The 72,089-nt window shown below is 31.5% G+C and overlaps 2 protein-coding genes across 4 annotated transcripts; one reads left to right on the top strand and one right to left on the bottom strand.

Moving 5' to 3' along the window:
* Positions 1 to 30,970: 30,970 nt before the first annotated feature.
* On the top strand, positions 30,971 to 34,335 carry LOC148191344 (1-aminocyclopropane-1-carboxylate synthase-like). The gene is made up of 4 exons (XM_088101827.1): positions 30,971 to 31,138; positions 31,248 to 31,379; positions 31,524 to 31,684; positions 33,121 to 34,335. The coding sequence occupies exons 1-4, from the start codon at positions 30,971 to 30,973 to the stop codon at positions 34,094 to 34,096; spliced, it is 1,437 nt and encodes a 478-aa protein (XP_087957953.1). The 3' UTR covers positions 34,097 to 34,335.
* Positions 34,336 to 56,583: 22,248 nt separating this feature from the next.
* Positions 56,584 to 59,052, bottom strand: LOC148191343 (heavy metal-associated isoprenylated plant protein 39-like). Of its 3 annotated transcripts, none has more exons than XM_088102481.1 (3): positions 58,863 to 59,052; positions 58,334 to 58,409; positions 56,584 to 57,387 (listed from the first exon to the last, which is right to left on the bottom strand). In XM_088102481.1, the coding sequence occupies exons 1-3, from the start codon at positions 58,866 to 58,868 to the stop codon at positions 56,996 to 56,998; spliced, it is 474 nt and encodes a 157-aa protein (XP_087958607.1). In that variant the 5' UTR covers positions 58,869 to 59,052; the 3' UTR covers positions 56,584 to 56,995. The 3 variants fall into 3 exon arrangements, with proteins under 3 accessions (XP_087958607.1, XP_087958608.1, XP_087958606.1); XM_088102482.1 differs by having other exon boundaries at positions 58,334 to 58,406; XM_088102480.1 differs by lacking the exon at positions 58,863 to 59,052 and adding an exon at positions 58,535 to 58,705.
* Positions 59,053 to 72,089: the final 13,037 nt, after the last annotated feature.

Genomic DNA, 72,089 nt, shown 5'->3' with positions numbered 1-72,089 from the left:
AAAAGTTTTTTTTATCAGCAATAACTAATATATAAATAAAAGAATGAAACATTGTACAATGTCATTAAAAACATAAGAGATGAGAAATTGAAACCTATAAAATACTGGATCTTTTCAACATCAAAACCCACAAACAACAGTCAAACCTTTCACATGACAAATCATAAATGAGATACATCTTATGATCTCTGCATATCCAAAATATCACAAAAAGTTTATTTTTACAATTATATCCTCGGTCATTTCCCACCAAGATAGATCTAATATTCTATATTTAATGTAAAAAATTAAAATACAACAAACTTCTGTAAACAATCTGCTTCACTAGAGTTAACATGAGGTAGTTCTCTTTTTAAATATCTTGTTTATGATAATTCTAAAATATAATTATCTCTTTTGCAATAAATTTATCTATAAACCTGAAGAACAAAACAATAGGTAAGGTGATTGACAATGAAGTGTTAGAATAAAAGATAATAACATCATTCAATTCGTGACCTTTGTTTTTATTTCAATTCTAAATATAAATTAAGATATTTTATCTTATCTTATATTATCTCTATATATAAAAAACTAAAAATTATTTTCTCCTATCTTCTTTATTTTCTAACATATATAATATTAAATTAAGATATTTTATCTTATCTTATAATATCTTCTTTATTAACAGTTTTATATATAGAAGATGACCATATTGTTTCTCACTTACACGTGTATTAAGTAATTTTACATTTTGATTAAGACAATTAACACGCACCTGCACTATTTTTATTGTGGCTGAACAAACTTTCTATTACATATGTTATTGAGGTATGAAAATTGTCATTTCAAATATTGGATTTTGCCTTATATAAATTGAAAAGGTCTATAAATTTTGTGGATGTTAAAAAAATACTCACCCATAATTATCCTTCTTTGAGATAAATAGAAGGTAAAAAGATGGAGAAAAAAACAATATTATATATTTGATGTGAAGAGAAAATGAAATTTAAAAAAATAATGAAATTAACTATAGTGTTTCTGATATATTTTATTTAATTTTAATATTTTTTCTTTTCATTTCGTTCCTATCTCTATTTCACCAAAGAAACAAGTAATTACATGTACATTGCATGATATAACCTCAAATCTGGGCAGTGAACACCTTAAAATATTAAAATAAGGGACAATTTTCCTATCCCTCAGTACGAGACTTTTTTTATTATAGTTCCAAACTTATATTTTAAGTTCAAATTTATTATCATCGAAGTTCAAAACAACGTGTACAAGGTTAAGAAGGATATTTATTTTTTAACTCATATTTTATAAATAAGTGCAAAGGGATTTAACAGAAATTATGAAAAAGTCAAATCCACCTACAAAGTGTTTAAGAAGTGGCCTACACTATGTTTTATTAAATTGTTTAATCAATTGCTTTTGGAATTTCATTAGATGAGAGTTTATTTTAACAATTTTTGTATTAAAGTTGTTGACTTGTGTTAGCTACTTTATAGAAATCCATATAATAAAATCTATTTGATTACAAATCTACGCACACACTGATGTCAACGTTTTCATCATTCTCTTACAATTTTAAATTCAAAATTTCAACCTAGTCCAAAGTCAACCTCATTGATCACACACAAGTACATATATGTTTTAATTTCTCGTGCGAGAGCTAACTTTAAGGTAGCATCTTCAATGGTTTTATTGTCTCAAAAATTGAGTGTGATATTTAAATGATTGTTGAATTTTGTGATTAACTAATTACAAAATATTATGGAATTTTTGGTTTTTTTTATCAGAGTATGAAATATTTTCTATATTTTGTGTGCTAACTTAATCAAAGGAGTTAGTACAAAAAGTGTTAATTATATATCAAATATTTAAAGAAAAAGAAAAACAAAACACACAGCGTGAGAGTTATATGGAATATGAGGGTTTTTCTCACTAAGGGTCAAAGTTTCTTGTCCAGTACATAAAGTTATATTGAAAAGTATATTTTCTATTATAATACATTATAATCCTAGATATATTAAAATATTTATTTCACATACTGTTTATACACTTTATAGAAATTTATATTTACTACTGATCAACAGAATTATACAGTTTATAGAAATTTATATTTACTAATTATCAACCAAAAAACGTATTAGCTTACGTCATGACTGACGCTACTTATAAGCCGATACATTAATATATCAATATATGTTAATTGTTTGTGTTAATTTTTTTATAATGAAATAATAACAATGATTATATATTCAAGTGATTCATTTTTATATACTATTAAAATGTACATCTCTTTAACTTTGATACACATAAATAAAATATCAATAATATTAAGAAATTTATAAATATCATTTATGTAAAAGAGAATTCAAATAAAACTATATATTCAGAGATAAAAAGTTAAATTCTGATTTTAATCCATATAAAAATTAAATTTTTTTTCTCTAAATTTACAATTTTGTTGTTGTTGATATTATGTAACAATTATTATTGAACAAAAAGTTAAATGGTAAAAAAGGTCACTAATATTTATTATATAATATCAATATAGGATACTTTTAAATAATTTCAAGATTTAAAAAATATATTTTATTTATTTACTTTATAATTAAAATTAAAAATAAAAATAATAGTTTACAAAATTGAAAATAATCAAATGATTTCAAGAATAACTATATAAAGTATATAGTCCCCCTGCTTATTATTCATTTTCTTCTAATTTATAAAGGCTGACACAAATAACTCATTTTTATTTGCTACATTTTATAACTAAAATAAAAAAAATCGTGAATAGTGTTTTAAAAATGATTCATAAGGTATTTTTTATACACGTGTCGGAATTGAACGGCTATATATCACATCACAAATTGATAATATACATTTATCCTCAACGTCAAAGGTTGTTTGGAGCAATTTGAGTTGTCAGACAGGAGTTAATATCTGAAGAGAGAATAATGTATTGAAATTATTAAGAAATATGATTTTCGAAGCATCTCACCTAAAAGTAGAAAGGTTTTCCATTGTTACATTTGAGAAAGCGTGGTTTGTGACACTTCTAATTTTTTTGAACAATTAATTCCTTACTCTTGTTAATTTTCCAGTTTGATGCTTTTCTAAATAAAGAAACATGCATTTACCACTAAAAATAGTAGAGCATATTTAAAACTTTATACTACCAAGTATGAACTGGGAAACTATAGTTTAGAAAGTATAGTAAATACGATGGTCGTTGACTTAATTAATGCATGCCTCATTTTGAATTTCAACGAGCATAAGAAACATGCTTAGTTGGTTTTCAATAAATATATTTTCGAAAAACTATTATTCAGGAGGTCGAATGTCAACTTCAAAGAAAAACTAATAAAGAAGAGCAAAGATATTTGTGAAATAAAATAAGGAATGCAATATGGACGAGACTTAAAACTGAAAAAAAAAAACTATAATACTATACATAAAGTATATTTTTCATACAAAAATTATTCCAATAAATGTTATATTAAATCTTATAAAATACATTACTCATGTAAGTTAGATTTTCTCACTTCTCTTGTTTTCTATTTAAAATGAAAAAAAAGTGTCTCTGCCCATTCTTCTGGATTTATATGAATAATGCGTAATAATACCATATTTAAGATTTTTTTTTATATTTTTATTAGTGTTTTGGATTTGAGAAATGTGAGGTCATATATATATATATATATATATATATATATATATATATATATATATGCATGTGTTATCTTTTTCATAATCAGGACATAAAACTGCCTGCGTACAAGCTGACGAATTAAACTTTCTTATAACGTAGAAACTTCGCTTATGCCGATGCTTTGTGTTTAAGATTTAATGTAAAAAAATATGAATATAATAATAATAATAATAATACGACACGAACAACAATTTTATATTGCACCACTAACAAGTGGAGCAAGTAAAACTTGTTTTCTGCATAAAAAAAACTTATATTCTCCTTTTCCATGTACTTGAACGTGACGTGATTGTGTATGTATGTAGTAATGATGCAAATAACAGATATTATTATTTTTTAGCATTTAATAACTAGTTAGCATGGCCATGTGGAAGATTTGGCACAAGATACATCGTTTACCCAAAAATATGCACAAGATAATAAATTTGCACTGCGAAATTAAAGATGAACACCAAACAGTGTCTTAACTAAAATGGTGATTGTGATCCTTCCCGATTGGTGCAAAACTCATGTATCTCATGGTTTGTATTTTCAAAAGAGAGATCATCAGAACGCGTAAGAAGCCGCAGCAACATTACTTGCGGTAAGATGAATGCCCTCAAAGTTTGATTGAAAAGGGTCTTCTTGGAAGCCAAATTCTATGGTACGAGTTACATGTGTATATTCCAATGTGTTCCACGACCACAAAATGTTCATACACTTTCCCAGGAAACTTGGAAGATGTTTCCTAGTCATTGTTTGCTATACGTGGCAAACTACCGGAAAGAGAAAAAGGAATGTGGGGCCCAAAACTTTACACGGTGTTGCCGCCCCATAAGCCCTAGGGTTCGACCTTTTCAAACTTTCTATTTCTTCTGTAACACTGGCTAACGTGCTTCTCTCTTTGCCATGACCATACTCCAACTTACTATTTTCACACTCCAGTGCCGGCCAAATAAATATTCCTTTTCCAAGTCTGTGTTTTTCTTTTCTCAGAAAAATTTCGAGTCAGTGTCTTCCTTTACTTGAAATTGTTCATAAAAGAAGAAAATTTTCTACGTAACTAAACACAATCCACTTATAGCAATTGTTGGTGTAACTGATATTAAACTTGATCTTAATATATGTATTGTATGATTGTTCTCTCAATTTATGATCAGATGGTCCCTTTAGTCAAGAATATCAAATAAATCAGTCCATCATCAAATATGAATTGAACGGTTAGTTTTTAACAATACTTATGATTAATGATGACTAACTTAAACAAAATGATAATTATTATTAATTGAACAGTAATTAAGTTGATATTAATCCAAAATTTATAAATACAAATTTAAAATATCGTAATTATATTTAATATACACCAATTACTGAACTTGTTAAATTTTTATCGATTTTAACATTAAAGTACCTTCTTGAGGTAACCTTCCAATACAATCGAATAAGTATAAGACAAACAGTGACTAGGACATAAGTTAAAAAAATGATATTCAAGAAATCAATAACCTCGATCCATTGAATTGAAATGTAGCTGATTCAACCCTAAAAATCTTTCTTCACACTAACATTATTAAATTTAGTGCATAATATCAACACATGATACACTCTAACGCTATTTTAATTTTGTTATGAATTTACCCACAAAATTAACGTGTGAGAAAGTCATATTATATATATATATATATATATATATATATATATATATATATATATATATATATATATATATATATATATATGTTTCGGTGTACATTTGTCCGGTGTGTCTTTACTGCTCCTGGCTGTCTGGGACGCTGTCTGGGACGCTGTCTGGGATGCCTGCTCTTCTCCAATTGTTGCTCTTCATACTCGCCAAAGGAGGGGGAGGTACTTGCAAAGATACTCCGACGCTCAAGTCAGATGTGAATTCTGGAACCTCAGCTCTCAAGAGAGTAATTACGATACTGCTCTGAAATATTATTCTAGGGTCTCTAGAGCATAAAGAGAACGTACCTGGACTCTGGTCCTATTGTATTTATAAGCAAAATAAAAATAACCACCTTACCTAAAAATGTGGTTAGTGGCTTGATAAATATCTTAACCGTTTAAGATATTTAAGATATTTTAATGAATACCTTACTACATAACATGCCCCCCAAGTCCGAGTTAACCGTTCCGTTTTATGGACGTGGTAACTATAGGACTTATGGGTTTGAGGGAGGCTGTGTTGGGGAGCGTGTTTCTGGTTGTCGCTCATGTGTGAATTGAACGTTTTAAATCAAGGATGACCGAGCAGTTGGGTTTGATGAGCCAAAAAGAGGTGAAGACGAACGGCAAAAAGCTGGAACAAGTGAGGCCGAACGTGAGGATATGTGTGACCGAGGTTGAAACCAAAGGGAAGTCGAACGCTCGTGCACCTGGGTTGTCGAGCGTGTAAAAAACAAAAGGTCGAACAAATTTGAGGCCGAACGGCCAACTTCATGAACGCTCGAAAACATGGATTGACGAGAGCTTGTTGATGTGGATTGACGAGTGGTTCTTGAACGCTCGTGGAAATGGATCGTCGAGCGGTGAGTGGACGCTCGTTGACATTTGATTGTCGAGCGTTGAGGCCGAACGACTGACTGAGTGGACGCTCATTGACATTTGATTGTCGAGCGTTAAGGCCGAACGACTGACTGGGTGGACGCTCGTTGACATTTGATTGTCGAGCGTTGAGGCCGAACGACTGACTGAGTGGACGCTCGTTGACATTTGATTGTCGAGCGTTAAGGCCGAACGACTGACTGAGTGGACGCTCGTTGACATTTGATTGTCGAGCGTTAAGGCCAAACGACTGACTGAGTGGACGCTCATTGACATTTGATTGTCGAGCGCTGAGGCCGAATGACGAAGGCTTTAGATGTCGAACGATAGAATCTTTAAAAATTTGATGTTCTTGGGCGAACATAAGCTAGGCTAGAGAATGGTCCCCTAGGTTTGATGGTCTGGGTGTTCTAGGGCGAACATCTACCAGTGGGAGTGTGTCCCTTTGTTCAATGCACCTGGGTGTTCTAGGGCGAACATCTACCAGCGGGAGTGTATCCCTTTATTCAATGCACTTGGGTGTTCTAGGGCGAACATCTACCGGCGGGAGTGTATCCCTTTATTCAATGCGCTTGGGTGTTCTAGGGCGAACATCTACCGGGTCTAGGAGTGCTTCAGGAAGAACGGCTCCCAGGTGTCCGCTTTACGTACAAGATATGCTTATCTGCACTGTAAGAAATAATATTAAGCATATAGGGGAGACCGTTTGGTCAAGTTGCAAACCTGGTGGCCGAACGTCCATTAGGCCGAATGCTGGACGCCAGTGAGTCTGAATGACCGAACGCTTCCTGAGGTAGAGACCGAACGTCAATGATGAGCGAAGTGACGAGCATCCGAGAGATTTAATGGCCGTACGTTGATGCCAAGAGAACGAACGTCATTGGCGTGTAGTAGCCGAATGTTGGAGCGTTCGTTGCCGTGGATTGTCGAGCGTCCTCGAAGACGATAGGAAGAACGTACGCGAGGCTGAATGCGGGACGTTTCAGGACGAACGTCATTGACATCGGTTGGGTCGAATGACCGTGGCGCTCGAATGATAGAGCGTTCGTTTGGAGGTATGTTCGAGTAGTAGAGGCCGAATGCGAGGCCGAGCGGTTGAAACCGAAGGGATGCCGAACGGCTGGCTGTTCGGACGCTCGTTCGCACTGACTGTCGAGCGTTCGGGTGGTAGAGGCCGAGTGACATGTGAGGCCGAACGCGAGGGCGAACGTCAGAACTTGTTGAACGCTCGACATATAAGTTGTCGCTTTGGCCAAGGGGCACGCGAGGCCGAGCGCTAGGAACTGAACGTCAATGATGAGCGAAATGCTGAACGTTCTAGGCTGAACGTCCACGAGAGAGAATTATTGGCGGAACGCTATTGAGACTGGTGGCCGAATTGTTGAGGTCACAGATGGTTGAACGTAGGGGACCGAATGGACGAACGGTTGAGGCCGAGTTGCCGAACGTCGATGCGACGGGTGGTCGAACAGTTGTCGATAAAGTGGACGATCGGTTTGATGATCGTAGGCCGTCTATCATTAGCGGTCGACAATATGGCGATCGGTCATGGACGACCGTATGCTGGAACGTTTGAGATCAAGGAGACTGAACGCTGGACGCTGCCGAACGCCACTGAGACCGAGGTGTCGAACGGTTAAGTGCCGAACGTCAAGAGGTCGATCACGAGTATAAGCGCGCGTGTGCGAGCATTAGGTTTAGTCGAATGGGCGAACGCTTGTGGATCCGAGTGGAAGAACGGTTCAGACCGAGTTGCCGAACGTAATGGAGACGGGTGGCCGAAAGGTCGAGGCCAAAGATGGCCTTGTTGAGACTGGTGGCCGAATGGTTGAGGCCATGGATTACCGAACGTTGAGGCCGACAGAACGAACGTCACTTGCGTCGCGGAGTGTTCGTAGCCGTGGACTGTTGAGCGTTTGAACAAAAGGTCGAACACCTTGGAGGCCGAATGTCCGACAGCAACGACGCTCGTACACAATGATTGTCGAGCGTTCGAATCCGAAGGCGAGGACGAACGATCTACCGTTTGAACGCTCATCCACATTGAGTGTCGAGCGTTCGAATCCAAAGGGCGAGGACGAACGGCTGATTACTTGAACGCTCGTCCACAGGGATTGTCGAGCGTTCGACTCCTTGAGCGTCGAGGCCGAACGTTGGCTGTTTGGACGCTCGTACACACTGATTGTCGAGCGTTCGATTCCGAACGTCGAGGCCGAACGTTCGCGAGGTTGTGTGCGGGACGTTTTAGGACGAACGTCGTTGACTCCGGATGGCTGATCATTGAGAGCGGAGTGGACGAACGTTGCTGAAACGAATGGTCGAATGGTTGAGGCCATGGATGGCCGAACGTTGGGGACGGTTTGAACGTTCGAAACCAAAGGGCGAACGTCTGGATCAATGGTCGAGCAAGTTAAGTGGAATGGCCGATCGTCACTAAGGTCAAACGTTAATTGCACCGAATGGCGGACCATCAATAGGATCGAATGTCCGTGAACCGAACGCTCTAGGCCGAACGGCCACCAGAGAGAATAGTGGCCGAACGTTATGGTGGTTCCGTAACTGAGCGTCAGTTTGGTCGGATAACCGAACGCTGTGGCGTCGAATTGCCGAACGGTTGAATTTTGGGGAATAGAATTCGGGTTGAATGATGTGGAGGCAGAACCGAATCACGCGTGGATGGCGCGAGTGTTGCGGAAGACGTGGAGAATGGTTCTGCGATCAGTTTGGCGATCTTTCGTGTGGGAATCTTCCGCGCAAACGGCGAGTCTGCTGATGTGGCTGGAACTGAGTTCAATTTGGGGATTTAGGGTTCCACTTTTCCCTGCGCCTGCTGAGAAACGATCCTCTGCAGCTAGGGATTTCACCAAACGGAAGAGAATATCATCTATCCGTTAATCATGCTCTGATCACAGAGTGTTTGTTCATCCACCAGATTTTGGTTCCTGTCTCCTTACGAATTAGGGTTGGTTTTTATTGCGCGTGTAGGAAAATTGACGATAGTGATGTGTTGCGCAGATGCGCGATGGAGAACTCGCGTCTGAGGGTTTCATGGCTGCACGATTTGGGGTTCTGTCGCATTGAGAAAATGGTTGTCCCTAATCACGATTTGGGTGCAGATTGCAATGAGGAAGGCACAATTTCACGACGGCGTTGTTCGAAGATTGAACTAGATTGTGCGAATCGAGTTTTCAGAGGTTGGGTTTGAGCTTTGTGTCTTGGATTATTGCGTTTCAGTGGCTAAGGTGGAGGTGGATGGTGGATTTAAGCATGTTTCTGCACTGGATCTGACCCACAAAGGGGTGTGATTTCGCTGATGTCTACTGGCATTAATGGCTCACGGGGGAAGAAGGAGAGAAACCCGCTGGAGGCGTCGCTCGATCTGGTAATGACAGTGGCGTCAACGGCTCGTGGAGGAGAATCTGGGTGGCGATGCAGCGATCGTCAACAGCTCGCGGAGGAGATTCTTGGTGGCGATGCAGCGATTTGATGGAGTAGCTCTATTTGATCTTCGTAGAGGTGTTCGCGGTAGCGTTAACGGCTCGCGGAGGAGATTCCTGGGGGTGATGCGGCAATAGCTTTATTTGAAGAAGGGTTTCGTCAAGGCCGAGGCTCCTCTTGTGGCTTCTTTGGGTTGGCACTCGGCCCCACGGTGGGCGCCAAAATGTTTCGGTGTACATTTGTCCGGTGTGTCTTTACTGCTCCTGGCTGTCTGGGACGCTGTCTGGGACGCTATCTGGGACGCCTGCTCTTCTCCAATTGTTGCTCTTCATACTCGCCAAAGGAGGGGGAGGTACCTGCAAAGATACTCCGACGCTCAAGTCAGATGTGAATTCTGGAACCTCAGCTCTCAAGAGAGTAATTACGATACTGCTCTGAAATATTATTCTAGGGTCTCTAGAGCATAAAGAGAACGTACCTGGACTCTGGTCCTATTGTATTTATAAGCAAAATAAAAATAACCACCTTACCTAAAAATGTGGTTAGTGGCTTGATAAATATCTTAACCGTTTAAGATATTTAAGATATTTTAATGAATACCTTACTACATAACAATATATATATATATATATATATATATATATATAATTTTTAATGGTATGATACATTATATTTTTGCATAAAATTCAAGTACCTTATCGTACTCTTATTCTAAACAAAAATGAAAACAATTATATTCCAGTTATGGTAACTGTACTTTGGAACATGTCTGCTTCCTAATGCAGAGGAAGAAAGAAAAACATATGAATTAATATATGTCTCAAATTATATTATATATTTATATTCAACCTTAGTACATATATTACTATTTAAATTGGAATATTGCATAGAGTAATTAATTCTATGCATGTGACCAGAAACGGAACACTGATAGTTCATGAAGTCAATAAATAACTGAACCGTCCAACCAAAAAGTAAGTCAGAAAGGAATAATTACCGTGTTAATTTATTGGGGTAAATTGTTTTTTTATTAAGGTTGACTAGTTGACCCAATTCTTCACCGACAATTGAGATATTATTTCAAAATAAAAAAATGTATGTATCTTTCAAAATAAAAACTGAAAACTTCTTACGTATAATTTTAATCTTCAAAATTGATAAAACTCTCCTACAATTAATTTGATAACTGATATTTTAAAATATTAGTTTGGATTCTAGAATTGACAGTTCAAGTCAACTTATTGTTTAATATATTGAACAAATAAATTTAATCCGTAGACTTGACAAATAGTTAAGACATGCATATTTAATTTGATCGTTGACCAAATTAACAACTATAAGCAAAAATAAAAAACTAACGGTCTTCCCTCTATAAATGAGATCAAATTATACAAATGTTGCTCATAGTTTGGTTTCCAGTCAGTGTTTTTTTTTTCTTTTTCTTTTTTGACAAGTACCTTTTACATGACAAAGTAAGGAACATTTATCAGAGCATATTACTAACACCTTCATGGAAGTGTACGTGGGTAGTAGTCATTTGAATTATTTGGAGTAATGAAAACAAATGTCATCATTAAGAATAGGAGAGTGGAGATAAAATAGATTTTCTACATGATACATTTAAAGTTATGGGAGTGAGTTGAAATATATAATCAAAATGTTTCGGTTGTGGGGTTAAGAATATCTGTTAAACACTTATTTTCATTTTTCTTTTTAATCTGTTTCTTATATCTCAAATATACTTAGTCAAATTTCTTTTTGTTTTTAATGTTCAAGCTCCAAATCATATGAGCACTAATTGTCAAAGTCAATCCGACACTCAAGTCAGTGGTTTAACCGAACGAGTATTATAGTAAAATCTTAAATTCATAATAAATATAATTATCTACCTCCTTACCTCATACCTCTATTTATAGGTTTCGAGATGAACATATGATCAGCGAAGTTGTAATCACAGTCCAATACCTATTAAGTAAGACTTACCAGTAAACTTGGGCTTTGTTACCAAAGTAGGCAAAAATGTGGTATTTATTACCAAAGTAGGCAAAAATTGACTAAAAGTGAAGTCGTGGGGGATCCAAACAACTTCAAATGAAGAAGTCGTGACCCCCCTGCACGACTTCACACTGTTCATAGCAACAGTGTTGAAGTCGTGCACCCCAAAAACGACTTCTGGGTCCTGTAATCGATTACCATTTTTTGGTAATCGATTACACAATGTTGAAATCCTGACCCATGCAAGACTGAAAATCGACGAGCGTCCACTTCTTCTGCCGAGCGTCCACTGAGCGCATCTCGACGACGCTCGTCCAGACAGGCAGAGAGAACGCTCGTCCAGAAAGCTAAGAGGACGTTCGTCCATCTAGCTAAGTGGACGCTCGGCAGGAGAAGTGGACGCTCGTCCATTTTCAGTGAACGCTCGTCCATTTTCAGTCTTGCAGGGGTCAGGATTTCAACATTGTGTAATCGATTACCAAAGAATGGTAATCGATTACAGGACCCAGAAGTCGTTTTTGGGGTGCACGACTTCAACACTGTTGCTATGAACAGTGTGAAGTCGTGCAGGAGGGGCACGACTTCTTCATTTGAAGTCGTTTGGGCCCCTCACGACTTTCCCATTTTCGTAAATTTGGTTGAATTTGCCCATTTTGGTAATATTATAGGCAAATATGCCTAGTTTGGTGCAAAAACTTGATTAGAAGTAATGCTTAATAGTATCTATGGTTCGAGATCGTCCGTCCTATTCTTGTCTGGCCGGCCTCTCTCTTGACTCGTACGGGCATACAATACAAAAGATAAATTTTATATACTCAACCTAATGCATAAACCCAACAACATGCATAAATTTTTAGCTTAATAATCAAGCGGAAGGTAACATCAACATATGAATATAACACTCCAGTTGTAAAGGCTATGGTTGCGAAACATTGAGGACAAAGTGTGTTGATTTAGTGGATTTGAAGCCGAATGATCACTAGAGGGATAATATGTAGTAGGATAACAGAGGGTAAAATCACAAGGTGTGATACTTAAGATTGGAAAATTTGGCAAATGAAATACAACACTAAAATCAGGCATATGAAATTCAGAACCTCAGTTATGTAGGTACATGCTCTTTGCTAGGGTGAGACTCTTGATGACTGCTTAGGCTACGTGTCTATGACGATGAGGTTGAACTTAATTTCACTTTGTTAGGATTCAATACAATTTCTTATCTAATGTATTATTTTGACATCCACAATTTCTTAGTCACACGACTTCAATTTATAAAAATAGCATACACTTATTATGACAAAAGAAGACATTTCATTCTAGCTAAATTTTTTCTTCTCCTCTATTGGCTTCTATAGCCAACTTATAAATCCAAATCATCCTTTGCAATTCATTATAAAGATTAAGTGAAAATCATGTTACAACTAAAAGAGCTTTCAAATTGATTTGGAAATAGTTAAAAATAGGTGTGGATGCTTTCAATTTTGATGTATATTGAGGTTTCTTGCACCATAAGAAAATTGAAAATTACTTAAAATTTTATTGAAAAATTTAAATTCGTTGAAAATTATAATTTATCAAAAATATTATTAACAAATTTTTTTAATTATCAACAAAATTACTCACCGGTATAATTATATGAGAAAATTTTTCGATGAAAATATCCATTAGTAATGTTTTGCGAATCGTTAGTAAATTCAGCAGAATATAGGATATCGAAATTTCAGATTCCCTCCCTCCTTTCTCCACCAAAACACAAAACATTTCCACCTGAAGTTTAGACCCACTTTCTCCCCTAGAACCAATGATTGAGACCTACTGTCGATTTGACACAACCCTTTGGTGATCCTGTCGCCGTTGCCTACCCTGTCCTGACATTGCCATCATTGAAGGGGGTTGCTACCTTGTTGGGTTGAAGGCGTCATTGCACCATAATCTCTTTCCCCAATTGTGTTTCCCTTAACCTAAACCTTAGTGAGGTGTTCGCGTTTTTCCCAATCCCTTTACCTATTCGCATTTTTGGCAATTCAATCAACTAATTCACTCTTTCATGCATCGATTCACACATTCGTCCATTGATTGTTGTTGGTAAGTTTAAGGTTTTGATCTTAACTTAATGCATTTCACAAATTCATTCACTTATTCGTCTATTTTGGCATTTTGCACAGACTTTTGATATTTTGAGTCGCAAGTTTGACACTTTGCAAAATTTGGTCATGAGATTCTTGCCTACGAAAGCACAAAGTTGTCTTCAACAACCTTAGTCTAACCCAACACCGTTCCAGCAATAACTCAGTCTAGTCCAACCTACCTCAGTCCAGTCCATCATAGTCCAACCGCAATCCCAACAATGACAACAAGACACTCAAGAAAAAGAAAATAATTATATGTAAATTATTAGGACTCTATTACTTATAGACACAGTTTTAAAAACTCTATGTTCCTCTAGATTACCTTATAAATATGTTTGTGATGCTTGTCTAGATTGCCTTATATACGTTTTTAATGGTTGTATGATATTGTATTAATGTTTGTTTGAATTTTATTGGCCGGTAGGCGTTATTAGTTTCATATTGTCTTACTGTTATGTCTAGCCATTATGTTTGTGTGGTAGGTAGAGAATAACGCCGAATGCATTGAAAATTATGATATTATTTACTAACGGATAAATCTTTCGGTAATGTTTCATACCTGAGTTATGTAACTATTGAAGGATACGGTTCCTCAATAATTATTGACAAATATATTTGTCAATAATTACCGAAAGACAATATCCATCAATAAATTTTACTGATAATACTTTTATTAATAGATTTAACTTGTCACTAATTCGTTAAAGAAATATATTATCAACGAATTTTTAGTGTTTCTGACTAACCATTGTTAAATTTAGTTTTTTTTTTTAGTTTTGAATTGATTGATATAACTTGAAAATATATTAAAGTAATTATGATAAAAAATATAAAATAAAATAAGCATAAAAGAAGTAAAAGGAAGATATAAGGTTGGGGCTCAATGGTAAACTTGGAAGGGAGGGCGGGAAAAGTTGGAAGTTCCACTTTCCACTAGTAATTAACATTTTCAATAATAATTAACATTTTCAATAAAAAAAATAGGAAGAATGAAATTTTTTGTTATTTTAATTCATTATCCATTGTTCTTATTTTCTCCATTGTTTTATCACTTAGAGTTTTTTATTTGCCTACCCAATTCTTGGTCTCATTATAAGCTAAATAAAATTTGTTTCACAGCTTTATGGTAATGCTTGGAGTGTAAACATAATCTTAAACACTTAAAGAAAACTTATGATTTCTATCATTGTGGAAATTTCACCTTTTTCTTGATTTAATTTGATTATGATTTTTTGTTTACTTTTGTATTTTGAATTATATTATTGATTGTTATGACTCTTTAATACTTCAAATGTTTGATTTGTTTTATCTTTTGCTTACAATATTCTTTTATGATTCATTATTGTTTTCATCTATATGTTAATTTGGTATTTTTTTCCTTTTCTTAATATTATTTTGTATGGAAGTACAAAAGTTTAACCATAGAAGAATTTTATATCATATATTTTGTATAACTTTATTCTATCTTTTAAGTGATTTTACAAGTTTTATTGTGTATTTTTTTTTGTCATTAGTGATAAATTGATTTTGTTTTATATGAATGCCTTAATTTTGTATTTAGTTAATGTGCCTATATTTATCAATACAACAAAAACTAAATTTATTAACAAACAAAATCTATCAGTAATCACTAAATTCGTCACTAAAGTAAAATTATTGGTAATTTACTTTATCTATAAATTTTACCGATGAAGAGGAAAATATGTTAGTTAATTTGTTGAAAATATTTATTGACAATTACCAATAAATTTTAGAGCAGTTCTCCCTACACCTTCACATTTTCCTCCAGCACCTCCAAAATTTTCATATTGTCTTTTTCATTAATAACCACCAATGATCACTGACATTCGAATGTCGGTTAATACTTCATCGGTGTTATCACCTGTGTTCAAATGTCGGTTAAGATGTTTTTTAATTTTTCTTATTTTTTATTTAATAATAATAAAAATAATAATAAAATATATTAAAAAATTAAAAGTTAGTATTTTAAAATTAAAAAACAAAATTAAAAGTTATTTTGTTTAAATTTAATAATCAAATTTGTTTAAATTAAAAAAATTGAATAATTTGTTGAAATTAAAATCAACAAAAAAATTAAAAAAATATATTAATCGTATTTATAAATATGGTTAACATATATTCAATTTGAATATTAATATATCAAATTGAATATGTAAATCGTATTTCCTATTGTTAACATATTTTTTAAAATTCTTTTTGCTTTTAATTTTTATAATATATTTTATTTATTTTTGTTTAATAAATAATATTTTATATATTAAAATATTAATATATATATATATATATATATATATATATAAATAATATAAAAAAGTTAAATTAAATAAGTATTTATTATATTTAAGAAAATAATTTTTGATTATTAAATTTAAACAAATTATTTTTTAATTTTTCTTTTTAATTTGAAATATTAATTTTTACTTTTTATTATATTTTATTATTATTATTAAATAAAAAAATTCTTAGTCGATGTTCGAACGCCGATGGTTATTGAAAGGGTAAAATTAAAATTTTGGAGGTGTAATTGGAAGGCTAGAATGAAAATTTTTGAGGTGTAGTGAGAATTGTTCTAAATTTTATGGAAGAAAAATTTTAGGGTAGAAAAATGTCTTCATCTTCTTTTTTTTCTCTTTCATATTCTTGTTGCTTCGCTTTCTCTTTTGTTGTCATTGTCATTGGTGTTATGTTCATTGTAATCGTTTCTATTGTCACTATGTCCACCACTTTTGATTTATCTTTCTTCTTTTTCTCCTTCATTGTTATCATCAATATAATGATCATTGTTATTTATCTTACTCTTGTTATGACCACCTCTTTCACCTCTTCATCCTTTTCCTCTTTCTTCTCTTTTTTTTTCTCTCTTACACGTCTTCATTTAATTTATAACAAATATTTCATTAAATTTCTATTTTTTTCACTATTTTTACCTATGTATTATTGATGAAATTATAGATGAATTTAAAAGAAATACACTTACCAAGGAATTTTCAAAATTTATTTATCATTAATTTTTTTTTAAAATTCTATTAGTAGCATATTTATCAACATATTTTATCTTGACATGATTAAATATAAAGTAAAAACTTTGATGTCTATTTTATCAATAAAATTTTAATTATAAAAATATTCATCAATAATTCAAATTTTAAATTATTGACAAGTTTTATTAATATCATTATTGACAAATATTTTTATCAATAATTAAATTTCCTAAAATTTGTAATGAAATATGTTAATAAATTATGTTTTACCGTGGAATTTTTTGTTTGTTAGTAAATACTATTGTTCCGACAAATTCTCTCTTGATAAAATTTCGTTTGCAATATAATATTTTCATTTAGAGTACTATTTTGATCATTATATTATATATATATATATATATATATATATATATATATTAATTTCAATTGTATTGTTTCCACATTTAGAAAGTTTCACCCTGCATATATGATTTGCTGGATTTAAAATTTTCTTCTATTTTAAATATTTTTTTTAAAATTGAGTGAAATATACTAAAGTTATATACAGAATGGGGTTGTAGTTAAGTTTGTAAATAAAATTAAAACCCATTTGTTTGTTTTAATAAGAGCTTATTAAGAAATTTGTAAATGAAAAATTAAGGAGGCACGTTTCTTTTTTCTAAAATTTCTAAATCAAAATTATCTTTTCACATTTTCTCTTTCTCTCTTTCACGTTCTTCTCTCATTTCCATTTTGAATAGTTATTCATCAATGGAAGCCTTGTTTCCTTAATCAATTCACATATTTAACATGACGTAAATCTAAAATTGAGTTTTGTTATTGATTATATCTCGCTTTATGTTTTTTCCATTTTTATTTTCTCTACTTTCATGAATGCATTTCATGATTATGAGATGCTTTTCCATGAAGTGTAAAACCAACTAGTTAATACCAGTCGTGGCCTTATTATTTGAAAGATGCTTAACTTCCTTCATCTTGCTTTATTCATCTTTGTCATATCATATCATTTCTTTTACGAAGAATGAATGTGAGAACCTGAAAAATAGAGTTAAAAGAGCAAAAAGATGCATTAAGTTAATGAAATCAGATTTTAAATAGATTTTTCAAACATCTTGGTCCATTAGCTTAAGCATTTTACCTCTCTCTAAAAACTCAGTTTTCAGAGTTTCTCTGCCTTCTCTCTACCACATCTCTGCTTTCTCTCTACAATTTCTCTTCACTGAGCCAGTGGATTTCCGATCAGGTGGCGCCCAAACGCCTGCAACGTAGAGGGCTTCACAATGGACCGATTCATTTCGGGTCCTAGGTTGGTAAGTCCTTACATGCAGTTTCTTCTCTGTTCTAAAACCTAGCACATGAAATCTTTGATGGTTGCATGTGTCTTGTGCTTTCCTCTTTTCCATTTTTCACTACATCCTAGCTCTAAGAGTTGTTCCTATCACCAATGTGGTGTTCTATAGTGTTTTGTCGAGTTCTCACAACTCAAGGTACTGCTGAGGCAAGTCTTTGAGCTGAGTTGTGAAATCTTGAGGTAAGGGGAGCTAGGATACTTCTTTAAATTGTTTGCATGTGGTGTATGTATACCGAGTTTTGTACTGCTATGTTGTTGTTGTTGTTGTGTTTTGGTTTTGCGGAAGATTAGGTTGCATGTGTTGGACTGTACGATTTGTGAAACTGGAATATGGTGATTGTAAACTGTTTTGGATTCTTTAATTTCGGTAATTAATCATGTTGGGAGTGTTGGGGTTATAATCTGTTGTAATACTGATAAAATAGAAAACTTAGTGTTCTAGTAGAGTTTTGGGTCACTTTGAGAGGAAGTGAGGTAGTGATTTTGAGCATTGGAGGTCTTGATAGGTCAATTTTGACTTGTTATGAGCATCAAACTGGTCTAAAACGAGTTACAAGTGGTAAAATTGAATTTGGGTCACTAAGTTGTTGATTTTGGTGTTCTAGAGTAGAAATATAGTCTAAATCACTTTAGAATTGTAGTAGGAACATTTATAATAATCTAGACAAGTTTAATTAGGTGTAAAACAAGAATTAGGGGTGGTAGAAATTGGAGAAAAGGCCTAGAAATGGTAAGGGTTGGTGTGAGTGCATGATTCTACAGAATTTGCGTTCTGCAGATGGTGCAGAGTCGCTATGCGAGTTGTCTCGCATAGCGAGTTCCTACAGAGGGTGCTCTCTATTTGAGTCATTCGTTGTGCGAGCTGGTGCGCTGTGCGAATGACTGGAGGGTATTGTTCTCTATCTAGTGATTCGCGTAGCGAATCTGGTCACTGTACGACTGGAGGTGGCCTGGAGTCACTGCCAGTTTAATTCGAATGGCGAATTGGGCGCATAGCGAGAGTTTTAAGGGGGTTGGTCTTTGTCTGAGGTCTCGCATAGCGACTAGGGTGCGTTATGCGAGAGACACGGGGTCTGGCACCTCAGCGAATTAATTCGCCTTGCGAGTGAGGGTGCGTTGTGCGAGGAGATCCTGTCTCGCCTTGCGAATGATGTGTTCTGAGCGAATCCTTTGAGTCCAGATTTCTCTTTTGCTCTTGTTTTGGTTGAATTTAGTGTGTGGAATGATTTGAATGCATAGTATGATGGTGGTAATGTGATTATATTGAAAGTATGTGAATGCATGAGACATGTTTGGTGGTTGAATGTAACAAGTGTGGTTATTGGACGTAATTCCATGATCTTCAAGGAGAGGATCCATGGTGGTGCCTTTGGTGTGTTTTAGAATTATTTGCATGGTAGCTCAGTCTTGGGGGTTATCCTGAAACTACAATGGTCAATCAGTCTCAAGTAGAGAGGATTGAACCATGTCGTGAGTAGTAGCAGGAGGTTCTAGTCTTGGGTGCTTCCAGTATGGCCCAAGGTGAGTGATAACGAACTAACCTCATGAGTGTGGTAGGGTGAAACCCATTGACAATGACTTTGCAAAGCAGTAGAAGCCACCACGAGTACATGACCTGCCATAGCTCGACAATCATTCTAAGTCCGGACAAGTCAAGTGTAAAGTGTAACAGGTTGTGTTGCGTGGTCCATTAACTTTGAATTAAACTTGCATGTTGTGTGTGATTGTTATAACATGATTTTTGTATACCTAGCTCACCCTTGTGCTTGTGTTTGTTTGTTGTTTGTGTTGTGTTTCTGTTGCAATGATCATCTACTTGGATGTGAGCAAAGGTGGATGAGGTACCTCTAGAGCAGGCCTTGGAGGGAGATGATGCTGCAGTTTAGTTTATTTAGGAATTTCTAAATTAAGTACTATCATTTTGAATTACTCTAATGTGTTTAAGTCTTAAATTATGACTTTTTTTGGGATGACTGTAACCTTAATACTTTATTTACAGTCTATTTGTAATTGTTCTATTATATTAGATTTGATGAGGTCAATATTATATATTTTCTATATAATTTGGGACGTTGGAGTGAATTTACTTAACAATCTCATTTAAGAGCACTCATTTAAATCCATTAATGATTTCCATTAATGATTTTCATATTCTAAAACAGGTTTAATCAACTTTCAAATTTTATTAAATATTTTCAATTGAGTATTTATATATTATCTATTAAATACTAACATTTTTTTTATATTTTTCAATTGAGTGTTATTTAACTTTTTAATGGGATAATTATTTTGACTCATAACTTTACTTACTTATTTTATATATTAAAAAATATAAAATCTAAAGTAATATTTGTGATAAATATAAAGTGATAAGTAACTTTTATTACTTTTATTAAAAATATTTTACATAGAGACTATCACTGTTATTGACATCAATAGTAGTAACGATGACTATTGCTTGACCATGTTAGTGATAAACGTGGAAGCTATAAGGAAACATAATGTCTTGATTATTCTAACATATTTTTAATAAAATAATAAAATTTACGTATCCGCTTACATTGACCATATCATTTTATATTAATCATAAAATCTCAGAGAACAAGTAAGAAAGATAATATAACAACATAACAACCACATAAAATAGTTAACGAAAAAAACTACATGACTTAGACTTAATTAAAAAATATTAAAATTTACAATACTCAATATAATAGAAAAGGATTATAAATATGTTTTACGTTTTAAAATTATTTTAAAAATTTATGTTTCATTCTTAAATTAAATCATATTTCTATTTTGTTTTTCACAGTCACGGAAAACATTCTTCAAAATAAATGACACATAAAAGTTATATTATAATATATTATTAAATTTAATTTATCACATAAAAAATACTTTAATAATAAATGACATATGTATTAAATTTCATTTATCACATGAAAACAAATGAAAACACTTTAAGTATTTTTTGCAGAAAAAAAAATTACGTGATTTTTATATAAAATATATGAACAAAGTGGGTATATATATAGTTTAGTCCAGAAACACGATATTTGAAAATAATTCAAAAATAAAAGACATATTTAACTAATCAATTTTTTAATAAGAGTTAAACTAAAATATTCGAATTTATAAAACACTAAAAATTTAATTAAGTCTTTAAAGTGTTTACGCATTTGCATACGTTCTCCTAAACCACCTAAAGGTAATAGACACCATCTTCTAATTAACTTTGATTATGTTAAAGGCAATATTAACTGTGGTGAACCATGGATGATGGGATTTTTCAGAATAGTAGTGGCAACTTTCTGGACAGCCTCTCAATTTTTGCCATTGAAACTTCTTTTCTTGCTTATGTAGTTACGATTGACATAGCCATCAAAGCTTTGAAAAAAAAAAAGGACAATGATAGGTCATAGATTTTTTAATAACATTTTAATACAATATATATGTCATTCTTTTTATTGGATTTAGAGTATGTTAACATACTAATAAATAATAATGAATTAATAAAAAATAACATATATTATATTAAAAATGTTGTTAAAAAAGATCTGTGCAAAAATATTTTATTTAAAAAAAAGAGAGGCTTAAGTGTGAATTTATTCCTGGAGTACAAGCTCTAGATATAGTCTTCTTACTTAAAATCTGCAGGCTAAATGGAGAAAATGCATGGAGATCACATGCTTTTTATTTTTTATTTTTCTGTTCTCATATTTTTCTTGAATGGAATATTTTTGTCAAATAAGTTAGCCAATTATAATTTAGTTAAAACTTCTTAATTGTTAGATTTCATTAGTTATGATTTCTTTTATAATAGAAGTGAACTAATGTAATATTTGTGCTAATTGTTATATTTTGCTTTAATTAATTTGTATCTCATTTACGGTGTATTTTATATGATTTTATCAAGTATTTGTCATTTAGGATGATACAAAGTCTGGATTTAAGACTTTATGCATACTATCTCCTGCACTAGATCAATATTAATTTATTCTTCTATTTGTAACAATTTTCTTTAGAACGACGTATTATTGGTGTCAAGTGGAGAGACATAATATACAAGAAAAAAATGAAGGGAGAAACTATCAAATATGCAATAATAAATAAACAGAAAAATAGGAAAACAAAAGCAAGAAAGATAAAGAGTGAGTTTGTTTGAGTACTTGATAACAGTTGAAAAACTGTTATTTTCATGCTTAAAAGTGATACTAAAAGCAACCTTTAGACTTAGAAACTAGCTTGAAATCATGCATTTTGTTTATATTTTCAGAAATAAGAGAGCTGGACAGGTTTATGCTTGATTTGAGTGTTTTTGTGCAGGTTTTGAGGTGAATTTGGTGAAAGAAGTGAAGAATGAGAGAGAGGACATTAGAAAAGACAAGAAAGAGTGCAAAAAGAGAAGTCGAAGGCACCGCTCAGCGGCAAACTACCGCTGAGCGGCACTCAAGAGGTGGCGTTGGAACCGCTGAGGGGCAAATGGCCGCTGAGGGGAAGAAAGAAGACGCGTAACCACCGCTGAGCGGTAAATGGCGCTGAGCGGCACTTTTTGGGCTTGGGCTTTTGTAATCTTTTGTAACTCTAGATTAGTATATAAGGGCTTGCACGTCCTTTAGTTAGGCATCTTTGGCAGAAACGAGGCAAACACTCTCTCTTTCACCCCTTTGAAGGAGGATCTTGGATGCTCAGGCTACCTCTTCACCTTTATTGGGTTTATTCTTTCATACTTTCATTGTTATTCATCTAGGTTCACCATGAATATGGTGAACTAAACCTTGTATGTTTGTTGGGGAATCAATGTAATCTCTTGAAGCTCTCATATATGGATTTGTTGAATACATCTTTGAATTAAGACATATGCTTTCTTTTCATCATTAGTTAGGGTTTTTCCTCTTTGCTCAATGCTTGCATTGTTTAACTCATTCTAATGCATGATTATTGGTTTTGTTGATACGGACACGTACGGGGAAATCTAGATCCGGGGAATTTCTCCCAATATTTTACTGACAACATTATATTGGTTGCCTTAAGCTCCTGCACTCATGAACTAATCATTAGGAATGCTAGGAATTGTATGAACTATTTGATTAGGGAGAAGCCATCTAGAATGGTACATTAGAGAGTGGCATTAACAATGATGATTTGAAAGAGGAATTCCTAAAATATATGAGAGTGGATGAGATGAAATTGACCCCCAACAACATATTCATTCATTTAATCCATTGAAAGTTTTTATCTTATGTCTTTGCCATTGATCAATTCATGCATACATGTTTATTTTCGTCTTGCATATTAAAATTTCAATCATTGTTTTCTTAAGTCTTAGCTAATCAAGAAATCACATAACTAAACTAGGCCGTGAGTCCTTTGGGAAGAACGATACTTGGTCTTACCAAGTTTTATTACTTGAACGATTCGGTCATACTTGCCGATTGTGAAACAAGTTTGTGACATCATATTTTGGTGCTTACAAATTTGTCCATCAAGTTTTTGGCGCCGTTGCCGGGGACTCGTGGTTTAACTGGTTAATTTGTGTGATTATTGATTATCTTTGACTTATTTTTTTATTTTTAATTTAAATTTCGAATTTTTTTAATTTTATTTTATTTTTCTGTTTATATTTTTCAGTTTGTATTTTATTTGATTTTATTTTATTTTTCTGTTTTCTGTTTTTCTGTTTTCTATTTTTATTTTCTGTTTTTTTATTTTTCGGTTTTTATTTGATTTGATTTTATTTTAGGTTAGATTAGATTAGATTTTTTTTTTAGGTTAGATTTTATTTTTATTTTTTTAGATTAGATTTTATTTTATTTTATTAGATTTTATCTTTTTATCTTTTTAGGTTAGATTTTATTTTATTCTTATTCTATCTTTTAGGTTAGGTTAGATTTTATTTTATTTTATCTTTTAGATTAGATTTTATTTTTTAGATTAGGTTTTATTTTATTTTATTTGATTCTATCTTCTAAATCTCTTATCTTCTTATATCTTTTCAATCTTTATTTTCTTTTCTCTATCTTTTTGTGCTAACAATTGTTTTTAGGGTTTTGTGCCTAATGTCTGCAGAATGCAATTTGGTCAAGAGTTTAATTATAGGGGCACTCAATTCTACCAAAGTAATCTCAACCAATGGTGGGAACCTCACTCAAGCATGGATCAAAGCCAATTTTGGCAAGCTGCTGGACAATTTGAGAACCAACCACAACAACAATGGCAGCAACAACCCTTTCTATCAGGAAGTTTGGATAGGTTGGAGGACACCCTTCAACGATTTTTGAAAAATTCCGACTCTACTCAGAAAAGCATTGAAGAATCATGTAAAAGAATGGAGATGCAACTTCGTCACATTAGTCAGATATTAAATGATGATGTTAATACTGATGTTAACCTTAAGGAGGAAGGGCAAGTCATTATCACTGAAAGTGACAAGATTCTTGATGAGGAAAAATTAGAGGGAGATGAGGAAAGGGTAGAGAGAAAAGAGAAAGAAGAGTTGAGTGAGAAAGATAAAGATGAAGAAAAAGAAAAAGAATTGGTTGAGAGAAAAGAGAGAAAGAAAATTTGTGTGAAGATAAAGAAGTTGAGGAGAAAAAGAGAAAGGAAGAAAAAAATAAAAGAAGAGAAAAAGAGAAAATTTAGGGAGAGAAAAAGGAAGAAAAAGAAGATGAGAGGAAAGAAGAAGAAATCACATGAAAAATCACATCCTCATCTAAAGAAGAATCATAGGAAGGAAAAGAAATTTAAGTGCTTCATGGAAATCTTCAAGAAATTGGAGATTAAAGTTCCTATGATTGAGACACTGCAACAGGTTCCTGGTTTGATCAAATTTCTGAAGAAGTTCAGTAGGAAGAAGAAGAAAAAGAAGAAGGAACTTGAGCTTTACTGGGTCAAGCTAATGACATTAAAAGAGCGCTTGCTGGGAGGCAACCCAGTGAATTTAAAAACTTTTGATTTGGTTTTGTAATTTATAATTTGTGAACATTATTCTGGACATTATTTTATTGGATCTAGCATCTACTGAAGGATGCTAGGTGATTAAGTATCTACTGAAGGATACTAAGTTTGTAACACCTACTGATGGGTGTTGGTGAGAAGATTTTGCACCTACTGATGGTGCTGGTAAGTTTGAAACACCTACTGATGGGTGTTGGTGGATTTTGGGTCAGGCTCGTGACGTTAAACAAGCGCTACCTGGGAGGCAACCCAGTTGATTGATTGTTTTCTGTTTGTCTATTTTAGTTAGGGTTTGCATAAGCATTTTTAACATTGAATTGCAGGGAACCTATGAGGGGTATGCTAGGAAGGCACGTAGGTCAAGAAAAGAAGGAGAAGGGCACATCACGAAAGTGCCGCTGAGCGGCATTTACCGCTGAGCGGTACTAACGCAGATGGGCTTAAGTTCCCCTTAGCGGAACCCGAGCCCATTGGGGTATTTTTAAACCCTAAGCTGCGCGTTTTTACACTCTTTCAAGTTCTTCTCTGCATAAACACTTCCACACCTCTTCTCCTAGGTTTTCCACATCTTTTTACTCTTCCCTCTTTAGAAAATTTCTCTTCCACTCACTTTTACACTAGTGTGCTATCAAAGTTTGGGGTTGGAAGAGAGCATTCTAGTTTAGAAGCATTCTCATATCATCTAGCATCTCCACCCAAGTAAGTAAAATGCATTTTGTTCATTCTAGGGTTCTTGAAATTGACTGTGATTGTCAAAGCATGAATATTTAGGGGTTTTGATTTCTATGCATGATTTGATGATATATTTGATGTTTGAACCGATTAAACTGCTTGATTATGAACTGGAAAACTGAAAATTGCATTTGGGTGGAGTTAGGACTGTTTTAAAAAGAGATTTGCAAAAATCTGCAGATCACCGCTGAGCGGCATTTACCGCTGAGCGGCACTCTGCCAGATTTGTTTTTTTTCTGGTTTATTGCATGTTTGAATGTGGCACTGGTGGCGCTGAGGGGAAATTCTGGCCCTTAGCGGTGGTTTAGCTTCGAAAGGAGTTGTGTTCTGAGTTTACTAATGATGAACATCATGTTCTGTGGTTTTGGATTTGTGTTTGAATGCAGGAATGACATCCTCTTCAGGAAAGAGATTGAAGACCATGGCAACCAAGAGGAAGGAAAAGGAACCAGAGCAGCCCCATAATGGCAGGTTCCTCTCTAGGAAACATGAGAAGCACTTTAGGGTGGTTCAGGACAGGAGACTTCTAATGGAGAGAAAGGTTGGAATGATACCTAACTTTGCTCCTCAATTTGGAGAGCAAGTGTTAGGGAATGATTGGGGAAAGCTAGCCACCTATCCAGCACCTGCCAACATAGCTGTGGTCAAGGAATTCTACACCAATGCAAAGAAGATTGGTGATCATCCAGCTGAGAATTATTTGGGCTATGTTAGAGGCCATGCTATCAGGTATGATCCTGACTCCATCAATAACTTCCTGGATACTGTGTGGGCTGGTGAGCAATGCCAGTTTGCTCTTAGCATGGAGGAAGGTGCTGACTTTGAGGATGTTGAGAGAGTATTGTGCATACCTGGAGGACACTTTCAAAGGAATAGATCTGGAGCAGTGGTTAACATTAGGAGGACAGACTTGACTCCTCTTGCAAAGTATTGGATGGCATTTTCTCATGCCAACATTCAGCCATGCTCACATGTGTCAGATATCACTCTCAGCAGGGCACTATTCATCTATTGTGCTATCAGAAACTTGAATGTTAATATTGGGCAGGTGATAGCTGATGAGATTAGTGTGTGTGCTAACACCTCAAACAACAAAGCACCACTGGGACATCCTTCTTTGATCACTCACCTTTGCAAGCTAGCTGGGGTGGATACTTCTGTTCCACCATTTGAGAGGCCAAGAAAAGCTATAGATGAGGCCTATTACAGACAGTACTATGGAGGTGAGGAGGCAGCCCAGCCAGTTCCACCACGCCAGGCTCGTAGAGAGAGAAGGCCAGCACAGGGCAGGACTTCTGCTGATACTCATGAGGCAGAACCATTCCAGATGAGGGACATGTATATGTCTCTTATAGGTGCTCAGTTGCAGTCCATCCACAGAGGGCAGGTGGCCACGGCTGAGATGATAGTGGGGATGTATGATACCCCTCCAGCACACAGGTGGACTATGGATGAATTCCATAATGTGGTAGCTTGGCCAGAAGAACCAGTATATGGAGGAGCTGGAGCAGCTGAAGCTTCAGCCAGAGATATGGAGGAAGATGAAGCAGAGGAGGAGGATGCATTTGATGAAGATGATGATGAAGAGGAAGAGGAAGATACAGAGAGCTCGGACTGATGAGGAGCTGAGATAGCATTTACTGATGAATGCTATCATATGATTATGCTTTTATGGTTTAAGTTTTCTGAACTTATTTGTTTTTGTTTTTAGATTAGGGTTTGATGTACTCTATTGAACACCTGGTTTGTTATGATGGTTTGCTATTAACTGTGATTGTGTGATAAGTAATGCTTGATGATGCTTATTGATTGATTGATGTTGAGATGATGTGCACATTAAAATGCTTATACAGGTGATTCACAAGCTTTGTGAACAAATGCATAATATCATGATTGTGATTGTGAAATTAAGCAGGATGTGCATGTCAAATGTGAATGAGCTTATATGTGAGGTTTTGAGCTCCAGAGTTATTATTGTTGAATGCTATTACTTTGAAAGCATGAATGATTTTGCCCAGGTTTTCTATGATTGAATCAATTGCTTGTTTTGCATCATATGATCAAGGCCTTGTTGTTGAAACCCATTTTATGGGCCAAATTCATAAAGTTAGCCTACTAAAAGAGAACACGTTGTGTTCTATCCTTTGAACCCTTAGCCTTAAACATACACTGAACACCCTTGATTGAAAATCTTTACCTTGAGTTAAGTAGAAGATCTTGTGTGGTATTGTTAAATGTTCAAGTTTGGGGTTATTGGGGAAACATGAAAAAGGAAAAGCATTGAGCTAAGAGCTAAAAGTAAAAATATGCAAAGAAAAAGCAAAGAAAAGAAAAAGAAGCAAAGCTCAATGCAAATGCAAAAAAAAAAAAAAAAAGAGGCAAAAGAAAGTTGGGAATGAATAAGAATAATTGTGTTGTTATGATTCTCTTAACTCAAGGATTTTGTGATCCAGAAAAACCAATTTTCTTGTTAGCCCAGCCACATTATAAGCCATTGAAAAGTCCTTGTGATGATGCATGCTTGTGAATGTTTTTGATTGTGGTAAAATGAAAGGCAAAGTTGATTCATGTGACATTGTGATAGTGGAGTGAATGAGTGAAACACTTTACCTCTTATACACTTGTGTGTTGAGTGAAACACTTTACCTAGTGAGGAAAGATTCCATAAGCACATGAACATCCATGCTTAATTGATTGATCATTCATGAAAAATAGCATTTGTTGGAACTTAAATGACTTTGTGAACACTAAAGCATGTGCACATCTTGAATTAACTCTCGGTCATAAGTTTGAGTGAAGTTTTTACTTATCTTGAAAATAGGATTTTGAATGAGTGAACCATCATATGAATTGGCTGGAGATGGAGTTACATTTTGTTTGCTTGAGGACAAGCAAAGTTCTAAGTTTGGGGTTGTGATAACAGTTGAAAAACTGTTATTTTCATGCTTAAAAGTGATACTAAAAGCAACCTTTAGACTTAGAAACTAGCTTGAAATCATGCATTTTGTTTATATTTTCAGAAATAAGAGAGCTGGACAGGTTTATGCTTGATTTGAGTGTTTTTGTGCAGGTTTTGAGGTGAATTTGGTGAAAGAAGTGAAGAATGAGAGAGAGGACATTAGAAAAGACAAGAAAGAGTGCAAAAAGGAGAAGTCGAAGGCACCGCTCAGCGGCAAACTACCGCTGAGCGGCACTCAAGAGGTGGCGTTGGAACCGCTGAGGGGCAAATGGCCGCTGAGGGGAAGAAAGAAGACGCGTAACCACCGCTGAGCGGTAAATGGCGCTGAGCGGCACTTTTTGGGCTTGGGCTTTTGTAATCTTTTGTAACTCTAGATTAGTATATAAGGGCTTGCACGTCCTTTAGTTAGGCATCTTTGGCAGAAACGAGGCAAACACTCTCTCTTTAACCCTTTGAAGGAGGATCTTGGATGCTCAGGCTACCTCTTCACCTTTATTGGGTTTATTCTTTCATACTTTCATTGTTATTCATCTAGGTTCACCATGAATATGGTGAACTAAACCTTGTATGTTTGTTGGGGAATCAATGTAATCTCTTGAAGCTCTCATATATGGATTTGTTGAATACATCTTTGAATTAAGACATATGCTTTCTTTTCATCATTAGTTAGGGTTTTTCCTCTTTGCTCAATGCTTGCATTGTTTAACTCATTCTAATGCATGATTATTGGTTTTGTTGATACGGACACGTACGGGGAAATCTAGATCCGGGGAATTTCTCCCAATATTTTACTGACAACATTATATTGGTTGCCTTAAGCTCCTGCACTCATGAACTAATCATTAGGAATGCTAGGAATTGTATGAACTATTTGATTAGGGAGAAGCCATCTAGAATGGTACATTAGAGAGTGACATTAACAATGATGATTTGAAAGAGGAATTCCTAAAATATATGAGAGTGGATGAGATGAAATTGACCCCCAACAACATATTCATTCATTTAATCCATTGAAAGTGTTTATCTTATGTCTTTGCCATTGATCAATTCATGCATACATGTTTATTTTCGTCTTGCATATTAAAATTTCAATCATTGTTTTCTTAAGTCTTAGCTAATCAAGAAATCACATAACTAAACTAGGCCGTGAGTCCTTTGGGAAGAACGATACTTGGTCTTACCAAGTTTTATTACTTGAACGATTCGGTCATACTTGCCGATTGTGAAACAAGTTTGTGACATCATATTTTGGTGCTTACAAATTTGTCCATCAGTACTTTTTATATTTCTAACATAGCAAAACACTAATTATTATAATTTTTTTAAAGTGTTTGCTGCTTTAAAAAGAAAGTAGAAGTAAAAAATAAGTTCGGTGGAAGTAACTTTAAAAAATAAAAGAGATACTTTTAATTAAAAAAAGTGTTTTTTAAACAAAACGTAAAATAATATATGTACTTTTATAAAAAATCACTTATTAATATTTATTGGAGAAGTGAAGTTTAATATTTTCATTTTAAGAGTATATTTTATGATATTAATAATTAAATATAAATTTATTTAGTAAGTTAGGGATGTAACTATTCAAAATCTATTTTAACAAAAAAATTTAACTATTATATCATCTTTATTATTTTCTTATTAGATCACTCCAAATATCTAATTTAATATTTGATCGTGGTCATAAATAGAAAACAATTTTCATTTTAAGAAGTTAGTTTTATTAAATTGAATTACACATAAACTTATTTAATAATTTTTTTTAAAAGTAATTTACATTTTAAGTTTACACAAACTCACTTAAAAATAAGATAAAAAAAAAAAGAGTACAGAGCACAATTATTCTATTTGGCACTGTGGTCGTTGGTCTTTCCACACGTGTTTATGAAAAATGAGAAGTGAAACAATCAATTAGACTTCGACCAACATAATCTTATTATCTTATTTTATTTTTTCAGCGTTCAATCATGAAGTTCTAAACAGAGTTTTCTTCCTCATCTACCACTGTTCCTACCCCACATGCACTATAAATACCCCAAACTAACACCATTTTTTCACCAGCACTTCTTTGCTAACCTAGCTATAGCACCATCCAAATTCCAAAGCCTTGCAGCTCAACCTAGATTCTTACCATACACCTTCTGCATAAATTATAACATTAACATGGACTCAGGGAGAATGAGCCAACACCTTCTATCCAAAATTGCCACCAATGACAAACATGGAGAGAATTCTCCATACTTTGATGGCTGGAAAGCATATGAGAGAAACCCTTTTCACCCTACAAAAAATCCTCAAGGTGTTATTCAGATGGGTCTTGCAGAAAATCAAGTATGTGTGATTCTCCCTAGACCCACCATAAAAAATGCAATTTTTTATTTTGATTACGATCAGTTTACTAAATGGGTGTTCGTTTTCTTGCTGGTTTTCTCTTTTCCAGCTGTGCTTTGATCTGATTGAAGACTGGATTCTGAATCATCCCGAAGCTTCCATTTGCACTCCTGAGGGAGTGCATCAGTTCAGAAACATTGCCAACTTTCAGGACTATCATGGACTGCAACAGTTCAGAAATGTAAGTCAAGGAAATTAATTATGAATTAATCTTTTCTCACGTAAAGTTTCTTTTCATTAGTTTCTATCACAGCCTACAAGTAGAAACAACTATTAATATGCTGAAAACTCAGAAGAAAATGCAATTTTTATTCTGATTTTGCAGGCTATTGCAAACTGGATGTCAAAAGTGAGAGGAGGTAGGGTCAGATTTGATCCAGACCGTATATTGATGAGTGGAGGAGCAACAGGGGCCAACGAGCAAATCATGTTCTGCTTGGCTGATCCTGGAGATGCCTTTATGATTCCTACCCCATTTTATCCAGGGTATGTACCTTCTCTTCCTTAAAATCTGTGTTCATTCAATGAATGTCTCTGTGCTATTCACTATCACCTTTTAAAGTGAAAAAGGAAAACCGAACATTCATAAAGCCTTATAATAATAATATAACACCTCTTCTTTTTTATTCAAGGCGAAATTCAATGTCTTAACATTCTACTTACTTTAGTTACAACAGCTTTTCTCAATATATAATATTCATCAGAGTTTTATTTTTGTTTCTGAGGTGACCCTTTTATGTATATCTGCTTACTTGTTTCAGTCTGGAATACTGTAGAATTAGCCTAATATTTTGACAGATTACGTTAAGTGTATATGAAAACGTGGTATTGAAGGGTTTTTGTTGCGGACACCAAATAAGGTGAAGCTTGGGTTGGATCAATCAAAGTAATGTATCACTAATGGATGAAATAATTGAGTCAGTTTTATTTTTATAAGCAAAATAAACTTTATAAAAGATGTGAAGAACAACACAAAGAAGGACATGATCTTAATTTTGTTATGATATTAATTAAGGTTTTTCTTTAAATGAGTTTAGTACAAGTAATTAAGGTTTTTATCTTTTCATTACGAAATATATATCCTCTTATAGTATGACTTTCTCTTCTGGTCTTTGTTGCATATTGTGATAATTTGGAAAAAGAAAATCAGAGAAATTATGTTCAAACTATTAAGCGTGCCATGGGGTGAGGTTAGTCAACACGCGTGTGGTTTTTCGTTCACATATATGTTAAGTCCAAATTAGACACTTCATGATGCAAGCTAAGTGGATTATAACTATACATTGACCTTTACAAGATGAAACATGGAAACTACTAACATCTGTGTACGGTGACCTCATATTCAAACAGAAACGTCAGCACATGCACAATACAATAATTTCACACACATGCAGCTCAATTAATTTTTCAGAAATTTAATTCGGTCGGTCAAATTTCTTCACAATATCAAATTTAGTCTAAAGAAAATCATGCCATGTCATTATTTGATTTTTTATTTTCATGGAATTTCTTTTGCACTAAATCCAACTCTTTTCTTTAACTGATTTCTGCATTGATATGTTTAACCTTTGCAATTAATTTGATTTAAAGATTGTGCTTTTTTTTATTGAAAGCAACTATTTGAAATTTTTTTCAAGACCCTTGTAACTCTTTCCAGCAACCCACTTAATGCGTGGACCACAATACATAAATATATTCACCATCGCTGAATTGGTCAAAAGAGAATTAAACCTGATAGGGTGATTAGACGCGTATTATTATATTAAGGTGATATGATTAAGAGGTGGAAAAGTTAATTAACAACGTCTTATCAATGGCAAAATATGATTACGTAAGTGTATACTTACACAACACAAAAATGAAATATATGGTTTTATTTAACAGAGTGATAAAGATTGATAGATTTTCATATTTTACTACAGATTCGTTCGTGACTTGTGTTGGAGAACCCAGGTGCAGTTGATTCCTGTCCACTGCCATAGCTCCAACGACTTCAAGATAACAAGAGAAGCTCTTGAAGAAGCTTACAAAAAAGCCAAAGAGGACAACATCAACGTTAAGGGGTTGATCATAACAAACCCCTCTAACCCATTGGGCACAACCTTGGACAGGGACACGTTGAAGAGCCTAGTGAGCTTCATCAACGAGAAAAACATTCACTTGGTCTGTGATGAAATCTACGCAGCAACTGTGTTCAGTAGTTCCCCCAGTTATGTAAGCGTGGCTGAAGTGATTCAAGAAATGGAACATTGCAAACGCGAACTGATTCATGTCATTTATAGTTTGTCCAAAGACATGGGGTTCCCTGGTTTCAGAGTTGGCATAGTTTATTCATTCAACGATGAAGTGGTGGCATGTGCTAGGAAAATGTCTAGCTTCGGCTTAGTCTCCTCGCAAACTCAACACATGCTGGCTTCCATGCTTTCCGATGAAAAGTTTGTGACGAAGTTTCTTTCGGAGAATTCAAGAAGGTTGGAGGAGAGGCACGAGAAGTTCATGAAGGGGCTTGAAGAGGTTAACATTGTTCGGTTTCCAAGCAGTGCAGGACTTTTCTTCTGGATGAACTTGAAGAGTTTATTGGAGGAAGCAACGTTTGAAGCTGAGCTGAAGCTATGGCGTGTGATCATTCACGAGGTGAAGCTGAATGTGTCACCAGGGTCTTCTTTCAACTGTTCTGAGCCTGGTTGGTTTAGGGTTTGCTTTGCCAACATGGATGATGAAACAGTGGAGATTGCACTGAACAGGATTCGTGAACTGGTGGGGAAAGAAACAAAGAAACCAGTGGGAATGAAACGTTGGCAACCGAATCTTAGACTCAGTTTTTCTTCGAGGCGGTTTGATGAGAGTGTTATGTCTCCTCATTCACCTATTACATCACCTCTTGTTCAAGCCACTTGAATATTCGACAAGGGTTCTGCATCAACATCTATCGTTTTCATGAACTATGATGATATGGTCTCAGTCTGAAAATATTTTAATAATTTTTTGTTTTTGTTTTGCTAATTAGGTTTGCTTTCCTAATGTTCTGGAGGGTGCTTAGGGTATTTTCACGTTAAGGTTGTCCTAAAGGGCTAACTGTGAGATAGCTAGGGTGACAGAAATTATTGGTGCAATTGCAGTTATATATATGAATGGAATAAATTTGCCCACCTTTATATTTGGAGAAAGTTTCATTTTTCGATATATGTAACATTCATGCATGAATCAAATAATGATGATATTGTTTTCTTGTTCGATTATTCGTTCTAATTGCATTAGATTATATATTTTTAATTAACTCTATGAATCTGCAACGCCAAGTTAAATTGTTTGAAATGCCGCAGTTTTTAAGATATATATTCTAAAAATTGAATAATTTTTTTAATTGATTAAAAAGTAATATAATCAGTTATTTTAAATTTAATATTTAAAAAAATCATAAATTATCTTAAATTCATAATAGTAAAAACAAATCATTCTTAGATCTAAAGTTAATTAAAACCAGATGTAATTAATATAAAAGAAAACTGAACTAACATAAAAATATACTTATTCTTTATCTCTTTTGTTTAATTCTTTCATTTTCCTTAGACATAAAAAAATATTAAGATTGCTTCTAAAATTTGGGGGGAAGTGATTCACATCTTTTTATTAAAAGACAATTATTCTGTTATTCTTTTAAAAGAATTAACCTTTTTAAGTAACGCACAACCTTCTTTCCATGCCTTTAAAAGAAATAGATTTAAAAAAAAAACTAAACTGACATCATGTTGATTTTTACAGCACATGTTAACATAATCCTAATGATAAGAAATAAGGTTAATTATTCAATGATTAAAGGTTTATGGATAGATTAAAGTTTCAAACTTTAGGTGACCGATGTGCATATATATGCATAGCGTCACTAGTTTCGCGCATATATCACATAATATTATTATATTGAGAAATTCAAGGTCATTCTTTGGCACTTAATTTACATGGAACATGATATGATGATTATAGTTAGAGCTGTAAAATGAATCACATGGGCCAGATATCTTTCAATAAGCTTATCTTAGGGATTTCAAGGTAAGATTAAGAAAAGTCGAAAAATGATAGAAAAGTGATTTTTTAGAAAAAAATATATGTTTTGAAACAAATGAAATTAGTTAATAACAAAATTATTTGTATTAAAAAAATTCATATTAAAATAATTAAATATTATTATTTTAAATTATTATCACCTCTAAAATATATATTTTTTTAACGTCTTTACACAAATTATCTATATTATTATTACTTCTAAAAAAACTCAATAGTATTTCTCTTTATATTAACATTAAAGTCGTTAGAAAGTGATAAGCTAATAATTTATCATCTGCTAAGTCCTTTTTCTTCTACTCTTATTTTATTCTTCTTCTCCATTTTTGTTTCCTCCTCCTACGTTTTCCAACAAGAATTTTTTTATCTAATTTTCTGTTAGTGTATATTTTTTTTGTTAATCTAATTATTCTACTTTAACACGCTGTTTTTTCTCTTTTGCCTTTATGTGTCCAATAATGAAGTTGAGGTGCAAAAGGATTAACCCAAATGACTCTAATGTCAAATTCAAGCATGTGGGAAATTACTCTCATGTCAAATTCAAGCTAAAAAAGTTTAAAATGAAATCAAATTAGAAAGAAAATTAAAAAAAAATCATAAATTTAGTAATATAAAAGATTTTAAATCATTACTTTTTATTGTGGAATTTAAAATTGTAACGACTTTAATAAAAGACAAGGAACATAAATTTGAAAGTTTGAAGAATTCTATTATTTAGAATTTAGAGTTATCTAATATTAAACAATCCAATTATTCTCATAAATTCTAGAATTTTAATTTCTTTTAAAAAATTCACCTAAACAAAATATTTTATTATAATATATTTATAATTATACATAAAAAATAAATTAACATCTTGAAATTTCATATCTAAATACCGTGTAATGTTGTGTTGAGTTTGATTTAATAAAGAAAATTAAAATTGGATTGAATAAGAAAATAATAAATTTCAAACATGATGTATATTACGTAATAATGTGTAATGGAATATATTATTGGGAAATTACTATGTTTTTGGCATTATTGCGAAATTATGAAATGAACGAAAAAATTTCGATGATTTTTTTTTAGGTTTAATGTCTCAATAGGTCCTTATTTTTACTCAGAATTTCAAATAAGTTCCTTTCTTTTTCGGCATCTCAATTGAGTCCTTATTTTTGTAAAATTGAATCAAATAGGACCTTTCCGTCAAATTGAAGTGACGCCGTCATTATTTTCATTCAGAAATAAAGCATATTTTTCTTAACGGCGTCATTTCAATTTGACGGAAAGGTCCTATTTGATTCAATTTTACAAAAATAAGGACTCAATTGAGATGCCGAAAAAGAAAGGGACCTATTTGAAATTCTGGGTGAAAATAGGGACCTATTGAGACATTAAATTTTTTTTTATGAATTTGATGTTCTTACTTGACGGGTTGAAATTACTTCCGGATTTGAACTTTTAATAGGTAAAAGTTAATTCCAAATATTTTTAGCTGAAATAGTTAATAAGTAAAAATAATATTAATATAATTTAAGTTGTGTATATGTAAATTTAAAATAAAATTTACATATTTAAAGTTATTACTTTATTATTGATTTTAAATAAAAAAATATATAGCTTCGTTTGTTATGCATACCTTTTGATATATATTCTTTTTTTATTACTTTTTATTTTTTATAATTGTTTTCTCCTTGACGAATAATTTTAAAATGATTTCTCTTGGAAACATATATTTTTAACAATAGACTTGTGAATAAGGTGATAAAATTAGGAACTTAAATTTGAGTTTGAGTTTCAAATTTACTATAAATAAAAAAATTTAAGCAATAAATAAAAGAAAGTTAAGATTTTGAGTGGAAAATAACATTGATTTATGGAAAATAACAATCGTAATTTCTTTTTACATCCATTTGATATTGTATTTTTTATTTAATTTTTACAAAAAATAAAAATTAACTTTCGTTAAATGGTAATAAAATGATATTAATAATTTTTTTATTGTGAATAATTTCTTTGAAATATCTAAGATAAATAAACTGAAATTATGTATTTGATAGATTCTGATTAAACTTGTCAAACTAGGATTCTTAAAAGCTGGTATACGTCATTGTTATGAATGGTCATAACATTTTATTTCTTTCATAAATAAAACTACACAGACACACTGATATCACATAATAACATATCTCACTTCTCAATATGTTTATCAAACTAATATAATTTTATTATGTTATTTTTTTCCTAATTTTATTATGTTATTTTTTTTCTGCTTTCACTTCCTTCCATCTCCACCTTCCTCATTTTTTTTATGTAATTTACAACCATATCGTTTTTTATCATCCTAGATAACCAAAAAAAAATCTTTTTAAACATCTTTATACATATTTTTTATGGATCCAAATTTTAAATAGATAAAAACTACTGCATAATTAACAAACACATCCAACTTTAATTCAAGTTTTAACAACAATTCATAAGTTATAAAAATATAACTATTCTAAACATGGATAACTATAACTAAAATATAGAATAAGATTGATCAAATCTTAGGTTTAGCATCTCGTGGAACTTGCTTAAATTGTTTTATTACCGATGGAGGGGTAAATTTATCACTTTGACCACCAAAAATGGCAATAAGAACCTTTATACCTGAAAATAAGATCAATAATTTTTGCTTAGAAGTACAAAAGGATCCCTAAACAAAATATGTAAATTAAGAAATAATCTAAAATGAAAACTCATACTTCGGAAGTCATTCACCTGAGAAAGAAAAAAGAATTAGTTTGTTTTAAAAGTCTCTATTTAAACCATATATTTTATCATAAAATCTTTTAAATTTTCTACAAAAATCAATACTTTATAAATAGTTTTCAACCAAACATACTATTGTTTCTTTTTAAAACTAAAAACTGTAAATAGATCATATTTGTCTTAGTTTACTTTCATTCCTGTAAGATTAGTTGAAAGCTGTAGATAATAATTTTGTACATATTATGTGTGCAAGTTCCATAAGAAATTATACTTAGAGCATTCTCCATGAAAATTTCTTACACGATTTTTTTAATATCTCAAGAATATTGATAAATGACACAGATAAGTGGAAACCACTCAGAGCGCCAACAAATTTAACATCAGAATGCAATACTATTTATAGAAAAGCCACGATTTTTATTAATTGAATAAAATAATAGCGATTGATTTACAACTCAGAAAACACCTAAAAATGGTGGCTGTGCGGTGGCAAAAATGAATTTTGAAAAAAAGAAAACAACATCTTTTTTTCTGATCAGCCATAAAAAGACAAGTATCATTAAGTAAGAATTAATGGGTGAATTAGTAATCAAATATCTATTATAAAATTTATCTTATATTATAAAAACTTAATCATAATATAGAAACTTAATTAAATATATTACAAAGCAGGTATATAAAGAGAAAATTCAGAAAAATAAAACATAACAAACTCAATTACAAAACTGTTATAACTAAATTCAATTAATAGAAAATCTATGCTAATAATATGTTAATATCAAATTTAGTTTCCAAAAAATCTATGCTAATAATATATCTCTCAAGTTGTACGGTAAATGTAGGAATTAGACGGTTTGCAAACAGGATTGAATATTAAGGATTTTTGAAAACGTTTACAAACACAATAAAAAGATGACAGAAATGAAAGTTTGTTTTTATACTGGTTCACTCAAGTTACGTCTAGTTTTCCTTTAACTACTCTTAAATGGTTCCATTAACTTTAACAAGTTAGAACCAGTTTCACCACTCCTGATTTTACAATAGTCTAACTAGCTAAGCCCGTTTAACTCTTCTTAGTTAAACAAACCAAGTGTTTTAAATCACTATTGTTTATCTAAAAATAACAAAGTATTTTTAAAACAAGTACATGTGAAAAGCTCTCTTAGAGAGAATATTGATCAATACAAAGTAGATCTTGAAAGACTTGTTACAAAGAGATTTTATCAAAGCTAGATGGTGCACTATGAAAAGACCAAAAATTTTGGCAACGTAAAAATATGTGTAATTAATTTGTTATTCTCTTCTTCATGTGGTCTTTTATTTATAGGTAACTTTGAAAAAGATATGTTACTATGGAGCATTGACTTTGGTAAAGTTGTTGTAACATTTTTATACATTGTCAGATACTACTTTGTCTATGTATAGAAAGTGTATTCTTGTACAGATTGGTCAAACAGAAAGCATTGAAGAAACATTCCTAAAATGTCTTTGTATTTCTCAATGTCCTTCTAAATCAGCACAAAACATTTGAATAAAGCATTCGTCCTTGAAGAATTTGCACAGATAAAGAGAAACTACACAATAGACAAAAAATATTATTCGTACATTGGATTTAAAATTTTAGACGTTTATTATAGCGTTTAGTGTAGTCTGTGTACTATAGGGTTTCATATGATTTTTTCTCTATATCATTTAGGATAGTGTATCGCATTTAGGATATTGTTTAGATAAATATGGTGTTTAACATGTTTTCCTAGATGGTCTTTTTGATAAACACTATTTCGTTAGACGAATTTGTTAAATTTCAAAATAAAGGGTTTCTAGACGATCTTGTTTTAACAGAAGTAGCTTTGATAAACAAATATTGATTAGTGGAAGAGTGTTTACAATTAAAGGATAAAAGAGTGATAGAGAAAATACGGTGTCTTGCCTGCTGGCTTGCTTGAAACCATACAACGACTTGGAAAGTTTGCAAACCTAAAAAGAAGTAGGTGGAAGAAACCTGGGAGGAGGAACCATATAAACCTCCTCAGGAAGCTCTCCACGAAGAAAACTATTATTTAGATAAAGCTGGTGTAAAAATCACCCTTTATTTGTTGCTATGGCTAAGAGAACACACATAATGGTGATCTTTCCAACTAGGGAGAATGTGTCAAACTAATCCACTCCCTTTAACTAAGTATAGCCCTTGGCCACTAATCGGGCCTTGTATCTTTCAACAATTCCATATATATGATATTTTACCTTGTAAACCCATTTATAACCAATGGAACTCTTTCCTTGTGGGAGATCAACATTAGACTAGGTTTATTTTCCTGTAAAGCTTGCAACTCAATCTTCATAGTGTTTTGACAACAATCCAATTTAGATGCTTGGGAGAATGTTGTAGGTTCAAAAATGTAAGTAACAACAAAAATTTTTTCTTATAAGATGTATTATGTTGGGAATAATCAAGAATGGATGACAAAGAATGCATACAAGTACTTTTAGTAGGATGTGTAGAACTGCTAGAAGTAACCACAAAATGATATTGAAAACCAACGAGGCAAGAGGATGGTTTGCAAGAACGGGTGGACTGTTTAGTATGTGGAGAAGGTGGGGCAAGAGAACTAAGATTTTGATCAAATGTTGTAGTAGATGGAGTGTCTACAACAACAGGTTGAGGTATAAAGGCAGACACATACATGTTATTTGCATTAGAGGATATATTGGGTAAGAGAGGAAATGTAGAAGAATTTGAAGAAGGAGTGGTGGATGTATGAAATGGAAACATAGATTAATAAAGAAAAATGTTTCTTGAAAGAAAAGTTTCATGAGTATGGAGATCATATAAAACATATCCTTTAGTACCTTCCTTATATCCCAAGAAAACATTTTTGCTTGCACGACGTTAAAAATTAGTTATGTGATTTTGAAGAGCAGCTGCATAAGTAAGACAACCAAAAGCTTTTGAATGAATCATGTTGGATGGTTTATCGTATAACAATACAATAATGGAGTAGGCAGACGATTAATTATATGAACAACTTGTTGAACTCCATAAGACAAACATAGTTAAGATAGAGTTTATCTTGGTAAAACAATGCTCGAACAACATTTAAAATATGTTGCCATGAAGAATATAAATTTTTTTATCTGATTGTGTTACACTAGTACGATGTGACAATTTACTTGTTTGGTAAAATGACAAATGCGACAAGAAAAAGTAGTATAATAATAAGAAATGAAAGGAGATTGTTGAGAGATAATACAAAATATGAAATCAGAAAGCATATACTCTTCAGAGAGAGTAAGGTGTAAAACAAACGATTTCAAAACAGATCACTCGTTTATTAGATAGAGAAGTTCATCAAAATTTTATGATTTGTCTACCATTTTAGTACTAAGACACCTTAAAAGTGAATTATATTTTATAATTATGATATCTATTTAATGTGATGTATAAAATATATTTCCAAAATAAAGTATTAGAATCTTTTTTATTAATTAATATGTTAAATAAATTCGAGTAGGAAATCTAATTAGTGTGATTTGAATTATTCCGATAGTATCTTATCCATATATAGATATTTTATTTATACAAAAATAAACAGCCATGTAAGTTGCTTCAAATGGACATTTGCACGCAGGAAAATTAGAAATAGCAGTGAACAACGCCCACTTTCTTTTCTTTCCCTCACACAAACCTATCTATCTTATCTTTCGCCACACATATAACCTTAAACTACCGACTCTATCAACTTTTCTTTCAAGTAAATATATATCTATCTTTTTAGTGACGTGAGAACATTATTTGCTATTTTTATTAATTGTACACTTACTTTCACTTGATTTTTAATTATTTTATCTATTTAGTAAAAACAAAAAACATTGGTTATATATTTTTATAGAGAGCTGACTCTTTAACACTTTTATTCTCTTCCTCTTAACAACTTCATATAATAATTTTTATTTAATAACTTGATTTAAACTAAATTTTTCATTAATTTAATGTTCTATTATTAGACACGATTTTCAAATGAGAGTATTTATAAAAATCTGTGTCAATTAACTTTTTTAAATTAATATACACATTACAAGAAAATCTCTAAACAGAAATCAATCAATTTTAATTAAAAATCAATTTAAACATTAATATTTTATTAATCAAAATCTTCATACTAATATTACAAATTAAATTAAATTTTAATTCATAAATGGATTATAACTTTTTAAGTATAATATTAATAGTTTTTCATTTACAAATCGATATCTAAATTAGGGAATATAATGATTAATTATTTTCAGTTTTTAAAATTAATTTATATTTAAGAATTGTTTTGTAATACTATGTGTCAACACCTCAGTGGAATAATTGAGGTTGTGTTTTCATTTTTATTATCTTTAATGTTGTTTTCTTTTGGAAGCATATAATAAGTAAACTACTTATCATACTTTTATAAAGTAAAAAGTTTAACACATCACAAGAAATCTCTGAGAAACTTCCATTGCATAATATATCATATAGTTCGGAAAGAGTTACTGTCTATCTTTACTATGAAAGACGACTTCCTTTTCTCTTAAATTTCCCTATTTATTACATTTGCATCCAAACATAGTGGAAGAGAATAACTGTGGATATTTGAGAAACAATCCAGCCCTAGACAGCTATATATATCATCCTTTTTCTAAGAATCTCTTGTCGAGATTAGGGTATATATATATTTACTTCTTGGTGGAGGTTGAAAACAACAAGTGTGTGGTTTTGTTTCCATTTGCGTTATTGTTCTGATAGATGTAACTCAATGAGATGGTGCAGAATAAATATCCCAGGTTAGAGCATGGCTTTTCCAATTGTTATAATTCGTCAGTTCCTTTTCTTACATCTGGTCGGATAAAAAGTGAAAGGAAAGTTGTATTGAGTGTTAGATTTTGAGGTCTTTTTCCACCATTGGAAGGGAACACAGTGACCCACACATTCTGCATTTCCATTGCATTGCACATCAAAATTCAACTCTCTGTCTCTGAAACCAAACCTAACTAAGTCTTCGCATGATAACTCACAACTCGGTCTGAGTGGGATGCAAAATCTAAGCTACCAAACTCGTGATTTTCTTGCAATTGACTCGTGCATAATTGGGACCTTTTCTTGTCGTCTGGGACATGTTAATTCGTTTCCTGTTCCTTGACAGTGATCACACGCGCGCACACACACACTGATAGAACATACGTGCACTGATTACGTGAATTGGTGGTACATTAATGCTTAAGGTTCCATCAATGCTTAATGCTTTGAATGGTGAACGAGAATGAAGGGTCGCAATTTGTGAATAGCAAGCAATATAACTAAGTGATGATCTAAACTTATACACAGTTGTATGGAAGGTTCGTTTGATGAAATCGTGCCTCGGCTGAGCCACTTGGCTATTGCGGCTTCTGCAACCTCTCCTTCTTATGATTATCGTTGTTATGTTTGATTTCATGTCCTTAGCTGAGAAAGTAAAAAGAAATAATAAGAAAACTTGGTACTCAATTCTTCACACTTCTAAAATATTATTACAAATTAATGCATGGAAATAAAAGAATTATTATTATTGCTGAATGACTTTTTTTCACACATTTTGAATTATATCAGAAGTTGATTATGTCTTGGAAGTATATATAGTAATTGATTATCCTCCCTTACTCCAATAATTGATTGTCTCTCTTCTTCGACTGATTACTCTTTCGATATTGAAAATATATTATATGAATTTATTAAGTAATATTAATTTATTCAATTTTAATTTTGAAAAATATACCTTATGTGAATTTGATCTGAATAAGATATTAAATTATTTTATATTAATATAAAATTTTGTGTACATATTATCATGTCACTATAAAATTTGAAAATAAAATCTAATAAAAAGTATAATAGCTTGTTTTCCTTGTGTAATCTTATGACCATGTGCATATATACTCACTGTGTAATATTTTTAATATACTTAAAATTTGGAATTAAAAAAGAAAAATTATGAAATCTATTAATAAGACTCAATATTGTTTAAACAAAAATAAATGTTTTTTTAGATATTAATAATATTATTCATAGTTTGTGTATATACTGGCTTTGTAGCAGTAATTCAAAATACGTATAACTATTTTATTTAAGATTAATTTTAAATAAAATTTAAATCTATGACACTATTAAATGCATATAATTATTTCTTAAACTATTTCATTTTATGAAGATTTTAATATATAGATTTTTAAATTTATGGCATTAAAATTAATTGACTTAATTATATTTATTACTTTCGATCAGTTAAATATATTTATTTCTTATATAGTTGTTAAAAAAATCACTTTTTACATTCATAAATAGAATAGTAGAACTATAAGATAAAATTTTATTACCTATTGCAAGAATTAATAGATAACTCATATAATTTGTAGGTAAGATAATTTTACTTACGAATTATCTACAAACAAAATTTGTAGGTAAAGTGACTCTAGTTAACTTTACTTACAAATTTATTGATAGATAGTCGCATGTGGATTTATTAGTAAATAATTGTGCTTATTAGTTTAATGATTTTTTTTTTTGTCTTGTGCAAATCTGAACATTAAAATACATCATAAAAGTTTAAAATATTAATATATAGCAAGCAATTATATAATATCTAAGAATTAATCATTAAAGTAAATAATTTTAATATTCAATATTTGTACCTATATTTAACAACATCAAATACCATACTAGACACGGGTAGGTTTATTAATTTAGCTAGAAATGCAAAAGCATCATTATACAAGATTGAGATCCTAACTAGGTCAACACCTCAGCTTATATCAATCACTTGCTTCTCTTTTGCTTTGAGAGACTTAATGTGAATTTGTATATAACTATCTATAGGTAACTCACAATTGTCATGAATTCGAATTTGAGTTGGGAATTTAAATAAAAGTCCATGATAGTTGTCAACAAAGCTATCATAAAGGAATAAAATCCAGAAGTCAACCCAGTCTCTCACGAGTTTCAATCGGGTTGGATTAAAAATAATTTACAAATTTTAGTACAGGCGAAAACTCGATCTGGTCCACAAAGCACCCGTCTCACAGTTCAAAAAACAGAAAAAATAACCTACCCCACTTTTAACTTAATAGTCCAGTCTAAAACACAATTTTTTTTAAATTTGGGGAGAAAAGCTTAATGACACTTCATTCACTCTTTGCCTTTGTCTCTTGGTCATTCTTTTTTCCTAAGGTAGTAATGTATAATCTATATTATGATTTAGCTTTTGGGATCAATGGTTTATTTATTGTCTAAAATGAGAAAAAAATTTAAAATAAGTTTTGAACTTTTTGGATTTTGGTTACATATTAAAAAAAAGGATAAAATATATCTTTAGTCTCTCAACATTGATGCGAAATTGAAATTCATCACTGTCTGAATCTTTGATTCATTTTGGTCCCTAAACTTTAAAAACGGATAGATATAGTCTTTTTAACCCAATTACGTTAAAGACATTAAAGGAGAACATGTCAAACGGTATAAACAATTCAAATGCTAGAATGACATGTGTTTGACATGTTAAAAAAATGAACGTATTTGGGTTAAAATGAATATATACATTCATTTGTAAAGTTTAGGAACCAAAATATGTTAAAATTTTGAAGAGGGACGAATTCTAATTTTGCGTCAAAGTTCGGTGACTAAAAACATATTTAATCCTTAAAAAATGGTTAGATTGAAGAAAAAAAATTATATTTTTTTAATTAAATGAGAGCCAACCCATTTAACACACCAATCAATTGTGGGTCGGCTCAAAAATTTCTTGAGCTCACTAATAAGTGAACTGAATTGGATTACCTCACTAAATAATCAATTTGAAGTGTATTGGATTGAGATGGACGGATGACATATTTTAACATGTATTATTACATGCAAGTTACTTGTAACTCGTATATCACAAAATAATAAATAAACTCAGTCTAAATATAATTGGTTCAAAGATATTCAATAAAGACATATACAATAATATCTTGAAAATGTCCAATTACAAGAAACACATACACAACTATACCAAGACAAGAATTTGTAATGAGCTTTGATAACAAATGAAATAATAAGGAATTTGGGGGGGGGGGGGGGAGAACACTTTATATTGTAATATGAAATATGAAATCTTTCATATAAATGGAAAATGATAGAGTAATAAATTGTCAGTTAGTACAAGTGGAAATGCAAAAATAACATAATTAGTTGAAGAATATCCCAAAAGGGCCAAGAGAGAGAAAGAGACAATTCATATCTTGCACACCTTTCTCCTGTAGCAACACCCATTTTTATACTCACATAATGCTTCGCACGAAATCGTTTATTGCGGAATTGATTATTCTTTTCCAGCCATTTTTGCGGTTTCTCTTGTTTTCCTCCCTCTTTGTCATGTGTCCATCGGGTCCCACGTCCCCCACCGGCTCACTACCCGCAACATTCATAACATTTCTTTTCACATGGAGATCAACCTTGTCCTCAAGGTTGAAGATAGGATGTTCAATTTGCAACGTACTCACATCTTCTCAAGTAGCTTTGGAGATATCTAACCCTTCACATTGGAACAGTACTTGAGGTATATGTTGATTCACCCGTAAGATGACTCTGGATTGTAACACCTTGAGCGATTGAATGAAAAGGCCATGTTCATATGTGAGAAACAACAAGGGCAAATATGGTTGTTGATTTTCTCCTTTGAACTGTTTCAATAAGAACATACGGAAAACTGGGTGGATCTTTGCTGTAGGAGGCAATGATAATTTGTAAGCAAGAGGTCCAATTCGTTGCATTACTAGGAAGGGACCCAAATAACGAAGGACAAGCTTCTAGTTTTTGCGAAGGGCAAATGAATGTTGCCAATATGTAGTTTCACAAGCACAAGATCTCCCACTTGGAACTCCACATAAACTCGTTTATGGTCCACATATTCATTCATTAGATTATGTGCTTTTGTCAAATTCTGCTTAAGACATAGTAGTGTTTGATCACGATACAACAACAATTCCTTTAAAGAAGGGGGGTTTTGTGGCATCCTTCACATAATTAGGAAGATTAGTGGGGCTCTCCCACAAACTTCTTTGAAGGGTGTCATGTCAATACTAGTTTGGAAGGAAATATTATACCAGTATTCTGCCCATGGCAGCATTTACTCCAGCCTTCAGGTCATCAACTGTGAAACATCTTAAATACAACCACAATTAAGAGCTTCAGATTGACCATCAAAATGAGGATGGTAGGCAATACTCATCGCTAAGGTAGTGCCACTAAGTTTACAAAGTTGTTGCCAAACGTTACTTGTAAAGACTTTGTCACGATCTTAAACTATTGATTTTGGTATTTTGTGCAACTTCACAATGGATCACATGAACAATTCAACTACTTGCATGCTTGAATAATCTGCCTTCAGTGTGTAAAATTGTGCATACTTAGAGAGACGATCAATGACAACCATAATCACGAAAAATCCATAAGATGGATGAAGGCCAACAATAAAATCCATGGCCAAGTCTTCCCAAATCTAGTGAAGGGTAGGGAAAGGCTTTAAGAGTCCCGCGGGCAAAGTAGTGGAGGATTTGGCTTGTTGGCATATCAATCATTGTTGGACATAAGATTTAATATCATGTATATATATTATACTGCTTCATAACAAAATATTTATCAAAATTATTCTCTAAAATTTTTTTATATGATATCAAAATCTTGAGTTAATGTCCATAGTAATGATATTTGTGTTTGTTAGTGATGGAAACCATCTTTAAAGTTTAATGGAGATCCATCCAGGGAGCATCAACTTAAGCTTGGGCTTGGAGAATGGAAGGAGAAGAAGGACTTCAAAGATTTACACTCTTGTGGAAGATGTGTTCTCAACCTTGTTCTTACTTTCTCTTAAGCATTGTAAATATGTAGTATAGTTCATTTTAGGCTTTGTATTTGGTCAAGAACTTTTTTTAACTTTTTTTAACTTTGTTTAGAAGGCTCGGTGCCCTTAAGAGTAGCTTAGTGTATCATTAGGGCCTTAAAAAGGAAATTAGTGCCTAAATAGGTTTCATTTTTGGTTTGGAAGCGATTAGTTACAAGGAACCTCTTCATTTAATCCTTTGTATAAGTTAGTTAGAGCATCCTCATTTAATGCTTTGACTAGTTAGTTACAAGCATAGGTGATGTGTGAGTACATGTAATTGCATTCATGTCTTAGTTTAGGTCATTTGCATGCATAATTGCATTCATTGAAGGATTTAGTCATGGATTATCTCTGTTTCGGATCATACATTGGCATTTTGTGTTTTTATTGTAGATTGATGATTCTAAGTGCCAAAATCACAATTTGGGAAGAATTGATGTACAAGATACCAAGATGAATCCAGAGAGTTCAACAACCAAGCTGTGAACAGTCTCACAACCTGTGGAGTTACATGTGGATATTGCTTCTAAATGGAGTTGCAAAACAGAAAGTTCAACAACTATGCTGTGAAAGTTCCCACAACCTGTGGAGTAATCTGTGGATTCACGTAAGAAAACAGAATTAAAGCAGAGAAGAACACAGGGGAGTTTTCCATGGGCTGTGAAAGTTTCCAGGAGCAGTTATTGATATCTTTTATGACTGATTTTAAAAGATTAAATTAAAGGAAAAATGGAGGAAGTTAGGGAAAAGGAAAACCACTCTCCTAAAAAGGAGGAATTTGTGGAAATGATGGGGGAGACAAAAAGGGGATTCACGCACAACAAGGGTTTTTCTTCTTCGTCTTCTTCTTGGGGAGTTTTTGGCTGGAACTTTTGGGGGGCGGAACTTTTTACTTTTGATTTTTCTTTTTCCATTATGCAGAACTAAATTTTCTTTTGTTAGTGGATTGATGTAGTGCTTTGGATTATATTTCTGAACCTTTTTTCAATTGATGTTAAGTTCATTATAATTATCCCAGTGTTCTATTTATGTCTTAATGTTTATTCTATGAGCAGTTTCACAGTTGGGAGATTGGGAATTGCTTGCGTTTATAAATAGAACAGATTAGATGCTGTCACAATTGGGAAATTGGGCAGGACTAGTTAGTTTGAATTGAGATATGATTGTTCTTCATGATCTTGTTGAATTTGTAATTGGCCTAAGGGATTGGGGATTAAAATTCAAGGGATATGTTTGTCTACTAAGGGATTAGGGGTAAACAAGCTCTAAATAAACTCAAGTGGATAATTATAATTTACACATCGATTGAAAAGGGGAGGAAATTATATGAAAAGGTATGAAATCAATTCTCTAACATTGTTTATAATATTTGAATTTCCATCACTCGTTTATGTTCATCATTTTACTTGACAATCTTTGTTGCTCAAAATTAAGTAAATTAGTAAACTAGTACTCAACTCATTCAATCCCAGAGGACGATATTTTGTTACTACAATTACGATTGGTACACTTGCCAAACGTACATCAATAGGATCCTCATTTAATGATGGAAAATGCTTTGATTAGTTAGTTACAAGCATAGACTCCTCATTTAATGTTTAGGCTCCTCCTTTAATGTTTTAGGCTCCTTAAGAATTCTTTGTACTCTAGTCTTCTCCTTGACCTATAAAAGGAGAGGCACCCCTTTGTATAATTGTTATAACTTGATTGAATATAGTGAAACTTTTGTCAAAATTGCAAGTCTCATTTTTCTTCAGTTCTCAATGGAGTTGTCTTCAAACTTTAGACTTCTTCTACATTTTCCTTTCAAGGTTGGCCTAACCTCCTTCAAGGATTCACACTAAGACCACACCATTCAAAGCACCTTCATCTCTTCATCAATTGCTTCTGCTACATTATCTAAATTCCACGGTGTTTCATCACTTGTTGAAGGAGATTTCTCCATCAGTTAGGCATATTATTTCACTCGTTATCGAACCACCCATTAATGTCTAGTTCCATGCACGAGATGTATATTTCTCGGCATGAGGGATGTGTGTTAGAAATCTCATATCGACTTGAGATAACACTGACTTACAATATATAAGTGAGCGCAAACCTCACCTCACAAGTAAATTTTGTAGGGTTAAGTTAGGCTTAAAGTCCATTTCTTAACATGGTATAAAATCTATAGGTTAAAGCCTATCCTAATGAAATTTGTTATGACACATGACCACTAATAAGGAAAATCCTCTTCATTAGAAGCATGACACATGGTCACTACTAAAGATAAATTATTTCCATTAGGAGCATGCCATATAATAAAACATGTGTCTCACAAAAAGAGAGCAACTTGGAGACCATTCTAGTCAAGGGCACACAAACTTCTAGAAGGTTTGCTCTCAAAGCTAGGGATTTTTATTCATGGCTAGGGTGTATGTCATCATTGGGTGTAAACCATTTGACACTCCAATTGATCAAAATCATATGCTTTTTCAATGCTCAAATTCCCCTAACATAGATAGAGGGAAGTGCCAAAGACTAGTGGGAAAATGAATTTACTTATCTCATACACGTTCAGATATTACCTATGCAGTGAATGTTGTTAGTCAATTTATGCATGACCCACGCAAGCCTTATATGAATAATGTTGAGAGGACTTTAAGGTATTTGAAGTATACTCCAAGAAAATGAATTTTTTTCTCAAATCATGGAAACCTAAAGTAGAAGGGTATACTAATGTTGATTGGATAGGTTCAAAAAATGATAGAAGATCTACCTTGGATACTTTACATCTGATGGGAAAATCTTGTAACTTGGAGGAGTAAAAAATAATCACTAGTAACAAGATCAAGTGTTGAAGCATAGTTTATATGCATGATACTTGAGATATGTGAACTTTTGTTGGTACAAAATGTTATATCAGATTTGGATTTTAAATCAAAGAAATCTATGAATGTGTATTGTGACAGTATATTGTTTATAACAATTACACATAATATTGTCCAACATGATAAAACAAAACATATTGAGATTGATAAATATTTCATTAAAAAAACTTAAAACCTAGAATAATTTATTTTCCTTTTATAAGGTCGGAGTTGTAATTAACTTATGTCCTTATTAAAGGAGTGACAAGCACGACATTTAATAAGATTTATTCAAATTGAAATAATATGATATTCATATATCAACTTAAATGAAAAGTGTTAAAATAAATCAAATATTTTATTTGATAAAATAATCAGTTAAAAATTTATAATAACTATTCATACATATATAATTATGTTAAAAGAATATAAATTATAGAAATTATTTTATATATATTCCTTCATAAATATAAAATATCAAAATTGTTCTCTTAAACTTTTTTTTTTTGAATTCATGATAAATTTATTACATGATAACTTTATGACAAATGTAGCATTAATATGGATATGAAATAATTTTATCACAGCATGTTACAAATTTTATGAGTAAAATACCGTTGCAAAATTAAAAATATCTTCATAAAGTCCATCATATATGACGAATTTGTCGTCGTCACAAATGTCCATCACAAAAACAAATTCAGTGTTGTAGTTATTTTATACAAAGTTTAATTTTAAAATACGTGTATAGAAAAGGCACAAAAGTGTCTTTCTCCTATTATTATTAATAAAACTAACAATGAATATTTGGATCAAATAGTTTGTTTCTATATTTTATGCATATTTTCAGTTATTCATATTTAATTGAACAAGTAAGCATGGACCATTAAGATGAGAAAAGAATCCTCCACGAAAATTACTCTTGTACCATTATTTTACTTTTTTACAGCAAAATAATCTATGTTTGTTTCCATCAATATAAACCTTGTAAGCAAAGAAATTAGAATTATCAAAATGAATAATTCGACTTGACCCACTTGACTCACCATGAGTTGGTCACTTAGTGAGTCAATTTAATCTGTCTCACTTATTAGTAAGCTAAAAAAATTCGAACCCGGTCCGATCCACTACAAGTTAGTGGGTTAAACGGGTAGGCTCACTAGCTCATTTAATTATAATTTTTTTAAATAAAAAAATTACATTTTTTTAATTCAAATCTAAATAAACGTCACACTAAAATGATGTTAAACTCCGAAGATAATTTAAAATAAAAACATGTACAAAAGAAGCGAACAAATAAGATTTTAATAGTGATAATTCTTATATCACTTGTCCATTTATAATATTAGAGTCTTGAATAGATAAATCTATAATATTTTTCTCTCTTGAAACATCTTCTTTATCATCATTTACAATATAATAAAAAAAGTGTTAACTAATAATATTAAAACATAAAATTATTAAATTATATTAGGTGGGTTGGTGAGCCAACCCGGCTCACCACGAATTTAACCCGGTGAGCCGGGTTTTAAGTGAGTCGGGTTGAAAATTAGCCCGAATAAAAAAATTACATATTTTTCAAACCCAACCCGGCTCAAACCCGTGGTGAGCCGGATTGACTCGCGGGTTACAACTCATTTTGACAGCACTGAAAGAAATACAATAAATGTTAAAAAATAAATAAAGACAATAAATTACGAAAAGTGAAAAAAAAAGGTCTTCATCAGGAAAAGAATTTTTTTTGAACTTGGATAATATTTTATACTCAAAAACTAATTTCATAATTATTAAACAAATAAATCTAATTGATTAAAATCAAATAAAATATAATATATCATAATATGAATAAAAATAAAATAATTATTGTAATAATAATAATAATAATAATAAATTTTCACAATAATAATAATAATTTATTTTCACAAACTCTATAGTATTAATTAATACAAATTGCTATGGAAATTATATTTTAAGCACGGTAAACAAATGAATCATTTTATTTAATTTGATCGATTTAAGTTGAATCGTTTTACACAGTAATGTCACTATTTCTTAACTTTAATAAAAATGGTTTAAATTTAAAATACATATTATTTTCCGTCGTTCGCAAATTCTTCTTCTGGTAATAAACAAAGAAGAGGTCATTTTCCCAGTTTTCTTCTCTTTCTCGCCTTCAGCCAAATCACACAAGAAAACCTCTTAGCACTTTTTTTCTCTGCCATGTTTCTCTGAACCTACGTAGCGTCAGGGTTTAACGAAGAAAATAAAAATTATCTCAGCCATTAGTCTCAATTATAGCTGGCATCGACTACCTCAGTGATGTAGACGGACACCAAAACTAAGAACAAACGCAGACAGTGGGTAAGTGATGATCAAAGCACAACATTGCATTATTTAAGGCTCTTTTAGGTTTAGTCAATCACTAATTTATATATATATTATCATTTTCGAGTGGTTCATTAGTATTATTATGGCTCACAGGAAGAAATTGAGGGAGTTGGGGTGAAAGAGATGAAGCAAATCACTGACAAAATATGTATGTTATAAACTTTACAGCATTTCAGTTTGAATTAATGTTATTAAAATGCATTGACTTGGAGTCAACCAAAAGATTGAAAAAGTAAAAATTGTGCAGGGGGAACTGGTACTGTGATCAATATAGGAAACACCGACCTTTATAATTTAAGGATAAGAATCCTACGTGTTTGTGCATGTTCCTTGACGCTTGTATTTGGAAGTTAGTTGCATTTATATCTTGCACGTATTTTCAACAGTGACAACATGCTTTTTTGACACTAGCGTGTACCATGATTTAAACCCAAAAAGAAAAGGCCCGACAGAACATAAATTCAGTTTGAATTTGGAAGCAGAAAACTTGTATAACAATCAATCCCTCGGCCTTTTTTCCATGAATGATTTTCATTTATGCTGCTACTGTTTATTGTTGTTATCGTATCTGGTTTTTATCGTTTTGAAGTTTGCATGATATGGTTGATGCCCCCTAATCTTCCTTCTCTACATCAAAACCAAAATGTTTGTGATCACTGTTTTTCTTTTTGGATAAGCATTGTTCTTATCAAAGTTGATTTGCAGATAGACCTTGTATACATGTTGGAAGTTGAAATGATATATGCTGACCAAGATATATGACACTGACTAACCGACCAAACCTAATTAATATCATCATCAGTGACAAAATTACCTAACAATGCCTCATATATCATCAAGGGTGACCTTCATTGTTAAAAAAAGAACATCTGTGTATGTATTCATGTGTGTGTTTGTTTGTTTTTGTAGTTCATAGTTTGTTATAATTTGTTTTTTAATAGAAAATAAGTTTTAACATACTTTTAATCGATGGTTATTATGTTATTTTGTTTCATTTGAGGAAATATACATATTTTAAGAAATACTTCATTATTTTAATTTCTATGCTAAAACAAATTTATTTAATCAAAATACAGTTATTTAACAATTATTTAACAAATTTGTAGTTGAGTTTTACATCTAACGGTGCATTTATTTTCTTGCGGACATATGCCATGTAGTTTTTATTATTTATAAATTTAAAAAATCATGTGTTTTTTTAAATAAAGAAACAATTGTGTGTTACACCCTTAAATGGTAAACAAAATGAAATATACTCATTTGTAATTAACATTTTTTTTATTTTGAATTTATTATACATTTAACGTTATTTTAATAAAAATGATGGTTTAATAATAACCCGATTTTCCTATATAACTAAATAGCAACCTTTTTATAATAGTAATGATAATGATGACGGTGGTGATATTTAAATGAATTAATAATATCTTAACAAATAATTAAGTAAATGGTTGCTTAGTTCTCACTGTATCGCTACTCTATATTACCATTGGTTGGATGCACGACTATATTACAGGTTAAATAGTCGTTGTAGATTTGAGCTCAACGTATGCACATTTAATATTTTGGTGCCTGACTTATTATTAATTCTTTATCTTATGACTATATATTACGATATTAGATATTAAAAAAAAACCATCAAATAATAATTAATTTTTTAAAAAAATAATTAGTTATTATATTAACTAAATAAGACATTATTTTATAAATTGAAATTTATGGATATCTAGTTTCTATCATTAACTGGAGACTAATTTAAAATATAATAATATTAAATAGGGTTAAATATGTTTTTAGTCCCTAAACTATTGGCTGTTTCTGGTTTTCGTCCCTCTTCCAAAGTAAGGTACAATTTGGTCCTCATTCTTTAGAAAAACGTTCGTTTTAGTCCTCAAAATTTTGTTTTTAGTCCTCGTTTTAGTCCTCAAAACGTTCGTTTTTTCGACTAAAACGAACGTTTTTTAAAGATTGAGGACTAAATTGTACCTTATTTTGGAAGAGGGACGAAAACCAGAAACGGTCAATAGTTTAGGGACTAAAAACATATTTAACCCTATTAAATAATTAAAACGTTGATAGTTAACGTTAAAAATAATTTAGAATCTTATTCACAAAATAATTATAAATTTTTATTAATAATTGAGATTATTTTAGATATCAATAAGTTATAATTTATAAATTAGTATATAACTTAGTTAATATAATAATTAATTACTTTTTGCTACTAAATTAATTATCATTTAGTGATTTTCTTTTATTGTATTGATGTAGTTATATATATTCACTGAATTTTTACTATTGAAAATTTATAAATATATATACTAATCAATTTAATAAGTTACAATATAAATACTACAAATGATTTTAACACTAATAAAGAATTACTTTTTACTAATTATTTTGTCCATTTATTCGCAATTTTCTTTTCACCATTTTCCCTTCCAGATTCTTTTATCTTCCTAAATTGGTCTTTCGGACTTGTCTTAGATTCTCTTGTCACTGGCTTTAAATATATGGCTAAACTAGCGCCAAAGGTGTAGCATCAAATCCAATTTTTTTCTTTTGTTAGAAAAAATTAAATAACATTCAGTTGCTCTTTTTTTATCAGACAGACTTCTTACTTTCTCTGTGTTTCTTTTCTATCGTTTTCGTCTTTTCACTCAATCTATCCCAAAATAAAAGTTGCATTTATCACTACTCTTTATTCAGCCCACATAGAAACTATACAAGATATAACCTCACACCTAATGTTGAAGTTTTGTGCTGTCTTTGGTGAGAATAAGAAAGAAAAAGTTATTGATAGTGAGGTGATGAAACCCCTTTAATCATACTCCACTAAGTAGTGTATTAGAAAACGAGTAAAAATCTGATACACGAACATCATCAGATTTTCCAAAGTAATAAAAAAAAGTACTTCACACAAGATAAGACCGAACAATGAAGGTCAATTAGCTCATCAACACCATTAGAAAAAGAATGATGATAGCAATTATGACCAGCTAATAGTGCACTTTGGATCATGATTCATCACCCCTTCAATCATGCATCAAGGTAACCAATGAGACAAACCAACCCCACAAATTGCCTTGGTTTTTTCTTTTTTTTTTCTCTGAATCCATTGCCGTGAAACAAGGTAACAACAATCTCGTTATGCAGAGATTATTCAGAATGTAAAGAGTGAGAGGAACTATGATAACACGCAATGAAGAGAAAGACAAGGCTCTGAAACGAAAAAAGAATCTCAATAATGCGGTACTATGCATATGCTTTTGAGCCACCATGCCCCACATGAAGAAAGACATGACAATGCTGCTGTCTAACAAGAAAAGACATTTTCTTTATGGTTTGGAGTGGTTGAGGATGTGCCAATAGATCCTGGGTTGGGGCTGCTTCCCCCTCACCCAACCCCACAAATAATATTTTTCAATTCATATTTCAGACAAACACACACGCTATATTAATGTAATGGATAGTGATACATTCACATAAAGTATACTTAAATTACATCCCAAAATTTTATTCCTTCTTCTCTACACATTGAAAACTTCTCAATAGCTCAACAAGACATCACCATGTTATATACAAGGAGTTCCTGTACTCTTGGCAATGACTCATATTGGAGTGAAAGAGAATTGAATTCATTACCATGATGAAGAAGTGAGTCCTTCCCTTGTGTCTGGACAGATTACTATTTAACATTTGACAAAACTTACATACAGTTCTTTAGGTGTTTCTGATATTGCCATTCCATCAGAATTGAAGTTTGATCAAATGAAAATTTCAAGTTCTAACAGAAGAGCAACACCAAAACCACCTATTAAATTGCATCTAAATTTTCCTTTCTTTCAACAAATGACACATGCATTGGGATTCTCTTCTATGCTTGGAGCATAGTAGTGTGTGGTCATGTAGGGGTTATATGCAGCCCTTTGAGCCTTGATCCATTCCAAAACAGGATCTGGGATTGGCTCTTTCTTTTTCTCATCTTCCTTCTTTTCATCTTTTTTTCCTTCTTCTTTCTTGCCCTCTTCCTTCTTTTGCTCCTCTTTCTTGTCTCCCTCCTTCTTGGCATCTGCTTTCTTTGCATCCTCTTTCTTCTCTGGCTCCTTCACTGGTCCTACTTCCACTATGTCTGTCTGCCAGTATTTCCGCAGTTTGCTCACAACACTTACTGGATCTACTGTCCCTATCACTGTTAACTTCTTCTCTTTCATGTTCATGGCGATGGCATCAATTCCTAAGATGTTCCACAACCTCATCATTAGCACTTTTTCAATTGAAAACATAAGTTCTCAAGCAGAACAAATATTTCTCTCAAAAGGTAGAACATCGAATGTGAAAGATGATAAATTGCCAATCCAATCAGAACCAAATGGTCAAGCAAAAACTAACAATCTTTTACATGAATTCACTTGGAAGAGTTTAACCAACATTACTTTATTCAAATATAGAGATAACTGTCTTCCTTGCAGTGCTGTATAGAAAAGTTATGTTCACAAAAAAGTTTCAAAAAGCCATTGCAATTCTGCTTTAACATAACCTGTGCAGAATTTGTTGAACAGCTATTACACACCTAGATGATCTGTTACAAACAACTACAGAAAATAAAATTTAATGCTATGCAATATCAAGTCATTTCAGACCAATGCTTTGCATTAAACATGTTTTGTTGAGAATTAGGTGGAACATCTTAGTGTTTATGTTTATAGGTAAGATGTCCGGAAAATATTGAGTAACTTCCAATTGGTACCAAAAGGCACCATTCTGTTCCAGAATACCAGAATATTAGACATTTATGCTTTATATAAAATAGTTAGAATAATTAAATATACATGACAAATTTAAGAACATAGGCATCTTACTATTATTATTTTCTCTTCAGTTTTTTGTTACCTTTCATTCAAAACCAATAAAACTAAATATTAAAGCATTTTAGATACAAAAGACGCCACTATAATAAGAGACGTGCAGCCTTCTACCACTGTCATGTTGACTGATTCTAAATAATTCAATTTTCAAGATGATAAAATGATAATTTAAAATAATAAAAAAATAGTGGAGGAACAAGAAAAACAGAATAAGCAAAACAGAACACGCAAATGAACAAGATCAACAGCAACAAAAACTACTATTTAGTACAACAAAAACTATTATTTAGTACAACAAAATCTACTATTTAGTACCTGAAAGAGTTGAAACTGTTTTCAAGGCCTTCTGCTTTTCCTTGTCATCATGCAAATCCAACTTGAGTACAAACTTCTGTAACCAAAATTATAAATTGTTTCAACCCACCCATATTCTATTATAATGAATCACTGAAAGAATGTTTCCAGAACAAACAAAAATAAATGTGAAACACTTGAAACAAAAGTTTCTGTACCAACCAAAAGCTTATTATACATAAGAAAACATGTGATCTAAAAACCAGACCCAGATTTCCAAACTAAATTCAAAACCAGGATTCTGATGAAGAAAGTATCAAAAATCATTAAAGGTCACCCAGATCTTTGAATCTGGAGAAAAAAGGGAGAAAACAGAGGCTGTGAAAAGAAAAAAAGGGAAAAAGGGGGAAGGCATAAAGCTCATGGAGAATCAACAATGAATTAAGTTCTGAGTCAAAAGTTAATAGGAGAAAATTAACCATTTTTAGAAAATGAATAAGCAAATAAAGAAGAGCAGAAAAGAACCAAACTTGGCAAGTGTGATACATACCTTCATTTTTTTTTATATCTACGCAATTTTATGCAGACCAAAGGAAGAGAGGAAAGCTACTTTTTTTAAGAGAAGGAGAGAAAAAAAAAATGTGCAGATGCAGAGAATGGTGAAGAGGGTATCTAATAATGGTCTGATGGAAAAGATGGAAAGGTAGGTTTGGAGAAACAAGTGTCAGAGAACGAAAGATGAGACCAGTTGAAGAAGTATTTATATGAATGTGGTTGTTTTTATTGAGCAGGTGTAAAATGATGTGTATTCCTGTCTGACGTTCTAAACTTTTTATAATTTGTAATTTACTGTAATTGGTGAAAAAGAAAAGAAAAAAAATTGAAAAAAGAAGAGTTTAAAATCATAAGAAATGATGATGATTACAGAAAATAAGAGGAAGATAGTGATAGATTGGAGAGAGAAGATGCAAATGAATGCTTTTTATCTCGGGACCAAATGAATCATACTTATCAGAAGTAAAGACCAAATTCTCTATTTCCATTCCCAGATCAAATGTTTAAGAAATCTTTGAGTATATTTAATATTAATAGTTAAAGTATTTTACAAGTCACTATGAATAAAAGAAAAATGTTCAAAAATGATTAGGTTATAAACTATAGGTTATTTTCATTAATAGTTAACTTGTACTTTATTTAACTTTTTATTGTTATTTAGTATATTTTAATATATTTCTTATTATTCATCACTTTTATCGATTGTTACATATTTATAAACATAATTAGTTATTATGTTATTTTTAGTATTTATTTAATTACTTTTAATTTTTTTACAAAGTTTAAAATAAAAAACTTAACGTTACAATTTAAAATTTCATGAAAAATACATATAGTACAAATTAGGCTTAATTAAGTATTTTTAGTTGAGTTTTTCTTAAAATCTTGTAATTATGTTCAAAAATTTATATTTTTCAATTGAGTTTCACCATTTAATTATCTTATCTCGATTGCTTACTTAATTTACGTGAACGTTATCTTGTTACTATCACTTATTTAGGTGACTTATTTAAGTAACGTGGATGATATCTTATCAAGTCGTTTGCTTAGTTAATGATATTTATAATTTATAATTTTATAATTGTATATATGAAGAAAGTTTAATACAAAGAATCTCTATTGTCTTTTATTAAACTATAATCATATTTACGAAATTTCACATTTGACTATTATGAATTATTTCTCTTTAATGCACCCATTTATAAAGATAATGTTTTTTTCTCCACTTTTAGAATTATTTTGAAACTATATATACTTACGAAATCCTACATTATTGTGAATTGTTTCTCTCTAACACATTTCATCATAGAAGATAATACTCTCTTAGTAGATTACTTCCTCCTACCCTCAAAACCATATTGAAGCTTTATGATCTTTTACTTTCTCATTTTTAAATTAAATCTTCACCTTCATGTTTTATAATGTCCACTTGTGAAGCATGAAACTCATATTTAATTCCTTCACCAGATTTTTTTCACAATGCAAAATAGGAAATTACAACATTTAAAATGTCTTTAAAGGTCTTAATATTTTCTAAAAAAAATTTTATTTGATCTTTGTCGATGACGATGAGAAAGTGATCCGAAGATTTTCTTTTAGTTAATATATTGCAGGATTTATTAATTTTAATTTGTAAAAAAAGGGAGAATGAATAGGTGTCAATATTGATGAAAAAAATTGTAAGGTAAGTAAAAATTGAATTATAAAATATTTTCTAACAACAAATGAATAAGGTGATTCATTTAACAGAAAAACTAAACTATAAAAATATAAAACATTTGAATACTCAATATACCACAAAAATTTAATGCAAATTCAACTAAAAATACCAAAATTTATCATGCATTTAAAATTTAATTAAGTCTAAAAATTAAAAAAAATTATATAATTTAACTTAAAAAAACTTAAAATTAAAAAAAAAACTAATTAATATTTATCGGATAACTCGTTGAAATAAAGTATTTCGTCCAAATAAAGAGAGTATTGTCAAATAAACCATTAATACTATTTTTTAAAAATACCTATAATTTATGTTGTAAAAAAAATCCTAAAAATATATGATATTACAATATATTGATAATCAATTAACATGTTTTTTTTCGTAAATATATTTTTAATGACTCATAAATGAACATGACATAATCACCCTTAAACAAATGAGAGGTTCTAAACATAAACTAAAAGTACGTTGGTAATTGTTCCGTCTTCTAAATTACACTGCATGTTAATATATATTTAAATTTTTTTACAATACTAATCATTTTAGTAAAGTTCTCTTTTTAATAATGCTTTTTCAATTTATAATACCAGAACCGTCAAGTAAGATTAATTTGATTAATGGCCAAACTTGAAAATTTGAGAAAGTTCAGGAAACCATAATAATAAACTAGACATAATTTATTTTTTGTTAATAAAAAACTGAAATATATATAATGTTGTCGTTCCTAAATCCAATTTGATGTTTTTTGAAAGTAAATTCTCGTACAAGTTTACACCTACAAGAAAATTATATTATTTATCTGTTTATAAATATTTATAAAACCTAAAAGAGTGAAATTTCAATTATTCGTTGTCCATAAAAATAAAAATATATGAATTTAAAGAGGACAATATATGATTGTTGTAATAGGATGATGGAAAGTTGTAGGCCCATGAAAAAGAAAAGAGAAAGAAATATAAAACTATTAGCAGGTGAGATTTTGACTGGCTGGTGAAGCCACCCCCACCCAAAATATAATTAAGGCTCTAATTTTTTAAGGATATGTAATAAATATGTGGTAAAATATGTTATTCATATTTTTAATATTTTATAAATCCAGTTTTATTCTCTTTAAAAACTCTGGTCCTATTAGAAAAAAGTGATTTATAAATAAATTGACAGTTTATAATAAATTTATAATCAATAAGCTATGTGACAGCTACACATTTCTAATAAGTTGTGAAGTGATAAAATAGTTTAATAAAGTAAGACTATTTGATAAAATTAACTGATAAATTAATTAATGCATATAAATTATGTAAAATAATATAATTATATAAATAAAATGTGTGTTTATCCAGACAACTATTGTTATGTAGTTATAATTATATATTCTTTTAAAGATAATTAATTTCTCATTAATTTTTTAAAATATATGCGATTTTTTATTTTCACATGTCATTTTATTTAAATGAGGGAATGTAATAGTATTAATTAAATTTAACTTTTACTTATTTTAATGAATTTCGTTTATTTATCAACTTAAATAACTATTACATGTAATTTTTTTTACAATGTTTTTTACAACTTAAATTTAAGGATTAAATATGATTTTAGTTGTTAATGTGAAATTAGAATTTGTCATATTTGAAATTTTGATATATTTTGAAATCAAACTTTAAAAATGAATAAATATAATTTTGATTTAATACATTATTTGGTTCCTAGTTTTGGGATTTTTGTTCAAAGTCGTCCTACATTTTAAAAAAGTTCAGTCAGGTCTCATATTTCGTTAAAAAATGTTCAAAATGGTCCATTTGGCTTACGGCGTTAAAAACATAACAGTGCAGTTGCCTGCGTGACCAAAACTGAATGACGTGTAAAGTTTTTGCAATACATGGCACATATGATGTATTTGAATGTGTAAATTTAAAAAAAAATATATAATGACATTAGCTAGATTTAACGAAATGGGTTAAATCAAATTACCCTTATCTAAGAATCCTACGCGATTTCTTGGTTTAACAATTTGGTGAAACTGGTCTTGTAATCATTGTGGCGTGGTGATTCCTTGAACATAAACTTTGAAGAGCGTACGTATGTGAGGTAAGTGTTGCTAACCCTAGCCTACTTACTTGATGTTCTTGTTGTTGGATTTGGGGGTTAGAGTTTGAGGTGGAAATAAAGGGTGGAGGTGGAGAGTAATGGTGGAGAGGAAGTGGATGGTGGAGTAGAGGTGGACAGAGATGGTGGACTGGAAGTGGATACTAAGCCAAATATCTTTCATGTGTTTTTCGTTGATATCCAGTTGGGACCAAAGTACACAGTTTTAAATTGAAAAGGGGGCCACATTGCACATTTTTTGACCAAAGGGGAAACTAAATTTAACATTACATATAAACACTTGAACGTAAACATTGAGCTTCACCTTCACATTATATAAACACCTACACCTGAACGTAAACATTGAACTTCACCTTCACAGTACATGAACATAAACATTGACCTAGACCTTAATGTAAACATTGACCCACCTACGAACGTGATCATCGGCGTTGCTACATCTTTTCAGGGCGTTGTTGCATCTTTTTAGGAACTCCACCAATGTTACCACCAGCTCTTTTTCTTAATTATTGTTCAACGTTCTTCCTCATCTTTGAATGAGTTTTTTCTGGTTGTTAAGAAGTGGACTTTAAAGCCTAACTCATCCCCACAAAACTAGCTTGTAAGGTGAGGTTTGTACCCCATTTATATATATTATAATTTGGCCTTATCTCCAGTTGATATGAGACTTCCAACACTGATTGTGGGTGTTTGAGGTGAAGAAGAAGAAACGATGGGGTGATGGTTGCCAAAATGTTGGGAGAGAGACGAGGTTTCTGATTTTTTGTGAATTGCAAATTTGCAATCAGGGTTTCTGATTTTGCACATTTGTGAATTGTGAATTGAGATTCTGATTTTGAAAATTGCAATTGGGGCTTCTAATTTTACACATGATTTTGCACAAACCCTAACCATTTTCTTTTACCTAATAACTTCAACTTTTTAACATTTCCACATACCTTGTCAACTCAATTCACCTCACCTTGCTACACAATCAAAAATTGTACACATCATTCAGTTTTCGCGACGAAGGCAATTGTACTGTTATGTTTTTAATGTCGTAAGCCAAAAAGACCATTTTGAATCGTTTTTAACGAAATATGGACCCTTACTGAACTTTTTTAAAAGATAGGACGACTTTGAACAAAACATCCAAAACTAAGGACCAAATAATGTATTAAACCTATAATTTTCTTAATTCAATCACGTTAATTTTTTTAATTTGTTAAATGTGTTTTTTAACAAACGTTACGTCTCAAAATATGTAAACAATTTAAATATTAACATAAAACACATTTAAAATATAAAAGAAATTAATGTAATTAAATTAAAAAATTATATATTTATTTTTAAAGTTATAAATATAAAAGTATATCAATCAAGTTTCAATTTTGTGAAGAAACTAAAAATATACTTAATTCTAAAAATTAAATATGTTACAAATATTTTTATATTAGTGAAGTTACAAAATATTTTTATATTAGTGAAGTTAGTGTATAAAAGTTTGTTAATTATCTAGTATATAATTTCTCTATTTTTAGTTCTGAAATTCCATTTTGTTTTTTAATTTAAATCACATTTCTTTCTTTTTGATGTTTACTTTGATATGTCATTATATTAAGTATATCAAGTTTAGTTATTTTCTTAAGATGATTGTTTGAATTGAGTAAAATTATTACAAATTGTAAAAAAAAAAATATTTTGAACATTTAATTTGCTTGTTTATTTCTAGAATTATAATTCTATACCATGATCAATCGATACAGTTTGATGTAGTTTATTAGAGTGTTCTACTAGAAAATATCTGTAGTTTAAATTGAAAAATATTAATAAATACTGAAAGAACATATATTTGACATATTTATTGTTTTCTTTTTCGGGTACTACAAAGCTTTTCTTTTTAGCCTTTGACAGTTTCCATTGGTTAGAAAAGAAGATAATGAATTTTCCAACGACTCATCTTCCATTCCAAGAACTTCAGTTAAGAGTCCTTTTGGGTCGTCCAAGAGCTATTTATGCATAATTTCTATTCCCATAAACAACATTAAAAGGAAACAATGTCAAAGTAAATTCTAGAACATTGCAGACAACTTTGAATTTTTTTTTTCCTTTGAATTTTGTTTTTCAAAAAGCATAACAAAATTGAATAATTTGTGTGGTGTTGATATGAAGAAACAGATGCCAGATAGTTTGGTTAAAAGAAAACAAATTCTTACTTTTACCAAATGGACAAAATTAGATTTTTTTTTTCTTGAACGCTTTTTTTACTTTTTAATCAAAATATTTGTTTGAAGTTTATTAAAATATAAACACCATTAAATAATAATAACTAAAACTATATAAATTTTAAAATAAATAGAGAACGTGATATTAAAGAGATCTTACAAATTAACTTTTTTTTATAGGTATTTATTTTACGTTGCATATTTAATGACAAATTTAATCTCAATAAATTAACTTATTTTTAAGGCAAGTTCTTCTTATACACAAAAAATACAACTTATAATTTAATTTAATCATAACCTATAAGTATTTTAAAAAAATTCTTAAAACTAATAATATAAGTACATGATTAATATGTTAACTGCTTGTTATCGTAATTAGGAGTATGTATGATGGATTAAAACATATTCATATTTATTACGTTTTTAATCTTAAATTTTGATAGGAATTTATTTTCATTTAAATTAGATCCAACTAAGACTAAAAAGAAATAATCGATTAAACTCAATAATTATGTAACATAGAATTGATTCATGATTTGTGAAAAGTGTTTAAATGATTTGCGAAAAGATAATAATCTTTATATTATGTGATATTGATATGCAATGTTGAAGGTGGTCCATAAATGCTTGAGCATGCGTATCTCTCTGTTATTATCATCAATCGACCGACAAATGTACCTATATATACTTTTTGACATCTATATTAATTAGATGCACATTTTTTATCAATGCTTATCTTCTTCATCACAATATCAATTATCTTGAATACGTGGGAGAATATTAAGAACTCCAAATCTCTTCTCATTTTAGAAACCTAATTAATAAAAAATTATATCAATTAAAACCAATTCCAATAATAATATTAATCATAACTAGGTATAAAAGTACAGTGATTTTGTAGTATACTTAAGTATTAAAAGAAAAAAATTAAATACTTATTTCCCTTAATTCTTGGAGATAACTTTAATGAACAAAACCGTGACAAAAGTTTGAGTTTTAAAGTGAAGAATATATCTAATGATTAACCTAATATTATTATCTTAATAGACAGAAGGTAAAAGTAGTTTATCTCTAAAACATAATACTTTATATTTAGTTTTAAATTCATAAAGTTGTTTCTCATCATTTAAAAAAGTAAATGGGTTAGGAGATGATAATGCATAAGGAAATTTGACTTAATGAAATTTTAGTTGAGTAAATTTTTACTTTCCATCTTATATCAATTTTCTACTTTTTCATAGTTTCATGTAATTGGTTACATGAGTGAAATAGATAAATCTATGTTAGTCTAAATCTATAGTGACGATTTTTGTTTGAGTAGAGTCTTTCAAGAACAAAGTTATGAACTTCTTAAATTTTTTGAGTTTTTAAAACATCTTTACAAAAAAGCATAAAATTTAAGGTACGAAAAAATAACTTGATTTCCTTTTTTTTATTGATTACATTAGTCGTTTGCTTCAATTTTGATTAAAAATAATTCAAGTAGGTTCTCTTATGTTTGTTTTAATCTCAATCAAGGCTTTTTTTTAAAAAAAGAATGATGTAGTTATTAGATAATCTTTTTTTCATATAAATGAAGCTAAACATATGTTACATATCAGTTTATAATTTTTTTTATTTTTTTAATTAATTAATTTATTAAATGTTATATGGCAATGATAATAATAATATCACTTTGAATAAAGTCTTATATTCAATTTTTTTTATATTTATTTTTTCATTAAATTTAATTCTAATTATCAATATAAGATTTATTTAAAAATAAATTTGGTCTCAGCACTAGTAAAAAAACAACTTTTAAAGGCGGCCAATACGCCTCGGTTGTCCCAAAACCGAAGCATATAAAAACGCGGTGGCTTTTTGGTAATTAACGGGAACTTATATGCCTCGGTTGCTTGGGAACCGCTGCCTAAAACGAATACTACCTCGGTTCACTGTGCCACCCGATGCATAAACATCTCTGCCACTCAACCACCTCTGCAAAGTCAGACTGACAGCTTTTGGTCAAGAGGATATTGCCTCGGGTCTACCAAGAACCGAGACCGAAAGACAATATGACCTCGGTTACAGCAGTGAACCGAGGCGTAAACGTGTGCGTTCAGACTTTTCATCTGCCAATATGCCACATATATTGCTTCGGTTATTCGTAAACCCGATGCCGAAAGCCTAATTTAAGCTGTTTAGGCCTCGGTTATTCGTAAAACCGAGGCAGTATTGGTTTCATTTTTACCGTAAAACAGAAGGGTTTACGGTTTCTTCTTCAACGCTCCCTGTGCTTTGTCTTCTCTCTCACGACCAGCGTCGAGCCTCCACCACCAAGGCGTCTTCTCCGTGCGTCCGCCGTCGTGCCGCCGTGCCTCCATTGTCTCCGGCGAATCGTTGTCCAAGTCCGGTGGCCATTTCCTTTACGGTTTCTTCTTCAACACCTCCCTGTGCTCTCTTCTCCGTGGACCACCAGCGTTCGTTTCTGGGCGAGCCTCCACCACCAAGGCGCGATTGTCTTCTTCTCCGTGCGTCAGCCGTCGTGCCGCCGTGCCTCCGTTGTCTCCAAGCCCTGCTTCTTCCCGCGACGGTAAGTTTTTTAAAGCGTTTTTATTATGGTTTTTGAAAGCGCTGCTTCTGCCATTGTTGATTGTTGCTTTTTGCTTGGATTCCTTTTAAGCTTCCCACTCTGAAACTGTTGTTATCTGCTGTAACAGTGTTGGAATGAATAGGAAACGATGATGTAAGTGTATGTTGTAACAATGTGTATGCGTGTGTGATCCGAGACAAACAATAAAAGGTCAAATGCTCAAATTGTTTATACTAGAAAAGGCCACTATATTAATACAATATGTTAATAATAGTTGAATGATGAACTGCTAAAATTGTTTGGACTTTGAATAGAATAGAAACCAACATATTATAATGACCCAGAAATTATTTGATAGAATGGTACACAGTGATCAACTGCTTCAAAGCCAACGATGGAACCTTCCTTCTAGATTTATGCCACTTCCTTGAAAAATTGATTTTCTTTGCAATATCTGTCTTGCTGTACTTAGTAAGACATCCGTCTTCTGATTCTCAAAGCAAGAATTCTTAGTAATCGGTTTTCAACAATTAAAGATAAAATATCACAAAATAAATTAACTTTGTTTAAATATCTTAACTATAATGGTTATTGAGTTAAAAAGTAAACATCTCTAAACTAAAAAGCTAACACGAAAATTGAAAACATCTAAAAAAACTTAATCTTGAGACAATAATAAATTGAAATAATTAATAAATTTACTTATTTAATTCTTTAATTGAACAATAAAATCCATTCTAAAAAATATTCTAAAACCTATCAATTACTTTTGGAAGACTTAAAATAAAAAGATAGTAGAGAAACCCAAGTTATTAGATTCACTTGACCTAGATGTCGGCCATAACTTGTGTTTTGAGTCATGAAGCACTTGACTTTAGGGCAACACGTATATATATATATCTATATATATATATATATATGAATATATATTTGATTGATATCTGTCTGTGGTGGTTTTAATGGTCCTTTGCTTCCTTTTACTTGATTTATGTTGCATATGTAAATATTTGTTTGTTTGGATATATTGTCGTTTTGAATTAGCCTTAGATTCCCGTTTGAGATTCAATACAGAAATTATTTACTATCTCCATATTTTTATAAACAAATGTACTTTTTAAAAATGAATACAATGGAGATGGTAATAATAATTTACAAGTATTGAATCTTGAATTGTCCGATTGGACAGTTTAAGAAGAGTAATAACTTTTTCATAGTTTATTATGACATATCAAATTTAATATACACGTCTTAAATTTCACGAAAATTTGTCGTTGTGTTTTGTATTGATCTTCGGGTGCATATTTGATTGTGATTCATAATCACTTTCATTTCGTGTAACCTGAAGACCAATGCGAAATGCTGGCAAAATTTCGTGAAAATTAAGATATGTTGTTTTAAATTGATATGTTTAATAAACTAAAAAAAGTGAATCTTCTTGAATGGGATAGGGTCACACCTTGAATACAAACACGATCAAAGTGATCATTCAAGATTATTGAAATTGCGTAAACAATTTCAGTAAACATGCGTACGGATAGAGGGTGGATGAATTTACCACGCATCAGCACTGAGTACGAGAGAGGGGTAGAAGACTTTATACAGTTTGCGCAACGTAATGCGAGTACAAGTGGTGATGATGAAGTCAAGTTCAGATGTCCCTGTGTGAACTGTTTGAATGGGAGGATATACTAAGTTTTAAGTTTATGTTTCTAAGTTCTTTTATGCTTTTCTACGTTACTATAAATTGAACATGTACATTGCATTGATTTATGCTTGAAACTTGATTTATGATTACATTTTGGATTGATTTATGCTTCTAAGAATTTGATTTATGATTTCATTCAATATATTTTATGTTTTAATATGAATTTCATTTAAAATATACGTTTCTGTAATATTCTGGACTGTTCTGGTTACAAAAAGATATGCAGGTCTGTTTCTGTGATTGGGAATGTTGAAGAAACAGACGCCACTGTAAAAAAAAAACATACTTATATGCCTCGGTTATGGTAAAAACCGAGGTCAAAAGCCAACTTACTGCCTCGGTTATGGTCAAAACCGAAGCAGAATGTGTAGCGGAGGAGAAAAAAAAACAAAAAATGGATCTACTGCCTCGGTTATGGCCCAAACCGAGGCAGTAAAGTGGAACTTTATGCCTCGGTTACCACGAACCGAGGCCTAATGTGCTACGAAAAAAATAAATCAAAAAAACGTTAAACGTATATGCTTCGGTTAGAGATGAACCGAGGCAGTAGGATGTGAGTTTATGCCTCGGTTGACAACCGAGACCAAAAGTCTTTGACTTTTTACCTCGCCTGAATATGCCTCGGTTGGGAAACCGGTGCCTATAGCCAAAAATAACCGCTGTCGTTTCCCCTTATTGTACTAGTGCAGTTTAGATAGAGACAACATTGCACGATTTTAAGAAAAAATAGAGACTAAATTGAATAAAAAAATATGAAAACCTAATTGAATATAAGACAATAACATTTGGTGTTGATATTAACACGTAATACTAACATTTACACTTGGCATTGTTGTAGCCATGTCACATCGACAATGTCATGTGGCACAACATTGACCTAACATGTGAATAAAAACAAAAAAGAATTACAAACTCATGGTTTTAATGTCGTTGATATAGATCTAAGGAAAATTACCTAATTGAGTCAATTCTTAAAAAAAACTTAATTGAAAAAAAATAATAATAAACTTATTTCAACCAAAATTGGGATTAAACAACTAATTTGAAATTTTTTTATTTGAAAAATTGATATTGTGATAATAAAATCATCAAGACCCCACTTATAATAACATGTTAGTTTTAGTTGATGAGATTGTTGAAATTGAAATTTGTGTTCTTTGATGGTTAAATTTAAGTATTATCCCGTATAAGGATTTTGTTAGAAATATTAATATAATTAAAAAAGTATAATAGTTTTAATCATATAGTTTCTGAAACTTTTATCAACTATTAATTTGTATAGGTAAATTTTGTTTATGGATCAAAGCATCATCATATAGAGTAGATGCCATGATTTCCATTAAGTTCAAAGCATCATCATGCAAAAGACAAAGTTTTGACAAAGTTTATAATATTAACAACTTACAAGCCGGTCTCAATCTCATATATGAAGTATGGAAGAAGCATGAGAAAGGGAAGAACCTACAAAGAATTGAGTAACCAACACTACAATACATGTGTTAAAGAACATTCCTTTCTCAAAGGAAACATAGCTTGACACAAACTTGGTGATGCAAGAAAAGATAAGCATGGAGGCAAATTGGCCCCAAACTTGGATGACCACTATCGCATAGTGAATTCACTTGAGAAGGGGGCATATGAACTTAAACTCGACAATGAATTATTGTCGAGAACATGGAATGACACACATATGAAAAAAATAATTCAATTAGGATCGAATGACAACACATTTGTAAGCTACTTCAATTGAGTTAGGATGACAACACATCTACAAGCTAATACGATACAACTTTGGATTAAAACACATCGTTAAACACTTTAAAACGTCCAAAAATGTTAAGGATTGAAAGATATTTGAATACCAAAGCATCTAAAAGTTATAAGGATTCAACTATATTTAAAGATTAAAAGATATCTGATTATCAAAGCGTCTAAAAGCGCTAAGGATTGAAAAAAGTTCAAGGATTGAAAGATACTTTAATACAAAAACATCTAAAATCACTAAAGATTGAAAAATATTCATGGATTGAAATACTTTCAAGTACAAAAGCGTCTAAAAGCGCTAATGATTGGAAAATACCAACAAATTGAATTACATCTGAATACAGAAGTGTCTAAAAGCAATAAGAATTGAAAAATATCCACAAATTAAAATACATCTATGTATAAAAGCAACTAAAAGCTCCAAAAAGGTGTCAACACAATAAATTAAATACGCTTGAGTACAACTTACTCAACGACACAATAAATTTGAGTGGCTAATCTCACTCACGTATTACATATGTCTGAGTACACATCATATTTGTCACCCCAATAAGTTCAAGTGTCTAACCCATTAACAATTAAATATGCTCGAGTAAACCATATTCGTCAATCACACAATATGCTTGAGTGACCCCACACTCATTAGAAAATTTAAATATGCTCAAATGGTCACACACTCACAAAGAACAATTGGACAACTGATTCTCATAAAGGAATGTGTACTCTTTTTTCTTAGTTCAATTTTTACCCTAAATTAGATTTTTCTTTTCAAACAAGGTTCTAACAAGGCACATTCCTTCTAATATGTCACTAAACTCGAATGCACCCGACATCCGAAAGCTACAATTGATAAAGAATGACAAAACTCGTTCATCGATCAACACAATCCACTTATACCTTATTCATGACTTTTGAGCTACGGGGCTATTAACTCATTGACTAACGTACCAAATTGTTCAAGTAATAATACCATGCTAGGACCAGGTGTCGTTTTCCCAAGAGACTTGTGTAATACTAGTTAATTGTATGATTAATAACTCATATGAACTAAAGAATAATTCATGAATTTACAAATATATGCAAGTAAATAAAGATTTACAAAGAAGGGTGAACTTTAGTAATTGGAGGCACTTAGGAGTGGAAAAGGGGCAGAA

Source organism: Vigna umbellata, chromosome 11 (genome assembly GCF_029865625.1).
Source record: "Vigna umbellata cultivar VRB3 chromosome 11, Vumbellata_1.0, whole genome shotgun sequence".
NCBI classification, from domain to species: Eukaryota; Viridiplantae; Streptophyta; class Magnoliopsida; order Fabales; family Fabaceae; genus Vigna; species Vigna umbellata.
Note: the sequence above shows the minus strand (reverse complement) of the source record. Positions and strands in the feature narration are given on the sequence as shown.

Bases quoted from the DNA above. Each gene is read 5' to 3' on its own strand.
- LOC148191343 (XM_088102480.1), bottom strand. The intron at 57,388-58,333 runs GTACTAAATAGT...GGAACATCTTAG, and splicing joins AACAGTTTCAACTCTTTCAG to GAATTGATGCCATCGCCATG.
- LOC148191344 (XM_088101827.1), top strand. From the start codon at position 30,971: ATGGACTCAGGGAGAATGAGCCAACACCTTCTATCCAAAATTGCCACC. The intron at 31,139-31,247 runs GTATGTGTGATT...TCTCTTTTCCAG, and splicing joins TGGGTCTTGCAGAAAATCAA to CTGTGCTTTGATCTGATTGA. The intron at 31,380-31,523 runs GTAAGTCAAGGA...CTGATTTTGCAG, and splicing joins GACTGCAACAGTTCAGAAAT to GCTATTGCAAACTGGATGTC.